Consider the following 71,364-nt stretch of genomic DNA (forward strand, 5'->3'; position numbering starts at 1 on the left):
TAGGTCCTATATATATATATATATATATATATATATATATATATATATATATATTTTTAATGTCAAAATCAAAAAAAGTAAAGAAACAAAGTAAAGTTTCTTATACTAACTCTTTTTAATTTAATCTACTAGCTACTCTAATACATATTTAGATTTATCAACATATAATATGTTTTAACTAATTTTTACATACTGTAAGCATTTATAGTATGATAATATTATATTCAAAGTATCCATATCTTATTCTAAATATAGTCTTCCATTCATGTCTTTTTTTAATACAAATTAGATTGTATACTCCTCATAGATCTATTTTTGTATAGATCTTAGCTTGATTTAATTGATCAAAAAGTCCAGATATCAAAGGAAGAGGATATTTATTCTTGATGGTAATCTTGTTGAGTCCTCAATAATCGATACACATTTGTAATGATCCATCTTTTTTCTTCACAAATAAGATAGAAGCTCCCACAAGAGATTTTGAATGGCGTATGAAATTCTTTGCGAAGTTCTCATCAATGTACTTTTTGAGTTTAGTCAACATATTTTATGATTAATTTTAGATTGAGCCAAATAGCAGCTGAGTTTTTTCTTTAAGATCAATTGAGAAATCAAATAGACGATGCTTCGAAAGAATATCTGCATTCTTTTTTTCAAAAACATCTTTAAAATCTTAATATTGAATTGGAATTTTACCTGAAATCTTTCTATTATTTAAAATGGGTGTGGCATAAATAACAAAGATGATCCTTCTTTTGCAGCATGCAGAAAAGCTTTTGTACCTACAAGTATAGGTTTGGCTGTACTAGAGTCATGGTTTTTTATTGGATTGGAAAAATTCTTAATAATATTCAAAGAAAAATCAAGTTTACGAGAAATCCAATCTATCACAGTATTATACTTTTTTAGCCATGATAAATCTAAAATGATAAGATTAGAATGAGATTTAATTATATCATAAATTATTCGACTATTATAACCATTTATTACTACATCTATAGGAAGTATTTTATGAGTTACATCTCTAGAAGATAATGGACAATCGTCTATGACTTCTACATGTACAAGTGTAGTTTTTTGTATTAATTATATATTATGACTTTTAACAAATTCTTGATCTAAAAAATAATTTAAAGGATCTTGAATCTATTAAAATAGAAGCTTTGTGGTTATTAGATTCTAAACACTCATCTATTGTAAAACAAGGAGAGGGTTCTAAGGAGAGAATAGGACCTTCATTAGAAATTGTACAAGATTACTACTACACAGTCTCTATTGTAGCAAGACAAATTTATTTTCTAATATGTTTTCATCTTTGACAGCAATACTCCTCATTTTTTAGTTGCATTATTTCTTTGGATAATATTGACCAATGTGCTTAGCTTCTCCACAATATAAATATAGTTCTTGTTGGCGACAATGAGTCTTTTCTTGTTTGATAAGAGATTTAAAATGTACTACATCAATTTGCATGTCTTCTACTTCCAAATGCATAGATTGAGAAGTCGTTGGTGTCTTTATTGAATTCTAGTAACGTTGAGGTTTTCTTGTGCGATTCTTACATCAAAACTTAAAAAGTCAATTATCACATTTCACAGCAAAGTCAATTGCTTGAGTCAATGTTTGAGAATCAGATAAATTGAGCATCAATTTCTTTACTTCAAATTTTAATCCATAGAAAAATTGACTAATGAGTGCTACATCATCCCACTTGATATATATCGTTAATTGTCAAAATTATGAAGAGTATAATATCACTAATCAATTGTCTTCTTGTTAGACACGAATCTTATTAGTTATAGCATGGATTACATTATGTTTTTCATACATAGATCAAAACTCTCCTAAGAATGCTTTCAAATTATCCAATATTAGATGACATTGTTTGATAAATGATAAAAACCATGATAAAGCAAAACCTGAAAGTATTATTTCAATAAACCTGACTTGTGATCCTTGAATTGGATAACTTTGAGGTTGTAGTTCAATTACCAATTGTACTTGATTGATGAATCCTCAAAACTTAGATCTTGTGCCATCAAACTTCTCAGATAATCTAATTTTTGATTTCTTAAAACTTAAACAATGTTCCATTGTATGAATAGTAGTATGACTTGGTGTAGATGTTGAAGCAATTTAATCAAGAAAAGACAAAGCTCTGATATTGTATGTACAATCTTGTCAATATGTGAAGGACACAAACTAAAAGAAGATACATAAAGTTGTGGAATCTATATCAAAAAGAAAGTTACAAAATAGAAGAAAGTATATATATTCAAGGAAGAACTACAATGGCTATTGACAAAGACTAGAAAATATAAGACTCTTGGAACTAGACTAAAAACTAAGAAAGGAGTTGACAAGGGTGAAGAAAGTCTCATTCTTGCCTCTTTATATACTACTTAATTAAGGAATATGTGGCGACATGCTATAGGACCTCTAATATGAGTCCAATTACACTTTATTCAACTTCAAATATGAGTTCTATTACACTCTATTCAACTTCAAATATGAGTCCTATTATACTCTATTCAACTTCAAATAAATATGAAATAATCCTTAATTTTTATTTAATTAAAATATAAAGAAATCATAAGAATTTTTTTAAAATATTTTTAAAAAATTAAAAAAAATCCTAAATAAATCATAATATAATTTATAAAAAATCCTAAAATCTAAAATTCATATTATTCATAAAAAATCATTATCAAATTCAAAGTAAATTCTATAATAAATTTCAAAGATCAATGTAAGCTCTCAATTATACTCTAAAATTTAAATTTTTGTTATTTTCCTATTTTATGATAATTAAATATGTTAGATTAGCATTTATAAAAGTAGAATTTAGTTTTATAGAATTTTTAGGATTACAACCCTTGATAGTACAAATCACAGCCTAATTCCTTAAATTAGGTTAATTAAGACTAAAGTGATAAGAGTTAAAAACTTAGAATAACAACTTAATTAGTTTAATAATTTAGAAGTTGTTAGTCATTACTATAAGGGTTCACTAAAAGCCTATGAATGCATCTATAATCATTGTAGAATAGATATTAATTTGTTTTTGAAAGATATTGATAAAATATATTAATAGTCCATATAATAGGAAATTCAAGAGGACGGATGAGTGATTTAGTTATTAAAAGCGGTTAATTACACAATTGTGGTTAGAATCTGGAGAATCAAGGGAAAGTATATAGGAGTTGTAGAAGTTAATTAAGGTGCGAGACTATGAGAATTGTAGGCCGAGAGCCAAACTTTGATAATCATGAGCCGAGGGCCATCCCTATGATAGTGTGAGCCGAGGTAAGCTTGGTACTACCTCTTTTTTTTTATTTGTTATTTTCTTTGAATAAGAAGATTGAGAGTTTCTGAATATTGTGAAGTGAATTATGGAATGGAAATGTGATTGGTATTATTTGAGAAGAAGAAAGATTGAATGCTGAAATCTGATTGTAGTTCAGCAGAGAGAATGAGTCTGTATTTGTGTGAAACACTGTAATATGAATGGTAGTTTTGTGTGAAGAATTCCAGTGATTGGAACGAGGATAATTGTGTGATGAAAGCTGTGAGGGCGCAACATTATAGTTGGAGATTATGAGGGTGAATATATTGGTGGAAATAGCAGTTATTGATATGACTGAATTGCTGTAAGGGAGAGACCAATAAGGTGAAGGAGGAGATTATAGTTTCCTTGTGTGTTTAGATATTGAAAATAGAGACGATGCATTCAGGAGGTAATTGATTGTATGACCCTAACGTGAACGCTTAAGCAACTAGTCATTTTCCGTGTTCGAATCCCCCTATACGGGTTTATGCTGGGAGGTTTCTTCCGAAATAAATAAAACGAGCAATCACATTTTGGCACCACTGTCGGGGAGTGATAATAGCTTTAAGTGTTAGGAATTAATTACCAAACGTGTGAAAAAAATTGGCAATGGAAGACGATTTCATTAGTATTTGAAGCAAGATTATGGTTAATAAGAATGAGAGCATTGCATCGAGGAAAATAAATCAGTTGAGAGAAAGACAGGAAAGAGCACTAGAAAGGAACTTGCTTAGAGAGGAGCAAGAATATAATCTTAAAAAGAAGCATCGACAGAATTGGATTAAACCATGGTTGCAAGCTTGTTGGCGCATCCGAACATATCAAGAACTAAACAGACTGTTAATTCTGCAATCGTATGTACCGTTAGAAAAACTGCCAAGAACACTCGCATGAAATTTTATTAACATTCCAGTGGAAATCTTGAGGCGGTTAACTGAAAGAAAAGGAGGCATAGAATAATTTGGTACTCCATTGGATATTTTTTCAGTAAAGGGTACCATTGAAACGAGCAATAGTGGCTCTTCAGATTGGCACAAATTGGTCGCCAATAAAGATATCTATATTGTATTTCAAAATCCGACGTTTTCACCTGCAATTCAACTAATAAAACTAATTGCAAAAAATAACAGTAAATCGAGGAGCACTGAGAGCTCGGAAATTAAAATAAGGAAAAGCAGAGATTATTTTAAAACAAAGTTTAGCGGAACAAGAAATTCAATGGTGTCAGGATGACAAGCCGTTCCAATTGCAGTACAAATGGGTGCAGTAGGCGATCATACGACTAGTGTCGTGCCATTATCTACTTTTTGGGATTTGCCAGGTGCGAATCCAGATCAACATTTGTCTCAATTCTTGACGGCATGTGTAGCCAATAATGGAAGAACAGAAGACATTTGGTTAAGATGGCTACCAGCGACATTGAAAGACACAATGTTTGAATGGTATAACCGCCAACTTGTGGGACAATTTATCAATTGGGAGGCATTGAAAAATATATTTTTAGCCCATTTTCAACCAATTGGTTTTGAAGAACGTCTTAGAGAAAAATTAATGACCAGCAAAATGGTACCAGGGGAAGCGGTACAGTCATATTATGGTCGTATAGCAGATATACTTTGAAAATGGCCAAATAACCAAATGCTAGAATCGTTTGTGTTGTCCATATTGATTAATAGACTACATCCACCAGAATTGAAGATGTTTGTAAAGAAAGCTCAATCAGTCACCATTGCATCATCTCTTAAGCAAGCGAAAGTATGGGAGGAATGTCACTATGACCAGAACTTAATAGTTGGAGCCACGATGATTCCATCTCAAGGAGGTTATCAAATGACAAATTTGAATGACGCATCGGAAAGTTATCTGGGAAGGAATGATTATGGTACAATTCCACAGGGAATAGTGGATTCCGCTCCATTGCAAGCTGTACCACCATCATCATCACACCCGTATGCACCTTATTTTGCGTATCAAAAATCAACACCTGCGAAGGAATTACCAAATGCATTGGTATCAAGGGATCCCAATGAGTCATTGTTGTTAACATTGACGAAAAAAATGGATGAATTGGCTGTGAATCTGACTAAAGATAAAGAAAAAAAGTATAAACCAACCAATATGCGTTCCAATGTTTGATGCAGCAATTGTAAGGGGCAAGGTCATTTAGTAACAGAATGTTCTTCACCACCTCCAAATGATTGTATAATATACCTTTTGTGGAGGCAAGCATATTACCACCAACTGTTAGAATTTACGGAAGCAACAATAATTCAATAACCAGATAATGACTCAATCAACTCAATGGGATGTCAATCAAGTGTAAATAAGAAATAGGTTTGGCTGGAATGGAAATCGAGCGAATAAACAAAACAGGAATTATTCTAATTTCCTAAACTCTGAATTTCACCAAAAAGATGTATTCAATACTCACGGATTGGCGATGAATCAACCAAGATACCATCAATATCCATCCATGACGAAGCCAATGTCAGAGTCTACAGTAACAATGGATCAACCATGATCCTTTACTCATCCGACATGGAACAGACCTAGCTGTTATATACCAGTAGAGACATCCAATATCCCTGAAGGAATTGGTAGGAGACCACTTCGTTGCTATCGTTGCAGACAAATCGTGCATTATGCGAGTGAATGTCCTAATCCAAGGGCCAATGATGACTATACTCTAATATGTAGAAATTCTAAGCAGTCTGGTTAGACTTATCAGTAGTGCAATGCGCCTTTTAATTATAATCACCGGGACCAGCAAATACAAACAAGCCAATCGACTGAGGACAAAGGCCTTGTTCAACGAGACTCACCAGTACATCGTGTCAAGGTAGTCAATGCAGTACTTACCAGAGGCCAATAAAAAGACAAGAATCCAATTCAAGACCTAGATGAACCAATCGCAAGAGAGCAAGTAGTGTCGTTCACAGGGCTAAACAAATCAATATCAGTATTGGGACGTATCCCAATATTGAGACCTCAACAAACTGAGGAACTCAATTCTGTTCTACGTGCCAATTTGCTGGGACCATCCAATCGAGGTCTTGTTACGGGCTCTATACCCAGTATGAGACGTGAATCAGTGGTAGAACCCAATGAGGTTCCAATTACGGAGGCTTCGATTCCGTTCCAAGCAATTTTGATTTCTATGCAATCTTGAGAAACGTCCTATCCGTTGAAAGATCCTCTCGGGGGTAGGAATTCCAAGGAAGCCCCAGCTACTGTTCCAATTCCGAGTCTAGGACAGAAGAATATCTTACCTCAAGGAGTTAAACTCAAACCAATGAAACGCAAAAAAGCATTGGAAATTACTCTCAATATAGAACCCTACGATATTCTCAAGGATTTGGATGTTATTCAACCTTCAATTACAATGAAACAACTTTTGGCTATAGCACCAGAATGTCGATCTACATTGAATTTAGCGCTAATACGACGAAGATCCCGCACTAAAGAAATTCATGAAGTTAGCTTAAACCCAGATCCGCGAGCACCAACAATCGATGTATCAATCGATGGCGTTTTAATTCCAGGGGTACAAGTCGATGGTAGCTCTAGTGTGAATTTAATGAACGCGGATATAATGGAGGACTTGGATCTAAAGTAATTGCTACCTACGACAATTGTCTTACAAATGGCAGATCATAGTCGGATAAAGTCAATGGAAATCTTACGCAATATTGCCACTTTAATCGTGGGATTGACATATAAAATTGATTATATTATATTTCGATTACAGAGTTCTACGTTATCATATCCAATTTTGTTGGGCAAACCTTGGTTTTATCAAACCAAAGCTAAGAACGATTGGGGTCGAGGCACACTAACAATTGGAAAAGGCCGTGACCAGATTGTTCTACAGATGTATCTGGTACAATATCACGGAGAATCTCAATTGTCAGAATCAGAATTTACATCGGACAACGAGAGTCAATCGATTGAGGCAGATGACGATGCTATAGATTCATCGTAATTTGGGGTAGGACAAAACACTTCAACAGCAAAGGCAAGAGTCTACCAAAGTAGAAGTCCCGGTGAATATTTATTGCATCAGGAGGATGGGACTAACTCTGATCATGCTATTGCCGAATGGATGGACAATTTCGCAGTCAATAGAGTCAGCACATTGGAACCAGATTTGGGTGGTTTCCATATGTCGGATAATACAAGATATTCAGATTAGGGGAAGACAATTAAATCAGAGGTTGTTGAAGACCCTATGTGTTAATCTATTAACCTAGGCACCAATGAAATGCCACAGCTAATTAAAATATATGCCGATATTATTGGTACAGAATTGTATGCTTAGAAACAATTTTTTGTCCATTACAAATCTACCTTTGTATGGTCGTATGCGGATTTGAAAAGGATTCCAGTTGACGTGTGTGAGCACCAGATTATTTTGGAGGAGGGTGTTATGCCAGTTTGTCAAAGACAACACTGGCTTAACCCAAAATATTCTCTTTTAGTGAAAGAGGAATTGGATAAACTTCTCAACGTGGATTTTATTTATCCTGTTCCACATAATACATGGATGTTGCCAATCGTGATGGTACCGAAGAAGAATGAGAAAATCACGATATGTCAAGATTTTTGAAAGTTAAATGCGGCCACCAAGAAAGATTACTTCTCATTACCTTTCACAGACAGTATGCGTAAGATCTTGTCATTATCACCAAGTAGTAAAAGAATAGGAATGGGATACCAGTTAAAGTCATTCTATGGTATTATTTTGGGTTGGCTTAAGTGCCATTTTCTTATATTTCTTGTGTTTTCGAGAGTAGTAGTTCCAGTTAAGACTTAACAGTGAAGAGCCGGTCACAAGTGTCGATTGAAGATATTCCAGAATAGATGAGTCAGTAGCAACAACAATTGGAACTTCGAGATGTCCAGATCTTGAAACTGGAAGCTCAAGTCCGTATATTGAATGAGTACAATGAAGACCTTTCAGCTCAGTTGAGGCAGGAGCCGATGGAAGGATTGGAGGAAGAAGAAGAAGATTTGCAGTTGGAACCAAAATCAGTGGAACCAATAACAGATACTGCGGCAATTACTTAATTTGATAGGCCAAAGGGATCGCAATTTTTGTAGAGATTTGTTAAGTAGTTTTTAGATAGGTATCAATTGAGTGCTTGCGAGGATGCTGCACAGATAGGGGTGGGGCTATGTAGAATAGATATTAATTCATTTTTGAAAGATATTGATAAAATATATTAATAGTCTATATAATAAGAAATTCAGAAGGACGGATGAGTGATTTAGTTATTAAAAGTGGTTAATTACATAATTATGGTTAGAATCTGGAGAATCAAGGGAAAGTATATAGAAGTTGTAGAAATTAATTAAGGTGCCAGATTGTGAGAGTCGTAAGCCGAGAGCCAGACTGTAATAGTCATGAACCGAGGGCCATCGCTGTAATAGTGTGAGTCAGGGTAAGCTTGGTGCTATCTCTTTTTTTTTGTTTGTTATTTTCTTTGAATAAGAAGATTGAGAGTTTCTGAATATTCTGAAGTGAATTATGGAATGGAAATGTGATTGGTATTATTTGAGAAGAAGAAAGATTGAATGCTGAAATCTGATTGTAGTTCAGCAAAGAGAATGAGTCTATGTTTGTGTGAAACACTGTAATGTGAATGGTAGTTTTGTGTGAAGAATTCCAGTGATTGGAACGAGGGTAATTGTGTGCTGAAAGCTGTGAGGGCATAGCATTATAGATAGAGATTATGAGGGTGAATATATTGGTGGAAATAGCAGTTATTGGTATGATTGAATTGCTGTAAGGAAGAGACCGATAAGGTGAAGGAAGAGATTATAGTTTCCTTATGTGTTAAGATATTGGAAATAGAGATGATACATTCAGGAGGTAATTGACTGTGTGACCTTAACGTGAACACTTAAGCAACTAGTCATTCCCCGTGTTCGAATCCCCCTATACGGGTTTATGCTGGGAGGTTTCTTTTGGAATAAGTAAAACGAGCAATCACAATCATTCACATGATTTAGGAGTTGGAATTATAATTCTCCAAAAGATTTAGGGAAGTTAGCAATGGTAATTTTGGATTTTCCTCCAAATTCAAAAAATTTAAGCGGCATGGTGGTTCTTCTACTTAATGGGAGTCTTTTTAATACAATGGTGGCACCAGATTTACCTCGTGGAGTGAAGAAAGCAATCTCTTCCTCAAAATACAAGAGAAGCAATGAAATTCTCATTTTGAAGAATTTCACAAAAATTACCAAGATCCTTGTGAGTAAAAACTTCCATGAAAATTATAATTGAGCATGGATTGAGGCATGTGAGTAGTCGATCTTAGCTTAAAAAGGTGTTTTGAACATAGTAGTGAAGTTAGATTTATAAAAAAATGTTTTCTTGACCACTTATAAGAGCCATCAGCCTTTGTAATGAGATTGGCTCTTGGATGAATGAAGGCCATAGATCTAGATTAGGGATCTTAAAAATCAAAGGTGGAGATGTAGCCACCCTTCTACGAGCCTCCAGTCAATTGTATAAGAGAGGCTTGGTTTTCCAAGCCCTTTGTCTCTCCTCTTTTGGGTGAAGAGCGAAGCCATGCCAAAATTTGGCCAAAATCCTAATCTTAATTTTATTTAGATTTTAATTCTCATTGTGAGCCTTATGATTGTGTATGTATGGATTCTTCATTGTGAAAGATGGTCATTAAGTTTTAAAATATGTTTCATTGAAGTAGATATCTCTTCGGCCTTCCAAATATCCCAAGGGTTTTCAAGGGCCTAGGATTTTCTTCAATAAATCATTCAATTTCTATTTTTTCAATATGAGATTTTTAATAGTTGTAGCTTCTGTTTTTAGCTTTCCAACAAGATAAGACTTGCTTGAATTGGAGTAAGAATAAATTTTTGGTGAATTTTTGAGTTTGAGGGAGTCGACTGCCTTTGCTGTTTGAATCAATCGAGTTTGGAAAGGTATTTCTCAGTGCCTGGTAATTGGATTTATTTCAAAATTTGGGAGCATCAAGATTTATAAGCTATGCTCTGAAAGGCACAAGTTTTGGTGAATTTGAAGAAAATCTGAATTTCTAGTGAATTTCTAAGTGAAGAGGGTGGGTCACCACTGCAGTTCAGATCACTCAACTTCAAAGGAGGAATTCTCAAGATTGGATCATTAGATTGCAACGAGGATTGTTGGATCAAAAGCGCCTTCAAGTCAGCCTTGCAACAAGCTAAGAATCATTCAAATTGAAGCCAATTAGAAATTTTGGCAAATTTCTGAATAGAAGGGGATCGAAGCCTTCAATCCTTAAGTGTTGTCAAGGTACCTTCGCATTCACCTTTCTCACTTTATTTTTACTATCATCTTCACAGTGAATTGAAAGCTCCACATTTCACTTTTTGGCTAATAAATTTTAACTTTAACTTTTAACTTTAACTTTAAATTTAACTTTTAACTTTTCACTTAACCTTTAATTTAAACTTTTAACTTACTTTTTTTACTTAACCTTTTAATTTTAAATTTTAACTTAACTTTTTAATCTTAATTTTTAACTATAAATTTTTTTAAACTTAACTTTTAATTTAGCTTTTAATTCAAACTTAAATTTTCATTCTTATGGTCAATTAATAGTAATAACTTAGTTAATTATTTCTATTGTATTTGCATGGTAAATTCCATTTAACATGTTAATTTAATGTTGCTAACCATTGCTTGGAAGGCCTAAAACTAATTGAATTTTTAATATAAAGATTTAAATTAATCTAACAATTACACAATTGAGAGCTCTCCAATTCCACCTTTTGGACTTGTTGTGTGGCATAGATTTCATCAAGTCGTGAAGTTTGGCCTCACAATCAACAAATATTAAATTTATCATCAATTTTTATTCAATTTAAAAAAAAAAATCAATTTAATTGTTGAAAATGAATACCAAGGTTTTAAAAAGAAATAAACTTATGAACTAAAAAAGATGCTCATAATTTACATTTGTATAGGATTATCATTCTTCTTTAACCTCAATGTAAATCTTCTAACATTAATATCTCTTTCTTAAATTATTAACTTATTTTTTTTAAATTATGAATATAAATACAAAGTCAACCATTATAGCACAAAAAAATATTTCTATCTAAATTAAAAATTACTTAAAATAATATAAATCCTTAATAACCATCAAAATTTAATTTTAAAAATTCTTTTTTATTAGTATTTCAATTATTTTCTATCCTAATGTTAAATTAAGCTTATTTTTACAACAAATATTTGATACAATTGTATTCACATGAAAACAAAACTTCATCAATAGATATGGAATATAATTTATATAATTTATTAAAATTTAATCTCTTTTTTATTTAACATAAAATAAAGTTATAAAAAATAATCTTGACTTTGCAAAGCTTTTTGTGAGCATAATTAAAAGCTCCAATGATTAGTTATACTTTTTTTGTAATTTTTATCATATTTTTATTAATTTTAATGCTAACATAACTAATCAATAGATCCAAATTAGTTTTTTAGTTAATTATGACTTTAATCATATCTTTAGATTTTTAATTACATGAATACTTCTAATTAGTAGATTGATTGACTATTCTAAAACTAAAAAGAAAAAAATAATAAATTTAAAAGGTCTATGATTTTCTTTTCTTGAATTACTTTAAATCCTTTTCTTAGTAATAAAACTACAATTTTAGTAGAATTTCTCTTCTAATTCTTAGGAATAATATCTTAAATTAATCCACAATCTTAATTTTCAATTTAAAAGCTAATTTCTAATTTTACTATGGTTAGAAAGTCCCTTAAATCCAATTGTTCAATCTTCTTAATTTATTTTGAAGATTTTTAAGCTTAAATTTTATTTTATAATTTAATTGGATTTAAAATATAAAGTCTAATTATTAAATTAATGATGATCTTGAAAAGATGGAGAAAAGCTAAATTTTTGGTGGAGTTTCCTCTCATAGTGATTTTAATCACAACATGAAGTTAAAAAAAAAAAATAAAAAAAAAAAAAAATGAAAAAAGTATTAGGGACATAGTCCTTAAAACCTTCTAAAGACAAGTTTCTAGAACCTTCTAGAAGCAAGTCTTTGGAACCTTCTAGAAGCTTCCTAATTGATAGAAGTTGCTTGAGAAGCTTCCTAAATATGAATATATATTGGAATCAAGGCTAAAGAGTTATTCAGTCTCAACAACACATCTCTTGGAGTTCTAGCTCACCTCTCTAGTGTTGTTCTTGTATTCATCTGATTAATCTAGTTCTTGCCAGTTCTTCTTGAACTTCTTGTTAGATCTCAAGTCTGTATTTCTATGTCCGTGATAGTTTGTCGAGACTTCACTCACCTCAGATATCAGAGTTAGTTTCTTCCTCGTTAGAGTGTGGATTACCCCTCTGCTTGGAAGTGTACTAGCATTTTAGAGGTTGTGGATTACCCTCCTCTAAATTGATACTTCTTTTGTTACAATATTGGAGTCTTATTCTTCTTGGAGAGAGTGGATTATCCCTTTTCTTGAAGCTCTTAAGGCATTTTAGAAGTTGCAGAGTACCCTCCTCTAAACCAATATTGTCTTCTTGTACAGTCATTTCTGTCCTTCTCTTAAAATGGCCAAAGGCCAAGACATTAGTATGACAAAAAGTTTGGAGTCCAAGTTGGATGCTATCATGAATGCCCTCGCTACGTTATCGCAAAGAATTACAGAGATTGAAGGAGTCGTGGCAAGGCTTCATTATGATGGAGCATCTATGGAGCATCAGAGATCTCGAAGCTATAGGAGGGGGTGATGTTAGGGACATAGTCTTTAGAACCTTCTAGAGACAAGTTTCTAGAATCTTCTAGAAGTAAGTCTTTGGAACCTTCTAGAGATAAGTTTCTAAAACCTTCTAGAAGTAAGTCTTTGGAATCATCTAGAAGCTTCTTAAATAGGAGTATATATGTCACGGCCATAATCATGTAAGCTAATAATTACATATAGAAATAGGTAAAAGTAAGTAAAAGTAGATAAAAGTAAGTTAATTCTATAATATTTAATATAGAAGCTTCCTAGAAACTTTCTAGACGCTGCTTTGACTTCATAGGTGTCTTTAATTGACTTTTTGGATTAGAAACGTGGTCAACAAGTTGGCCATGTGCCACACATGTTGTTAGCTTGAAGATCAAGCTAACTATGTGGCCCACACGTAGAAAAACTTGCCTTGTAAGTCAAGGCATTTGTCCTACAAAGTCAACACATATTGGAGGTCCTATAGAACGTCGCCACGTAGCCCCTAGTTAGATAGTATATATAGAGACAAGAGTGAAGGCTTCTTCACTCTTGTCAACTCCTTTCTTGCTTCTAGTCCAAGTTCAAGAGTCTTTAGTTTCTTGTCTTGTGGCAATAGCCATTCCAGTTTCCTTTTAATATACCTACTTGTTTATATTTTGACTTATTATATCGAGATAGCCTTTTTGGTGTATATTTTCCCTCATCGAGTCTTTGTCCTTGACAATATATTGGAATCAAGGCTGAAAAGTTATTCAGTCTCGACAACACATCTCTTGAAGCTCTAGCTCACCTCTCTCGTGTTGTTCTTGTATTCATCTGATTAATCTAGTTCTTGCCAGTTCTTCTTGAACTTCTTGTTAGATCTCGAGTCTGTATTTCTGTGTCCGTGACAAAAAGTCACAAATTCAAGGCCAATTTATAATTAGATTTTGGATTTACCAAGAGCTTGTGCTTAAGGGAGTTTAAATTGAAGAATGGTGATTATGAAGGCTTTGATGTTAAGAATCTTTGCTGATTTCCAAGTAGGCTAATTAGAATTAGAATTTTAGTTAAAATTTATAACTAAATTAGCAAATTAATTAATTCTTATGATTTAGAACTGAGATTTGGATTTTTGAATAGTTGATCTTAGAGTAAAAATATATTTTAGAGACATTGGTGGTATTAGTTTTACCAAAAAGGTGTTAGTTTTTGAATTCTAAGCATTTTCAGCCTTAAAATCGGATTTGGACTGAGAGTTATTGAAGACCTTTGATCTTGATTAGGGGTTTTCCGATTTTGATGGTGGAGATGTGTCTGCCACTTTTGAGCCTCCATCCATCCGGTTAAGAAGGCTTGGGTGACTAAGCTCCCTCTCTCTTTCTCTCTCTCCATCTTCTTGCGGCGAAGCCATGGCAAAATGTTCCCTCATCTTGTGAATACAAATCTTCGTCTTTAAACTTATATGGCCTCTTTTTTAACTCACTTAGTATATTTCTTTTTATTTTCTTTTTGTGAAACTTTGTAGGCAGAATTTAATCACCTTTAGCTTTGTAACGGCATAAGGGATATCTGATTTGAAATTGTGACGAATTTTTGGCGAGTTTTCAAGATGGCAGGGGTCTAATGCCTTGGCAGTCTAGGAGCATCGGCTTAAAATATCTATAACTCAGTGACCTCTAACTCAACTTTGATGTGGATTATTGAAATAAATGCACTTTAAAGCTTAGTTTACTAAAAAATTTAAATCATTAATATCTGTTCTATATCAAATTTTTAATAAATTTTTAAATGCAAAGGAATCTGTTGCCTTGGTAATGTTGAACAACTAGCTTTGAAAAATTGTATCTTAGTACTCACTTACATTTTCTCGCTGAAATTTGGTGGAAAAGGAACTCTACTAAGTGTGGTTTTAGGAAAATTTACTCTTAACAATTTTAAACCATTAACTGATTTTTAGTGAATTTTTAAGTAGAAGGGGGTCTGCTGCCTAGGCAGCTCAAGTCGCCTTGCTTTGAAAACACACATCTTGAATGTCGAACCTTGGATCACCATAAAATTTGGTCGATAGGACCAGCTCTACGTCAACCTCAACCACAAAAAATTTCAAGAATTGCAAGCAAATTTTTGAATGACAAGGGATCTGCTGCCTTCAACTTGACATACTCTAAGTAAGTTTTTTCTTCTCTAATCACCCTCTAATCACATTCCTTAGTATCTAAATTGCTATATTATCACTCATTCGTCTTATTACCATCAATTAATATTATTTAATGATTTCAAAGGACTTTAACTCATTTGAAAATTAATCTTAAATTCTTATCTTTCCATCTATTTTTACCCTTAAAGATAAAATAAATAAATAAATAAAAATTAATCTGGTCTTTTAGTTTTTTTCCTATTTCTTTTAACCTTAACCATTTAACTTTAACTTTTAACCTTTAACTTTAAACTTTTATTTTTAACCTTTAAATTTTATTTTTGTTACTTTTAAACTTTCACTTAAATTTTAATTATTAATTCTAACTTAAATTTTAATTTATTTATTTTATTTTATTTTATTTATTTTAATTTTTTAATCTTCCAACTTTCATCTTTTATCTTAAAAAAATCTTAACATCATGTTAGTGCTGAACTTAAATATTTAAGGCTGTTTATTACTGAATTTCTAATTCTAAATGAAGTTTTGTCATAAAAACTTCATCCGTAGATAACTTCATATATAGAACTCCGATTTACATGATTAATACTACCTTGGAAAGCCTTAAACTAGCACTCTAGCATGATATTCATTGTTTTTATTTTATTTTATTTTATTCTAATTCATAATTTTCAGAGTTTAAGTTTGGTAGAATAAGTCTTGGAAGGCACTTAACTAAATGAACTACAAATGCTAAAAATTTAATCATAAAAAAGTGTAACTAACTTGTTGTGTTGTTGGATTAATCTTGATTATTACCTCATTTTTGTTTTCCTATTTTATAGATGATTTGCTTCTCCACATTAATTAGTATTGGGTTCTGATGTAAGTTGTGATCTAATTTATTCAAATTTAAGTGAGGGGAGAAAAATCCACCCATACTTTCACACAATTATCATGTACTCAAACCCATCTAAAAAATGCATGTATAAACTTTATTAATTTTGATATCAAAATCTATTCTTTGATTAACAAAAAAATCCTACATTTGCTATAGGTGCAAAGTTTTACACTATAGAGTCTGATTTCATCTTAGTTCAAAACTAACCCTCTTTGAATATTAATGTAAGGTTTTTTTAGATATTATTTTGCTAAGTGCTACTACTTAATTTTTTTTTAGGATTCTTTTAATATTATTTTTGTCAACCTACTTTCTTTTGTCTTATTTATGATCTTACAAAATAAGCAAAAGTCATATTTATTACAAGGTAATACTAGTTTATTAATTTATTTTACTACCTTCTTAATTTCTTATCTATATTTCTAAAATAAATTTTTATTATATTTTTAAATAAGATTAACTATAGTATAATCCATATCTTTTTCTTTTAACTACTGGTTGTGTTTTAGTATGACAGTGCTTTCAATATAATAAAACATTGAAACTTATCATAAGATATTTTTAGTTGTATCAAATATAAAAAATAGTAAAATATATTTGTAAAATCATATGCTACTTATTCTAAAGCAAAGGCTTTATATCATTGAAAATATTTATTTCTTTGATTTCTACTTATTTTAAAGCAATCTAAGTCATTTTTTTCAATAGATTTTAGTACAAAACTTTTAATTCTAAATTTTTATAATTTAATCTTTATAATTGTGGATTTTTTTGTCAAAATTGAATATTTTATATCAATTTGAAAAAAACTATTAGTAAATAAACTACTATACTTTTTTTAAATAAAATTTATTATTATCATGGACTTTTAAATAAAATTATATTAAATTTATAAATTCTTATTTATATCAAGCTTTTAAATAATAATCTTCAACATATTATAGATTGATATCAAATTATCTTCAACTTTTCACTATCAAACTAATAGACAAACAAAATAAGTAAATCAAATATTGGATAAGTATTTGCAATGCACTATCAACTACTTCCAAGTCAATTACATAACTTTCGTACTATTAAAATTATAATTATTAAAATTTCATTTCATAATTTTAAGATTATAATTATTAAAATTTCATTTCAAGAATTGTTATTGATTTAATAAAATCTTAATATATATTATAATAAAATCTTAATAATTATAATCGAATTCTAAAGAAATAAAAAAAAATAAATCTTAAAAGAATAATAATGAAATTTAATGAATTTCTAAAGAATAAAAAGCAAACATTAAATATATTCCTAAAAAAGAATTGTAAAGAAATAATAATTTTAAAAAATATAATAATAAAACTATTTCTATATAAATTCTAAATAAATTCAAAAAAAAATCCTAAACTAATTCTTACAAAATCTAAATAAATCCTACAAATCCTAAAAAAACCTTAAGTAAGTGTAATAAAATCCTAACCAAATCCTATAGTAGATTCAAACCATCAAAAACTAATAATTTTACTCTTCATCTTGTCTCATTATTTTCATTCTTCTCCACATCTTAATTGACAATAAGCCTAAATTTTTTTGAAGTAGATGAAAATTACCAATTGAAAGAAAAATCTCAAAATTTACTTGATAGTTGATTTGCATCTTTTTCCAACCTTGATACCAATCTCTTAGCGCAAATATTTCTTTTATTTTTAATATCCAATGGCTTTAAAATATTTCATAATTATAAAAAATAAGATTAGATAAATGATTTTTTTGAAAATATATGCTTTAATTTCATAATTTCATAAAGGTGTTGAAAACTTCTTCTTGTTGATATGAAATATTCTAAATGTAATGAGTGTTAGAAAAAATAACGTAAATGATAGTTATGATCAATTAATTGAAGAAAAACATGGCACAAGGATAGAAAAAATTTACATGGATATTTTCATGAAGACTTGTGTGTTTATATACCACCATGAAGGCAATTCAACCAAATATATTTATGTGCTCAATTTTTTTGATATGGGTGCCAAAACTGCTATGGAAAATACAAAGAATAAAAAAAATGGAAAGATAATTTTTTAGCTTTGAAGAAACCTCATGAAAATTGGATGCATAGAACTATCAGCTTTTAAATTTTATTCTATGCATCTAGTTCTACCAAATGTTTAACCCCCAAACCCTAAAATCCCTTAGGAATGGATGAATGTAGTGTAGAAACCAAATAGTTCAAGGGTAACAGAGGTGAGCATTCATCCATGGACATGTCAGAATGAGGGGCAATAATAGAAGGCTTGCTGGCTTACAAATGATAGAATGTCACCAGGATCCAATGCAATTGTTGAAGAGTTCGTTTTTTTTTTTTTTTTTTTTTTTTTATCTTCTTCCACTTTTACTTTCACCGTTTCCTTTTTCTTTATCTAAATTTTTCATCTCTTTCTTGCAATTCGTCATTCACTATGTAACGAAAATTGAAGCTTTACATTTTAAAAAATTTTAACTGATTTTCTTTTGTGTATTACTTTGCAATATTATAAGGTCCACGTAATTTTAAAGAATATTATCCTAGTAAACTTTGTTCAAGGTGTCCCGTTAATTTTGGTCAATTGATTGTGTATATATATATATATATATTCAATGAATACAATGCAGAATAGTTTTAAGAGCCCCAATGCAAAGACTTGAAAAAAGTTAATATATTGACACTGAAAATCCTTAATAAAACATCCAAATTATACATATATTCAAAGAAACAACCAAGCATCACTATAATGTCCTTTAACACCATTGTTTAAAAAAATAAAAAAAAGAAAAAAAGAAAAGAAAAGAAGGGGGTATCATAGTAGAAAAAGCACGAATTAATAAAAGATATTATTCCTTAAAAGCTAAAAGTTTAAAGAACTCCCCCAATTTCGAATGAAAAGCGATTTAATTCGCCATCGCTGAAAAAGGAAAAGTTAAAACAAATGTCCTAGTCAGCAACAATGGCCGAGCAGAGTGAGCTCATGATCATCAATAATAGACCATGCCAAGGGTGTGGCCTCTGATATCATGCCACGTGTTAAACGGTTACCCGACAAAAAGTTACTCCAATATGAACACCTTGAAAAGGCAACCCGATTTGTACATTTCTTTAGTAGGATCAGTCCAGAATGTGGATTTCTATAAGATTACGTCATTAGTAGATCTGCTGCTCAGAGCCTGCAGAGAGCTCTGAGCAGAGGAACTGGGGAGCTTGTAGCTATGGAGTACGAGGACGGCCACCGTCCCTCGCAGATTGGAACTCGCATTCTGCAGCTGCGTGGTCTCGAAGCGGAGCGTGTGTCGAGGATACATCCCGTGCTGGCTTGTTGTTTCCAGTGTCGCTCGTGTGGTGTGTGTTTTTTTAGCTGGAGACAAGTGGAATTGGCTCTGTGGTTGCTGAGTTACACGTTGAGATTATACGCTTCGTTAGAGAGTTGTTGATTTAGTGCGGGAGTCCGCAGTTGAGGCACGATAGAGCGTGGGTACAATGTCGAGCTTGTTCTTGTTCTTGTTCGTATCCCCCTTTTATTTTGTTTTGTTTCGTTTCGTTGTTTATTTACTTTTTGTTTACTGGTGCATTGCTGCAGGTATTTCTCATGTCTTGGATCATTACGTCTTTTCATCAAAATGTGGATGTAGAAGACCTGGCGCGCGAAGGAGTCAATTGCGAAGGTGATTCGTGAGATTTCTGAGATGTTTATGGTGGAGGTTGTCATCGTTGGATCTGTTGCTGAACTTCGGGTGTGAGTTTTATGAGTTCAACTCGACGTAGTCGTCTTTCGTAGTGAGTGTATGTTGATGAGTCATCCTCTTCGCGGGATTGGGAACTCCTCTGCAGTATCATTGGTTTGTCCTTCACGGCCGTCGCGCTTGACTTGTGCATGGTTTTTGCGCTTGCGCGTGATCTCCTTGATTTCGAGATAGTTTGAAGGAGTGAAGTTATTTTGGCTGGCTGAGTCGCGGATGTGACTTATTCTTCAACGAAGCACGTCTGAGTAGGAAAGGAAAGTCTGAGCTTTGCAGCTGTGGTGGTCGTTCATGATTTGGGACAGTGCTGTTCAGGGTAGTATGGAGTGAAATTTTAATGAAGTGGAGAGAGCTTGGCGTGGCACGTTTGTTTGAGTTGGATTTTAGGGTTTAAGCAGTTGTAGAAGTCAATTAGGTACAGAAGTTTGGGTGCCTTGAGATTCACGGAGACATATTTTGGCAAAGAGAGGCTGGTTTTAGTGAGCGAGTCTTTGGTGCATAGTAAGAGGGGGTTTGTTTCTGGTGGTGAAGCTTTTCCTTCATTGGTGTGCATTGCGAGTCCTATCATAGAGGTTGCATTGAGCCAATTCCGTTTTTTCCTTTCTTTTCTTTTTGGGTCATTTATCTTTCAGGGGCGTAGGAAATTGCTGTGGCTGTGCTTAGTGATCGAGGGAGGTCCGCGAAGATGAATCAGCCAAATTCGAAGGGTCTTATGACTGGTAGTGCGGAAGAATCCACAGAGCCTATAGAGTGGGAGATGCGGCCTGGAGGCATGCTGGTGCAGAAGAGGGATCCTGATGCAGCAGTGGCAACCGGACCTCTAGTTAAAATCAAAGTGTCACATGGTCTTTTCGGCCACGACGTCAGTGTTCCTGCTCACTCCACATTTGGTGCGCCATACCCTAAAATTTTGCTTCAATGATAATCGTGACAATAATCTAGATAAATTAGCATTTTTAGTTATTATTCTGCGTATGCCCTCAGTTGATGTTTTGATCGTTACTGCCTTACTATTAAATTTTTGGCATTCACGACACTTCATGACATTACTCCCATGGAATGCATGGTTCACTATGTTAATATGCAGGAGCTGTTTTAGTGTCCAGGAGGTAATTCATTCATAACTTGAACGAATTTCCTGAGCAGAGTTTCTGTAGCGTCTAAGTTCTTTCACTTCTACGTTTCACTGTATCGTTCGAATCCTGTTAACAACCGATTGGGGTTTAGATTGTTGGACCTTGTCAAGAATAGTGCATGATATATTATTTTTGGTATCTTGGGGTTTTTCTTTTCTTTCCTTTTTTCCTTCTTTTGCTTGGATTGAAGTTGATTTCATTGATAATCAAATGAAGGTGATTTGAAGAGGTTACTGGTTGGAGACACGGGTTTGCAGCCCTCTGAAATGCGGCTCCTTTTTAGAGGCAAAGAGAAGGAGGATGGCGAGCCTCTTCACTTAGCGGGGGTTAAGGATAAGGCTAAGATCATTCTTGTGGAGGATCCAGCTGCTCGAGAAAAGAAAATTCAAGAGCAGCGCAGGTTGGAGCGCATTGCAAAGACTTGTCACGCTATCGGCAACATCCGAGCGGAGGTCGACAAGTATGCGTCACAAGTGTGTGCTTGAACTAATTTTTTGCATGACAACAATTTTGTTTGTATTTCAGTCCATTTTTTCAATACTTGTGTGCTCCAACCTACCCACATTGGTTTGATCTGTACGATCAGGTTGGTTATTACTGCTTAGGTTGGAATCATCTCAGTGGAAATCTTGCATTTCTGTTGTTTATTTTGGCAAATCCACTTTTGTTGTTAGATATCCTGGTGAAGGATTTTAGGTTTGCCAGACCTGAAGTTGGACTTTCCACATCTCTTGTATTTCTGAATATACCCTCTCAAGTTCTCTGTTTTATTTTTGTGGCTCTATTTATTCTACAAGATATTCTGAAAAACGACTGGTTGATCCATCTACCTGTGCCAGGTGTCAAGATTTCAGACAGCAATCAAGAGTGGAAAGAAACCAGCAGACCAAGAGATGCTTGCTGTCAGTGAAATGTTGATGAGGCAGTTACTAAAGCTGGATGGTATTGAGGCAGATGGTGATGCGAAAGCAATGAGGAGGACAGAGGTATTTCTTATCCTCATGATTTTCAGGGTTCTGATGTTTTCAATAAATTATGCTCAGCTTTTTCACGCATTTTTTCTATCTTTTTCCGTGCCCTTCTTTTCATTACTTCTTCCTATTGAGTACCGAATTTAATATGCCTTTCACACTTCACTTGATCACTTCAGTTTTCTTATTAATTCTGAGCTCCCTGCATGCGGAACTTGTCAAGTTTTTTCATCTTTCTAATGTGTGGGGTTTTGCTGTCACTTTTTGTTTGTGGAAGTGTGCTCAAATTGATGGACTTGGTTTGGTTTTGCAGGTTAAGCGAATTCAGAATTTGGTGGAAAAAATTGACAGCTTGAGGGGGCTGAGGATGGAGCCTGACCCTCCCGCCACTGATCCCACTGTGGTAGTGACAACCAATTGGGAAACATTTGACAACGGTTTGGGCAGTTTGAGTGCACCCCCACCAGCCTCTGACTCTCACCAAAATACTGACTGGGAGACTTTTGATTAGGTTTCGCTCTACTGACCTATTCTTTCGCTTTGTTTCTTTATATAGTTTTTTCGAATGAACGATTCACTTTTTTCTGCACTGTATAATGGTTTTCAAAGCCTTAGTTTTTCAAGGTAGGTGATTTGAAGAGTGATGAGAACCCTGGCATTTGTCCGTTTACTTATAATACAATGCACATGTAATCTATTGCATGCAATACAATCTGGTATATCCAGCTGCAATCTTGATCATTTTGATCAGGGCCACTCTTCCACTGTCTGGTTGAGCCTCATTGTCATGATTTGTGATGGGTCTGGAAAATTATGATCCGTTTCAGATTCAACATCTTCAAGTCTTCAAAATTATCTCCATCAGCCAACTACATCAGCAAAGCATTAAGTTATGACACTTGATGAAACACAAGTGTGTTAATGATCAATAATTATCCACAAGTAACGTCAGAGTTTAAATAAAATGCTGCTTTTTCGGCAAGGATAGCTCCAGAAAGGGGACCAGATAAGAGTCGTCTCTGTCTCGGTTCCAAGAGGGAATAACAAAGAATGTTTTGAACTGCACTCCGGGAACATTTAACCACGTCGGACAGGTCACCATTCTACAGCACTCGCAACCAACGTCGGGCTAACACGATGTCCTTGCATGCGCTCGGCAGTTAGATCCTGGTGGAGTGACAGTTTACAATGACTGGTTTAGAGGTGTGGACCCAGCACATTGATGGTTTCCAGGCCACCAACCTTCATATTTATAAAACCATCAAAGAAGCACATTATTTTAGGACTTGCGAATTTGAAGCTAGAGTGTCAAATTAGTACATCTGATACTGTGGAAGCTGAAAAGCCTCTGGATTCATTCATCCAATCAAAGCTTATCCGGGAAAACCGGTGGGGTCGTTGTGAAATATCCTAAACTCTGAAGGAAGATATCCGAGTCATTTATGGCACTAGGCAGGGTATCGAATTGATGCGGACATGTTCTCAACTATCGAACTCCTTGTCGAATAACTCCTTTTCGGATTTCCTCCAGATCGGGGAGGCGGAGAGGTTTGACGGAAAGCGCAGGCAATCCAGGTATCCGATGCATCTTTTACACTGCTGCAAGTATCTGTTAGATTGTTTGACCTAGGTTTTTCTCTTGCGTAGCTCATGATCTTGTGCCTCATGTCTGTGATGGAGGTGGCAAAGTGTCCAATGCCACACTAGTACCATGAGAGTCTATCGAAGGGTTTTGTTGCATAGTACCGCATTCGCTTCTCCTTGTACACATGAGCCCTAGTTTTGTTTGTCGAATGGCGTTGTTGTTTCTTCTGGTGATCGTGGATTGTTAGTTTCTCTGTTTGACTGGGTTGGAACCTCCTAGGAAGTGTATCTCGTTCCTGTTAGTGGGGATAGTTGTGTGTGATGGAGGCGCTTATACGCTATTTCGTTCTTATCATCAAACTATTTCGTTGGGGGAACTTTGCAGTGTCTGACTGAGGTGAGAATGTAACTGTCCGGCTGAATCTGCATCAATCGGCTGATACGTATGGTAGGGACATTCCACGTGAGTTTTGCAGCTGAACTAGATTTCCACATTTTGGAACTGAAGAGGTCAAGACAGTTTGTGTTAAGTATATTATACAGTGGGCAGTGATTAATCAGACACGTATGCACAAGTTGGAATTTCGTGGTTCGCTGAGTATCTTAACGATGCAACAGTTCAAGTAGCATGACCTGAATGTGATTTCTTCGTGGCGAGCTCTGGTTGTCACTATTCTCTTGTATACACATGTCCGCTCTTTCTTTGAAATAAAGTAAAACAACTATGATTTTTGTTATGTATGCTGATAAGTAATGGGACACTGTCAGGCATTGCAACAAATGAAAAAGACAACATATAAACGTATATTATTGACGTACCTCCTTAAAGCGAATACTCGTGTTGAATGCAGGTTTAAGAAAACAGAGTCATGAGCAGCACTCAGCCAAACACCACCGTCTCTACCTCCGGCCAGGAGGACTGGGAATGGAAAGCCGTTACTCAGAGATGGGTAGAAAGCTCTGGAAAACCTCCCTTTAGGGTTGTTCCTGATGACTCCAAGCCTGCTCTTCGCGACCCTGTATCCATTACCACCAAATCCGTCCTCTTAGCAGTACGTATGACATTGTTCAGTACGAACTTTTTTCTTGTTTCCTGTTCTTTGACAACCACTGTAACATGGAGTCTCTTCTGGAAAACTCTCGCAAGTGCCAAGTCTAACCAACAGATCAACTTTCCGAGCAAATACGTCCTGGTGATTTTGCGGTATCGACAGGCTCAGTGCTTACAGGCAGTAGCAAACAGACAAGTGGAACCGCTCGAGCTCAAATTCTAATGCATGACTGAGACTGTAGGATTGCATTCATTTACAGTTTCGATTCCTTGACCTTAACAATCTCAGCTTTCAACTTCAGACCCCACCGAAACAGAGCACTTCATTCTCCGACCACCCCCCCTCAACAAATGAGGGCCGTGATCACTGGGTCGGGGACGACGCCATTGTTAGGATACATCCGTTCAAAATTCTGGAGATTTACCGTTTTAGTGTCGAAGGGAGTGTGCCACGGAAAGCACATTACAAACCGATAATCACTTATGGATTAGTGATTATTGCCTTGAACAGTGCTGTTTGGCCGTTCATGAGATATGTCAAGGAATTAATTCTGATAATTTTGATAATCGTTCCGTTTGGGTGCAACGGTGTGATATTTTTTTGAGGTCATGGATTAAGCAAATGGTCTACTTTGAGCTTTCCGAGCGAATAGTGTGATCCTTAAACCACAGAACAATGCGGGGAGTCGTGCTGTGACTTTCCATTTTCGTTTGCAAATAACTGCAGGGCAGGTGGATAATTGCACTGCGCACTGTTTCTGAGTGGTGTTGGAAATGAATTCAAGGTAAGGTTTCCTTCAACACGAAGATATGAACTCACAGTTTGTGTTCTATGATTAACCACTACAGGTAAAATGTTCCTTTATTGAATGCGCTGATTTCATCAGAGTGTCGATTCTGCAGAGCTTTCCTTGGCAAAACTTGCTCATTTCAAGCAGAATAGCGGCGCCAGGACTCTCTTTGGATTGCTCTAATCACAGTACGAATTTTAGCGTCTTGCAGACCATCATTTCACACGCTCATGCTCACTGTGTACTAGTTCTTTGGCAGGATCGCTCACTGTATAAATCTGGCCACCAGTACATTGCAGTGACATCATGACCTGCCCCATGTTGACTTGCGTTACTGAAATCAGGAGACTACAGGAATCAGTTCGTTTCCCTTACATATAAATTCTGTAATTGTCACTCAGCAGTGAATCGCTGTGATTTGGATCAATCAATGCTTCTTGCAGTCACCCCAGGTGTCCTTCCAGCGAGCACTTGCACTTGTGTATTTCTTGAGATATCTGTAGCTACACTTTCGAAAGGTTTAACAGCATCTCCTGGCCAATTCCCGATACAATGCTATTTTATGCTCAAAGAGGGTTATGGATAAGGTTCACCTCAAGCACAAAATCTGTGAATCTCTCTTAGCATATGTTCCGAGATTTATTCTGGTCCCAGTTGCTATACCCAACAGTGGGTGTGGATGCCTCTACCTTTTGCAAACTGCGAATTGTTTATTTAAATTCGTCCTCCTCATAAACTCTGTCTATCTGTCGCTTGGCACCTGAACTAAGCCTGCGTGGATTGTGTGAACACCTTTGAGTCGAAACCCTCTATCAAAAGTAATAGTGCTCAGAAACACCATCACAAATCTCGGCTCGTAGGCTGATAGGTTGCGAAGATACCGTAAACTAGTGTGTGCAAAAAGCAGGATAGGCTTAGGTGGCATCCACGCCCACTATGGCAAGGTCTGGTCGGGAGCTCACTTTCAGCGTGTGGCTCCCCTTCCTCCAGGTAACCAGAACTGCGGCATTGCGTTCACTGTTCAATTTGTTCTCATTAACTGAATGCTCCTCGATGCACCACCATGGATCCGTTTACTGATACACTTTTCAAGAGGTATTGAATTCTGTTTCTACTTTCCCTCCCTTTACTCTTAATTGAATCACAAGTTCAGAAAAAATTGATGGAGGAGGTTACAACGCAGAGAATTCTATGGGAAAACCATCATTCTAAGACAATGCAGAGTGACAGTTTTTATGGTGTGTTCGACAACGCCAATTAGGTCCGATACATGACAGGTCACAAGAACCCATATCATTCCATCCTGTCAAAGTTGGCGAACTGTCTTTTTAAGAGTGGTGATGATAGTATAAAAAATGCAGTTAAATCAATTAAAATCTATGAATCTGAATGCATCCAGCTGGCTCGCAGCGACGTCAACTTTATAAACTTCTCCAATCTTTATGCACGACAATACCAGATGTCACCTGCGTATTGTCAATGAATTTATGGGTCTCACTGGAAAGGAAAAGAAGGATGAGAAGTGTAAGACAAGGCTGCTCGTTCCGCCAGGCAGGCCAAAAGTCATGGGTTTGAGAATTGTACTCCGTGCATTTTGAGGCTCACGGTGCACTTCATCTGCTTTTTATAGACTTCCTGCTTGTCGCCACTGACATGTTGGGTATGCGTTCAAGACTGGATGAAATCCTGTAAAATTTGAAGGTTTTACAAGGATCCCTAGAGTCACCTTACTTGACATGGAATGCTTCATGTTGACTAGATAATTTCCGATACTTGTTAATCTTCGATGTTGCCATGCTTCATACCGCATTGGCATATTCTTATATTGAGAGAATGAAAAAATGAATTAACAAACAAATCAAATCTAATCTTTACCATGTTAAGTGGAATCAAAGCATGGAAAATGATCCAACGTTAAACATTTCGGAATCATGCGGTTTCCATATGGCTCCTGTACAACAGGAATCGTTGAGGCAACTATGATTCTTTCAGGACCTTGATACTGTTGATTCCTCTTCCTTCTTACACCTCTGTTATCCAACAAATTATCAAAACTCTCATGCACATGTCCATCGACATGCCTTTCTTCTTGCTGTCTATACTTTATTTTGAAGTATTTTTTTTTGTCCATTCCCGAATAATAGTCATTCTATCACAAAATCACCGCCTCTTTTTTCTCCCGCCCGTTTCCCTGATGATTGGCACAAGTTTCACAATCGCACCGAACTCCTCAATCGACCCAGAACAATCCACAGTTTACCGAATGAGGCATCTCGAAGCAACATGCTAAAATAAACCCATTCCACAAACCCCCACAATTCCCCTCCTGGTGCGGTGGGCTTAATGCTCCGTCCACTGGGCTTGTGTTCCTTCATCGACTGCTTTAGTTTGTGTCCACACCCATGCTCCGTCCACCATCCTCTCTCCGTTCTGTCGCAACAGAATTTGAACTTTCCTCGTCCTACTCTCGCTGTCTCTTTCTTCCCACGTACCCAATTGGGTCCCAACGATTTCCTTTTCCGCGATCCGACTGGGCGTTCATTTCAATTTCCTGCTTGACTTGGTGACAAGCATCCCCTTCTTCGTTGCGCCATTTTATCCAGTCACTGTTGATGGCGTTGGTACCTGACATTAGGAGAGTCTTCTGTTTATGATACGGAGGTCATTTCAGTCGCGGGGGTTGAAGTGGGTAGGTGGCATGACCATGTGATCGGAGTGTTTGAGTTTTTGAATGGTTGCGAAGGCGTCGTCGTAGCCTGCCGAAGAGGGGCGTAGGGCGGGAGGTGACGAGGTGTGGGAGGTTGGGTGTTCGTTGATGGACTCTGAGGGGAGGGGCTTTGTGCGCTGTTATTACGTGGTCGAGGAACGAAAGCAGGATATGCAATTTTGTCGCAGATGTGGTGTGATTGGCAGCTTGGGAGTTGTTAGCTCTTCGGGCTCTTAGGCTTGGTTGTGTAGCGTTTCTAGGAGCTTGGACTGACAGGGAAGTAGCGATAGTGACAATGAGCGCGCGTTCTTTGCGTTATATGTGGAAGCCTTTGGGCAGATATTGAGGTGGAAAGCTCCTGTGGGTGGAGTGAGATTTCTCTTTCGAATTTTGTTGAGATTGGGAATGCCTTAGGTCATTGCGGATGTGACCTAGCTCAGTTGGACATGCACAGGCTTCGTCTCTTAATTCTGTGGGGTCCAGCAGTTGAATCGTCTAAACAATTTGACATCTTGCATCCGCTTCCCGGCATCTTGGATTTTTTTTAGAACTGTCGGTTTCTATTATAATTGCGGGATCACGCAGTTATATTGAGGATCAGGATTCTTTTATTGGGTACTCGCACGAAGGGGATTGGTGGGTGGATAAATGGGGGATGCCAAAGGAGTACGCAATTCGTGGGGCGGGGGGCTACCTTCATACAGGCAGTTTGATGCAGATGATGAACCGAGGGTGCGCGAGGCGCCTGTGTATGTTCCTCAGTCTCCTTCCTTGACGGGAAGAGTGCCGCAGTCTCCTTCACTGGCAGGAAGGGTACCACAGTCCCCCTCTTTAGCAGGGAGACGACATTCTATTTCTGCCGTGCAGTTCCCTGACACTCCCAAACAGAAAAGTTTGCAGTCTCCCACATTTGTCAGCAAGGTTCTTAAAGTTAAGGACCGTCTCTCTGTGAGTTTCGGAACGCGCCTTCCATTTGTTTGTTTGTTTATTTTTTTTTGTTTTGTTTTTGTTTTGTTTTGTTTTGTTTTTTTTTTTTTCTTTTGAATACGTAAGCTGTACACACCGACATGCATGTGGACCGGAGCAATGCACGGGCGCGTATCGCACGCCGTTCTTGTTCTCCGCCTTTCTCGCATGCTGCCTGTGTGCTTCTTCGCTCTCGCAGCTACGTGTGATAGTTGCAGTGTACAATTGGTTTGTTTCTCGCCCACCTCTGCGGACTTGGTTGTTGGGAGGTGTGGAGGCAGACCACGAAGTTGTGCTGAAATAGGACAACAACGGTTACACCCCCAAGTGTTCTTTGAAAATAAGCCATTCAGTTTTGCACGATCCCTTAATCCTCTTCGAATTGTAGTATGAGATGCTATTTAAACTGGATCGCGAGACTGCTCATTCACTGGGATTATTTGTTCTAGACAGTCATGAAGCTGAGAGTTGCATACATTCAGTAGTCAGAGAAGTGTAGGTCTGTGTACAGAAGTGGGTCTGCGAGGTGACATTCATGATCTTTTAGATAATATTTCGAATGCAAAAGCGGAAATTGACTACGAGCTGAAATTACGTACTCTGGCATACCAAATTGGTGAATTAAATTGTTTTATCGGTGCATTGTGCGGTCAGATTGATTCTGCCACTTAAGGTCGCATGTGAGTTACACGAAAGGAATTGTAATGCGGAGGAAATTATGTGGAGGAATAAATCGATGGAATTTTCGTCTGGGAAAAGAGACAGATACTTTAGATGTATGGTCTACGCGTGCCTTAAAATAATCCTGGGGTTATATAACCAACTCGCATTAGCGTCTTGGCTTTCAGACCGCTAGAGAAACCTTTCTACAAGTCTCCCAGTAGACGAATGTGCTTTATCTAGCTGTGATGCTGATATTATACTTCCGCAGAGTGCACGAGAGGAATGCATAGAGCTCCGACAAGAGGCTAGTGACTTACAAGAATATTCAAATGCCAAAATTGAACGGGTGACCAGATACTTGGGAGTTCTTGCTGAGAAGGCTCGCCGATTAGGTGATTACTCTCTGACTTCGGTATCCTTCTTTGTTTGATGGGCCTCTGGAGAGTCAGGCACGAACAGGGGGACTTGCTTATATGCGTTACTCCTGCAATGCATTCCTGCAGTCACCAGTGTATTGAAAGAATATCATATCATACACGTGCACGGATCGTGTCCAGGAAATCTGATGGGAGTTATCAAGTAGACAAGCTTTGTAAAATATTACGGTGGTACAGCACAAATGGAAGCTTCCTAGAACTGAAGTATAGAATCTTATGGTGTATTCCATCATTTATTACAGTGGTGGAACATGTCGTGTTGTCATTCCTCCTGACCCATGAATCTCACTTCCTTCACAGACGAGGTAGCTCTGGATTCAGAGTCTCGAGTGACTCCATTGAAGAAAGAAAAGAAGAAGCTTTTTAACGAGTTAGTCTCTGCAAAAGGTGATTTTGCTGGTTGCTCCTGTGTCGGTTGCTTTGGCGGCTGTCTCAATTAATGTCAGATTATTAGTTGGCCATTTTCTGGAGTACCGAATTATGTCATAAAATTGTAAATGTGTTGAACTGTTTGATTTATCATCACGCTTTTAATTTGCTGGAAGCTCAAACAACTTTCTGGGTACAGGAAACGTCAGAGTTTATTGCAGAGCTAGACCACAATTTGAGGATGAAGGCCCCTCTTCTACGACTTATCCTGATGACTTCACGCTTCGTCTCAACTCTAACGTTACAGCTGCTCCTAACAAGGATTTCGAGTTGGACCGCATTTATGGTCCACACATCTCTCAAGGTTCTCCTTCTCCTCTGCCATAGACAGGGATAATAGCTAATTAAGGGGTCGGTCTTTGGGAGAGAGGAAAATCGGGGATCAAGACGTGCATTAATGCCATTGCCTAAAGATAGGGGTTTACATCTAATCCTATGATTACAATTTTCGCCTTCTAATGTTACTTCCTTCTCAAAGGATGTTGGGTTGTTCTGAAATTAACGGTTATCTTATCATTGCAGCCGACATCTTTCAAGACCTCCAGCCTCTTGTACAGTCTGCACTGGATGGCTTTAACGTGTCTATATTTGCTTATGGTCAAACCGGAGCAGGAAAAACTTTTACTATGGTACGTATTCATCTCTTGATTTAATCATGGTTCACAGGATCCTGCTTGGGCAAATAGATGTGATTTCTGTGTTAACCTAAAGGTTTGCATTATCTTTGCAATTATGTTCGGAATTGTTAACGTTATCAGGGCCGAGTTACATTACCAACAGAATCCTTTACAGTAGAATTTGTTTTATCATCTCATATCAGCTGTCGTGATGGTTTACATGAGTCGGGGTTCTGTAACAGGAAGGACCAAGTCATGACCGAGGGTTATACTACCGAGTCTTGGAAGAGCTCTTTGATCTGGTTAACTCAGAAGCCACTCCAACTTCAAGCACGTCATTCTTTGTCACAATGTTCGAGCTTTACAATGAACAGGTAGGTTCAGTGCTCACAATGATGTGTCTTTAGAATTATAAGGTTTTATCGATTTTCTTTTATGTTTGCGAATGAAAGCTTTGCTGAACTCTACAAGTTCGGAGTATTTATTTGAACGTCGTCTGTAAAAGACCCATATCTTGAATGCTATGATCATTGCAGGTCCGGGACCTCCTGAAAGCTCCAGACAACAGGGGTGCCTCCACAGTCCTGTTTGGGGAACCGGGGCGTGGTGTTGAGTTGGTGGATGAGCGTTTAGACAGTCCATCTGGATTTGCCCGAATATTCAAGTTTGGAAAGCAAATGCGAGCAAATGTGGATGGAGTGAAGTTTGATCGCAGCAGCCGCTCGCACTTGTAATTTCCTTGGCATATATTATGTTGCCTTTGTTGGATTGTATGCAGTCAGCCCGTGTGCGAATTGAATCCTGTTCTGTGTATTGCCTGCTAAGTCAGTCAGGTACAAGAACAGCATGCCACATATATGTTTGAATTAGATCTAATTGGTGCTCTACGCTTCTTCCGAACCCCAAGTACCCTGGTTTACATAGTTCTGTTCTGGCCATTTAACTCTTCAGACAAGCACTGAACAACACCGTGGACTTCTTAAATTATGCTGTACTGATATCTGAAGTGGGGTGATCAGAGTGGTGACGATTCACATTCACAGTTCAGATTCTTTAACTGGAGAGGAGCATTACAGCAAGCTATCAATGGTGGATTTGGCTGGTAGTGAGCGTCTCAACAAGGCCGAAGCTAACGGAGACCGTTTGACAGAGTCATTGCACATTAACAAATCTCTATCCGCGTAAGTTCAATTGTCAGATCCGCAGAAATGTACATTCATGACTTGATGGTTTCTTTAAATGGATGTGTGGACCTACGGTCACATTAGCAGAACTTTTACATCTCTCTATCCTGAATATGGAAAAGGGAAATTCTTTATCTAGCTCCTAATATGAGTTTCTCTGCAGTCTGGGTGATGTCTTGTCTGCACTGACCACGAAGAAAGATTATATTCCTTACGACCATTCGAAGCTGACTGAACTTCTTTACGATTCTCTTGGTACGTAACTCTTGAACAACAACAGTTGCAAACCGTAACTTTGTTTTAGTGGTATGTATGCATGCTCATTTACACCTCATTCAGCATGTCAGACTACTATCAGCAGTTCTATTTGAGACTCTTGAGTTTGAATTTAATTTATAGTTCACATCGAACCTGATCGAAATTACAGGATGTCAAGTCAACGATGAACTAGATCTCGGAATTCACTCAATCAATGTCTTTTTTTTTTTTTTTTTTTTTTTGTTTCTTTTTGTAGGAGGAGACTCAAAGGCAGTTCTAATTGCGAATGTTAATCCCAGTAATGCGGAAGTACAAGAAACCATCGCAACTTTGAATTTTGCATCTCGTGCTCGTAGTGCCGAGATCAGTTTGGGTAATCGAGATACAATTAAGAAGTGGAGAGACATGGTAATCCTAGGCTTGACTAATCTCTTGATTTTGTTTTTTGGTTGCCCCGTTCACATGAAGTTGATCCTAACTTCACATCTGTTCGTTCTCGTAGGGTCAGTTGCAGTCTTTGAGCTTATGTTTCACTTAGTCTCTGTTTTCCAAAATTGGTTGTTTAGAAGATACTGTTATGATCCTTGTAGTTTCCGCTGGATGTGGTCGCTCCTTACTAGAATATATGTGTGGTGATCAGGCAAGTGAAGCTCGCAAAGAATTATATGAGAAGGAGAAAGAGGCAACAGAGGCCCTTGGTGAAGTGATGCAGTTAAAGCGCGCTTTGAAGGAATCAGATGACCAGTGCTTACTATTATTTGGTGAGGTTCAGAAGGCATGGAAGTTGGCTAGCTCCCTACAAGCTGATCTCACCAGTCATGAATCATATATTAACAAGCTTCAGGTACAAACCTTGGCCGTCATTATACTTCTTTTAAAGTATATGAATTTTCAGAGGTTTGTTAGAAATTTGCGTGTTGCAACTTATCAAGGACTCTGATGCACTTTTTGATTTTTGTACCGGCCATGGAGTTCTTTTCTTGCATTTATGTGTGTAGAGGATGCCAGCATTACAAAATGGGTCGCACCTTAATTTTTATTGAAGTGGATGTGAAATACTCTTGGTTAACAACATTTTTCGAATGACGAAATTTTGCGGAGGGTGTAAGGTGCTATTATCGTGCTTCTTGCATTTACGCTTCTTCACTTGTTCTTTTGCAAATCCTTTACCGACAGTTGGAAAACGATAGACTGAGCGAGCAGAGCATCAGAGATAAAGAGCAGTATACGAATGTGTTGACACAGTTAACGACATTCACAACGCGAGAAGAGCAATATCAGTCGCAGATTAAGGAGCGCAGTGCAAGGAATGAGGCACTTGAAGTGAGTTGTCCTGCATAACCATGAATCTCGACTGATCCAAGCAGTATTTAATATGCTTAAATAATTTCTGGGACAAGAGGGCTGCAATTCAGGAAGTAATTATAATTTGATGAGCTTTACTTTGCGCAGCTTTTTTTCATTGGCTGACTGACCATGGAGACACTCAATTCATATCGTAGGTCACTTCATTGTTAGTTTTCCTATTTTTTAAGCTGCTGAAGAGAGTGTTCCGGAATAAGTCGTATCAAGTGCAATGATTGGCAGGTAAGGGTGCAGGTGCTGGAACAGCAACTAAACGAAGCTAGAGTTGCTGCGGCCAGAACTTTGCCTGCTAGGCCAGATAACTCCGCAGAGTTGCAACGGCTGCGTGAAGAAACCGAAAATGCTTTGGACATGAATCAGAAACTCGAAGAGGAGCTCTCCAAGCGAGACGAGCTTATCGAGGTCTATATTTAAACTCCTCCGCGTTCTATCACATGTCAGATAAATTCGATCACGGTGTATATGGTCAGGCTTTACGTTAGTCCTTGATGTCTTCATCTCAAATGTTTTATATGCACTTCAATGCCCTCTTTTAGAATTACCTGCTTGTTTTTGCCATCACAGAGACTACATCAAGAGAATGAGAAGCTTTTCGAGCGACTGACGGATAGGAGTATGACTACAATTAGCTCACCAAGGGTTTCATCCACTCCGAAGGTACTAAATCGTTTCACTTTATTCGTTTCGCCACTTTCCTATAGTTAAATTCCCAGAGCTCAGACTCTCATGTAACCCTCGAAACATAGTTTCTAAAATACTAAAGTGTTTCGTTTTCGGCCCGCATCATTATAATCACTTCATTTCGAGCTTCACAAACTTCTCAGTAGCATTTTTTAATTTGTCTAAGGCTTCCTGGTTCACTACATTATTTGGGTTGTCTAATACTTGCACTGACCAACATTGTGTTTCTGATTAAGATTCCACGTGCGGAGTCAAGGGGCATGGATGATTTCAACTTGGACGGTGGATTCGTAAGGTATTTGAATTCTGGATATCAGTCTTAAGTTTAGCATAGCTTTCAGGATGCTCGAAGTGTTTGAGGCCAAGATCTAGTTGATTCCTGATAAATATTTTCATTTTTCTTGTTTGTCTTGACTGACTTTAGGAAGAATTTGGGGTTGTTTCGTTTAGTGCTACTGCAGTGCCAGGTTCTCCAGACATGCGATCATCCAGTAGTATGAGGGAATCAGCTGGCCCACCATCCTCTCCGGGAGGTAGTGGTGCATTGCTTAAGTATGGCTCGGGAGAGTCAGTAAAATCAACACCAGCAGGAGAATATTTGACAGCTGCTTTGATGGATTTCAATCCAGCCCAGTACGAAAGTGATGCAGCAATTGCTGATGGTGCCAACAAACTTCTGATGCTGGTAATGCTTACTGCGCATGCAGCTGGGAGTCGAACTATACATAAGCTCGAACGACTTAGACGTCTTTGGCCAACTTTGTGTAGCTCTATTAGCTGTTGCATGTTCTTGAATTCATTCTCTGACTTGATCATAGGAGGGATTGTTGTGAGAATTTTGCTGAAAACGAGATTGCGATCGCCTCGTTGTCGATTGGCAGGTTTTGGCAGCTGTAATTAAGGCAGGGGCATCTCGTGAGCATGAGATGCTTGCAGAAATTCAAGGAGCTGTGTTCGGATTCTTGCATAAAATGGAAAATTTATTGGTTATGGACACCATGCTTGTTTCCCGTGTGCGGATTCTGTACATTCGCTCACTTCTGTCCAGGGCACCGGAGCTACAATCCCTCAAGGTACGAGATGTTAATCTGTTGTGAACTAACGGGTTCACGTGGTAAACTATTATATCATTTACGGATACCCTATACCATTGAGTTCCTGAACTTGTTATTTGTGGATCAAATCTTGGCGTGGAGAATAATAAAATGGATCTTGTAGTGCTTTTTGTACTCTACCTTGAACTTTTTTAGTAGTATCCTAAGAATGTGTTTTATCTACAGTGCAAGAGTAACCAAATGTCTAGAGTAGAGTTACTGCTCTTGCGACATTGTATTCATGACTTTTATGGTCCTGATATGATTAAATTAATATGACTCAAGTCGGACATTTATATTGAATGCTGCTGCTTCGGATGTGATTCAGCTTTGTTTCTTAGTACTATATTTTGGTAGAGGTGTTGTATTAATTTGCAATAATGTCCTTAAAATCGAAACACGCTCATTAACATCTACTGTGGTTTCGGTAGGTTCCGCCTGTTGAAAGGTTTTTGGAAAAAGCAGGGTCAGGATCAGCAACTGGATCTGGTAGTGGACGTAGCAGTCGTAATTCAAGTCTCGGAAGTAGTCCCCAGAGATCGCCTGCTCATCGGAACAAAGGCGCGGACGACTATGGGCCTGGATTTAAAGTTAGTCTTAGACAAGAGAAACGTTCAAAGTTTTCTTCTCTAGTCTCAAAGTTAATGGGAAACGGGGATCAGGTTTGGATCTGATGTAACTGTTACATCAATACCTTGTATGAATATAGCCTTGAGGATTAGAAGTGTCTCAAATCTTTGTTTATTTATTTCTTTTCTGTTTGTCTTTAACACGATTGAGTCGCTAAGTCCATAAAATATGCAATCGTGAAGGTGAAAACTGCATCGACTTGGGGTGATGTACTTGATTTACAGTCATTTTGCTAGAATCTCTCTGATTACTCCTTAAACTTACCGTTCAGGAGATTTTTATGTTTCCCATTTGATGAATTGTAGCAATTCTGATCAATTTGTTTGCTCGTACAGGATAATGGGCGACCACATGTAACGGAAGGGAAGTTAAAAGAGACAACAGAAGAAGCACGCGCTTTTGCAATTGGCAATAAGGGACTTGCTTCACTCTTCGTGCACACCCCGGCTGGTATGATAATCTTTTTTCTTTTTCTTTTTCTTTTTCCTTTTCTATGAAAATAGAGTAATTGCCTTGAGTTGGTGTAACTCTAATTCGATCTATACATCTCAACCATCTTTTTGTGAAGCGTGTGTATTTCTACTGTGTGTAATTATCTCTTGGGGCCTGGGACGTCTTCTCAAAATCGTCATTCCAAGCGTTTTAGTACTTCATTGATGTTCTTCAAAGAATGGTGAAACCCTTTATTTCTAACTAGACACTAAGAGGTTGTGCATTCTTATTTCTGTTGATTCAGGTGAGCTGCAGCGTCAGATTCGAGGGTGGCTTGCTGAGAATTTTGATTTCTTGTCGCTGACTGGTGAAGAATCGATAGGAGGGGTAACCAGTCATTTGGAGCTCCTTTCAACAGCTATTCTAGATGGCTGGATGTCCGGTCTTGGAGTTCCAGCCCAACCCAGTACTGATGCTTTGGGTCAACTTTTGTCTGACTACACTAGCATGGTCTACACTCGCCAGCTTCAGCACCTAACGGTGATTTCAACTCAATTCAGCAATGCTAACCGTAGATATCTTTTAAGCTGATGATGCCTGCGCCAAATCTTCTACCTGTAATGACATACCCAAAATGCACCAATTTGTTGCTGATTGGGGCTTGAAATGCGCTGGATGTCTCAGGATGTGGCAGCTACATTGGCAACTGAGGAAGCAGAGGACGCGGCTCAGGTTACTAAGTTGCGGTCAGCTTTAGAATCTGTAGAGCACAAGCGCCGCAAGGTCATCTTCTTACCGCATTTAGTTGCTTTGTTTGACTGACTTGGCGAGAATTTTTTTTCGGGTTGTAGAGTGTTGAGCCTCGCTTCCCCTACGCTGATTTAGTCTTCGTATTCCAATCAATATCTGTTGCTTGAGATCCTTGGCAAGAAGTACCTGTTTTGATACTGCCAGTTTTGATACTGGTGTTACACTCTTGGATGATCGAACTCTATCGTATACATTTCAGGACTACTGGAATCTATGCAGGGGTTGGGTAGTTGCTGGTGACTTAACCAGACTGCGTTTATTTGACAGGTCTTGATGCAGATGCGCACTAACGTAGCACTTCTATCGAAAGATGATGCTACCTCACCAACTCGTAGTTCATCAATGGATACAGAGAATGTTCGAATTGCATCACTCATGTCCCTTGACGATTTTTTCAAGCAGGCTGAGGTAAATTAAGTTCTACCACCGTGCCGTGAAGGTTTTCGTCTCAGGGTCGCAGAAGGGTGGTAGGTTTGTGGAGAAACTTATAAACGGTTACTGCTTTTCTTGTCCTTTGATATATTCGCGTATGTTTTATTTGCTACAGGAAATTTACAGGGATGCTCCTCATGGTACAACTACTGTGAACAAGAAGATGACTTATTTGAGGCGACTTGATGCTCTTGAGGAGCGCATGAGCACACTCCTCTCCATCGACCAACCATGTGCTAACAAATGTATTATGGACGCAAGGAAATTCGTCGAAGTAAGTTACCTTTATGTCTCAATTTGAAAATTATTTATCTCGTTTTGGCGAGATTTCCTGTTTGAAAAGAGTTGATATTTTATGCTCCTAAACGGACGAGTACTGGAGTAGGTAGTAGCCCTTCATGAGCATCAGTAGCCGCAGACGTTAGGATATGGCACAAGGGAGCGGCACGGTAGAATAGAGCAGAATTTTTATCTCCTTGTCTCGCTACTTCTCACGAGCAACACGCTCGACTTGTTTCTCTTTTGGTGTGTAGTCACTGGAAGAGCAGCAAGTGGTCTCTGGTGGTCGGCATTCGAGATCTCGCACGATGGATGAGCTTGATGCTTCCGGTAATATTGGTCAGTGGGACGAGGCAATGAACAACGGAGTTGAGAGCGAAGTTGTTCAATGGAGTGTTTTGCAATTCAATAATGGATCTGCAACCCCATTCGTGATCAAGTGTGGCGCAACATCAAACCTAGAACTTGTCGTCAAAGCGCAGGCGAAAATGCAAGAAAAGAATGGGAAGGAAATCGTCGCTGTTGTTCCGGTGCCCTCCGTTCTGGATGGGTTGTCAGTAGAGACCATACGGCAAACTATATCGCACCTCCCGGAGTCATTTCTTCAGTTGGCTATGGCCAGGACTGCAGATGGCACCAGAGCACGATATACCAGGTTATACAAGACACTAGCAATCAGAGTCCCAGGATTAAAACATGTCGTGGAGGAGCTTGAGGAAACATCAATGTCGAAATAAACTTTCATTGCAATGGCCGTAGTGTGCAAGTCTCATCGATCTTGGCATGAAGTCATTGACCGGATTCTTAGAGTCGTACTGACAGGATCTAGCATGTGATATCCGTCCTGCAACGTGCTTTTGTCATCCGAAGGAGACCTTGTGTCAACGTCGATTCATCATCGTTTGGATTACAGGTTTAGGGAATTGCTTGAGATTGAGCATTGTTTTAGCGAGATTGGTTGGGTGCAGTCAGCTCCCTGTACTCTGTTCATAATTTTAGTAGCAAGGGATGAAGATGTGGATTGCTCTTGTGTGAACTGGGTTGTGTCCTTTTAGTGTAGTGAATTGTCTATATACAGAGCAGGTATTTGTGTACTACTCAGGCTTATCTCGTGTGATAATTATCACATGTAAGGCAGTTGCTTCACAACTTTTTTTGTAACATATAGGTGAAGGGGAACTTCATACGTGAGGTGCAGATTGACCATCATCATCTAGCTCTTCAAATGTGGGCTGCAGAAGTGTTAGTAATCAGCTGGTTTATTTCCGATGCTCAGGGGAGGCCGTCTGTTTGGTTGGTGATTAAAATTCTAAACATGTCTGCCGAATATCGCAGTGCACGTGAAGTTATTGCTGATATTATCACCTGGTTGATTTATTTTGGAAAATCAGTCCGCCTTAAACCACTCTTTGTACTGGGTCAGCTATGAAACATCTAAGCATCTGAACCGAAGCTGTTCACCCTGTGATTAACACTCTCGCTATCCAGTTATAGGATAATTGCGAACCTGAAGACTGAATCGCCGCTGTTTTGTACACTGAGTATGCTTCACCTGCGCATATTGTTCGGCAATCTTTACGAGCAGTAACTAGGATGACCTAAGCACCATAGGCGTAACAGTATACAACATGTTTTTGGAGGGCGAATATAAGATTCAACTTGCTTAATAGGTACAATTAGAACGATTTACGTTCTAGTCTACCACAGAATTAAAACAGCAATCTGTAAATACGCTAGCAACTAAATGTCAAGCATGCTAGCAATGCGTTCTTGAGTGTGCTTGCAGCTGGATGATGACTCCAATTCATATCGTCTGTAAACCTTGTGGTTTTTGAGGTAATGACGTCTGGGTGTCAACTTCTTTCTGGACGAATCCACAGTCGTTGTCCCAGATCAGAACGCCGTCTTCGAGGTCGGAAGCACAAGCGGTAAGCCATGCGAGGAAGCTTGGAGATCGGAGGGGACGGCCAGAGTCGTCATGCCACATCTCTATGATCTGGCCGACCGTCCCTCCCTCTGCAGGATCCATGTCGATGCAATCGTGGTCCCCTGCGCCATCGTATGTGATCGGAATCCATCGCAGGTTCCACCAGACTGCTTTGACGCCGGGATCGGGGTCGGAGTGTACATCATCAAAGGTGTCATCATCAAGCAACTCCTTCCAGATCGTCCACTGACTTACGATGTCTTCTGTGGACAGCAGCGGACCCATCCCTATTAAGGTATGATTGTTCGCCTGTCCGTTATGTCGTTTCAGCGATGCTCGGAAATCCTCCGGGAATCGGAACCCTAGGGCCGTTTCTGCAACCAATATTTCATCTTCAGTTGCTCCGGGGTTGAGAAACGGTGGGGACGGCCGTGGGAGAGCGTCATCTTGTTCCGTGTTGAAAGACGATTGCGACGGCGTTATATTAGAGAAATGCTCATCCATGTGAGCCTCAATCCTCTCCCACTGAAACACAACAGCCTCCATCACTAGCTCCTTGGATCACTTGTAGATACAAACTTGATGGATCGAAACCCTGGCGCTGCGGAAACGGGACGAGCACTAGTATATATGAATCGCCATAATACGCTCTGAGCGTCCGAGTGCACAAGTGGCGCGCATGTAAACAGTTATATCTATATTTCGTTTCGATTATTTTCAGTAGAAGTTTACTGCAGAAGCTTGAAGTGCAAGCTTCAACATATGCATCCAACTAAACCATGGAGGAGTTGATACCTCAGAATGTTCCTGTGTCTTTCTGAAGATACCATTGTCAACATTTTTCCTCATCGTCAAACGTGTTGGAAGACGAAAATGGAGTTTTTTTTGTTTAGCATTCTGGTGATCAGGCAGACAACCTGCATTTCAACAGTTACAACTTCATATCAACCAGCATTTCAACAGTTACACAAAACTGGCCAGAAGACCTTATCATGCTATTTATTCTACAATTAAGAGAATTGAATGAGGCTTTGAAAGATGCGTAGCGTTTGTTGTTTGAGAACATCAGTATACATAAAATACTCGATAAAAATAACTGTTGAGTTTGAGGATTCTTGAAGCATACGACATTGTTGGACACTAAAACTAAAATCGCTTCGGAGAAACAAGACCTAGACTTAGCTTTGGGATTCCTGCAATGCATGAACTCCAAACACTGGCTTGCCAAAGTTGCTCCCTATCAAGCCACCCCCATCCGGCTACCCCTTCCTATCAAGCTGCCTCTCATTAGGCTACAAATCCCAAGATTTGGTTTGGTTGATATAAAGTTATAAAAACCCAAGCTCGGTGTTCTATTTTTGGCTGTGATATTCAAGTTTACTAAGACACCCCTCTCTACTCTGCTCCATCCTATTTTTTTTCTACCATATAATGTTGTTAGGTTTAACGTATGTCTCTGTGAGATTCCCTATTGGTGGGTGTGTTGCCTCACATTTATCGCTTCCTTGTTGCTGGTGCTCTTGATCTCCCACTTCTGCATATGCATTGTTGGTGTCTTGTATCGCACACCTTGTTCGCACATTTGCTTCTTCCAACGATTTTACTTCCGTTGATCCGTGATTTCAAGAATCACTTTGAATATTAATCGCGCAACAAACGTTGGATTTTTATTTACTTTATTAATTTATTATTATTATTATTATTCTAGATACAGGATTTGATGGTGGCAAGACTTTGTTGTAACATGACTTTTGTTTCCTTTGGCCAGTTTTATGTATTTGTCCTACAATCCAAAATTTTGTTTCCCTCTTAAGAGTTGTGGCCCACATAGTTACAATTGGAAGCTCAATGTGAGACTACAACACCAGTCCTCAAGCTGCAATTGCAGGATCCTGGATAAGAGGAACAGACTACAATACACAAGCTCATTATTCACCTAAACTACTCAATTCCATGAGACAATGGCTTGTTGTTGATTGATAGTGATTGCATTTGCTTAGGACACCAACCTTGCACAACTTCCTTCAATCACAAGTTCAATTAATGTTTTTCATAGCTTACCTGAAAATAAATAAATAAATAATACTCAATAATTTCATGCTTGATTGCATATTTCGAACTCCCATTAAATAAATTTGGATGTAGATTATTTTGATAAAAAAATCTAAAAAATCTAAAAAATCAATATTCAAATTGTTGTACTAAAATCACCATTGAATATAAATTGAAATTTCAGTAGAAATTAAAATTTTAATTGCTATTATTTTGGAGGTTTAATTAAAATTTTATATATTGTTATTAAATTCAATAGAAGGGCTTTATAAACATCTAAATCACGTATTTGGATTACTTTAATATAGAACAAAAAAAATCAATGATTGAAAAGATGCTCTTTAAGTTGATCTTGATGACATGTAAAATGTCAGCTTGAAATATGGTTATTTTTTGCTATATGCAAGATGTTTTGCAGTATGGTGTTATGATTTCAGAAATCTTTAAAATTTGATATGTGTGACGTGTACAGAATTCTTGATTCGTGACTTTTACAACTACAATTTAAAAATAAGTAGTCTAATAATATTTTTTTGTAATAGTATTTTTGTGTAAGTAGTTAAATTTTAATTTGAAGATCAAAATAATTAAATTAAAAATATATAATACATAATGACATGACACATGGAAACTATAAACAATGAAACAATGAGTTGTTTTTGGCAATAGATGTAGGATTTTTTATGAACAATATACTTTACTATGCTGGATGGGCACTACAATGCGTGCATGGCACATCAAATGTTAAACAAAACATTATTTGTAATCGGAATAATAAAAAAAAATAAAAAATATGATCTACAGTACGTGTGCATATATGTATATTCATTGCATGCTAATAAATTTAATTTACTTTTACAAAACCACAATACCATTGGTTTGTAAAACAAAAGCATAATGTAAGAATCTCTCTACATTTATTATTGAACTCAAACATAACAAAAAAAACAATCCACTTAATTCACTAGTCACTTATTTTAAAAATACATACATCATATACATCATAAGAACACAACACAATCAATTTTTAGATCAAGTATACTGTTTATTAACCGATAGTCGGCTCTTAATATATATATATATATATATATATACATATATATTTCACTAAATTTATTGTTTAACTTTTATTTTATTTTCTGATTTGAGGCTTATTGTGATTTAAAAAAAAAACACAAAACAAAACAAAACAAAACAAAACACATTGACCATACATCCAACAATCTCCACACCAATAATCTGCTCCATCATGAGCTGAATTACTTCATAAGTTGCAGCTTTCAGAATCTACACATCTATATATATATTTATATATATATGTATATTCTATATGTGTAAAATTGAGTAATGTCTTATGCTGCAACTAATCAAGAATTATAATTTGATACATAAACAAATTTGAAAGAACAATACATTGATTACAAATAGAATTAAAACATATTCAAATCTATAACAATTGTATATTTGAATATTTATAAAAATATTCATATAAACTTTTATAAAAAATGGTATTAAAATAATTTCATTAATACATAATATAATATAATAATGTAATATGAAATATATCTAAAATCAGTTTTATATATCTAATTTAAATTTTATGATATATTTATCAATAAAATATGTATCCTGCTGCCACAACCCTGCCTAATTGCCAACAAACTAGCAACTTCAGCTTTTGGGCAAGGCATGAAGATCATTTGGCAAAAGCCCAGTCAAGATTTTGTTTCTTTCTGGCCTAATATACCACTCTTCACATTTTGAAACAAACTAGTTATGAGTGTCAATTAGATCATACTCATGTGAAATAGACAAAGGAGTATCTTTTGACACGGGCCGTTCTTTTGACCAAAGCTCAAGTGTCACAGATCCAGGGCCCCAATTGACGTGACACCTTTCCACTTCATTGACATCAAATCTGTTGACCACTCCCAGGCCAGTTTCAAAATCAAGAAGAGTCCATTTCCCTGCAAAAGTTCAATACAAATTCCATGAATAACACATAGTAAAATTTGTATCAATCTAGAGTTGAGGGAAACAATTTAATCTACTGCATAATTAAAAAATTATAAGAAAGACACTCCTTTACACTATTAAACAGATTAGCAAAAGGTTGTGATTTGATATCACTTTACCATTAGGCCTGTTGGAACCTTTGATTGAGAACTCCCCAAAAGCCATGCTTGGTTTTAATTCATGTTCTTTTCCATCAATAGCAATAAATATAATGAAAGAATTCATTGGATGTACAATCTTGAACGTTGGATGTATTCGCAAACACACAAGTCTCGAAAAACCACCAGAACCAGCACCCACTGAGCGTGCCACTATACTGGAACTAATTTTGATAGTCTTTAAAGAATTATGAGGCAAGAGAACTTCTCGGGCAAGTACTAATCCTCCGCCAACATCCCCTTCCAATCCCACCACCTCGTGCCCTTCCATTTGAGCAAGGTGCCGCCTAAACAAAAACAAGTTATTTGCAAAATGAATTGCTCATCAGCATTTCACATCAAACCAACATTCTCCTATGTTGCACGTTTAGTATTTCTAAGCATATTAAAAGTAAGATATCAAAGAATTATGATGTTGGAAATTATATGCAGTATAATAAAGAATTGTGACAAGCTCATAATAAAACTTACTTTACAACTTTGTATTCTTCATTCCAGCCAGAAGACTTCAATTCAGTGCCACTAAACTCCTGATAACCACCATACTCAAGTCTGCCTTCCATCCATTCATACCCTGATGGTTTGTGGACCATTGACATGATACGACCCCCAATCCAAGGCACCACCTTTACAAACACAGCTCCTTTCTCAAGGTCTTCAGGCATGAGAACAGCTCCCATTCCCTTAATAGTGGGATGCTCATTAAAAACCTTGTCCAACAAACTTTGCTTCTTCTCTGGGGTGTAAGATTCAAACACAAATTTAGTAGTCATACAAACCACATGCTAAAGATCATCTCAATTAACAATGCATGTTACGAGAGAAAATAATCAAATGACTGGGAAGTGAAAAACCAACCTAGATTGGAGCCTAAATTGCCCCGATTCAACATAATTAATTTGCTAAGATCCTCTGTTGTCGGCAATTGAATTCTAAGCTCGCCTCCGTCAATGCACTCGCCCTCCACCTACAAGATTGTTTACCAAATGTTACCATAACACAAATATTCAATCCCACAACGGAAGCACAAAATCGCAATTTCAATTACTGTCATTTTTTTCAAACTAAAAGTAACCTCTCTAATACCTGAACATTTTCACCAACCAAAACACGCACTTTAAGAGTGCGTTTTGGCCTTTCACGATAACCTTCCGTAGAAGCAACACGGATCAAAACTTCTCCATTATTGGCATTTGTATTTGACACTTTCTCAGCTTCATAATGAGTGATAAGGTAATCGCCATTTTGGTAAGCGAAACCATCACCATCATCTTCATACAATTCCCCTGAGGCTTTACCTAAAGGGAGAAGAAACAAAGCATGTAAAAGAATACCAAAAGCAATAGAATTCATAAGCCATTCAAAGGCATGCATGCATGCAAAATATTGCTATCAAATGCTAAAAAGATATGGTACTTTACCTTTGTCATCAAGGGCAATTAAAAGTGTGACTGTGTCTGTGGGTTTGGTCTCTCCAACATGTTGGACAACGGGTCCAGTTGGGACGATAGAACCACCCCTCAAAAAGAGCACTGGCAATTCCTGAGAAGTTAAGAAAACGCACGATTGGCCGTCAGTGCTAACTATGCCCACAACCCATTCATAAACAGAGTTCCAAAGTCCAAGTAAGAGCAAAAAGATTCATGTTCTTATGCGGAACAAAGGAATGTACCGGATGATCATCATCAAAATGGAAGAGCTGCCATACTCCCTTTGATAGAGGCTCCGCGGCATTAGAATCTCGTTTCTTTGGAGAAGACCTACAAGGAACCATGTATAACCTCAAGACAGTGTCCAAACATTCACATACTTACAACACTTTTTGTCATGCTCAAAACATGTAAATAAACAAGTTGAAAGAACATAGGTCGTGGAAAATAAAATTAACATGCAGAATGTCTTTCCCTTACCAAGTTTTGACAAGAATCGATCCCAACAAAAAACTGTCATCTATTTCTCGAAGTTCAGCATTTGTAGGATCTATTCAACAAAAAATATAAATTAGATTATGCAAAACCAGCCCAGTTATGCACAATGCTTAACAAACTTTGAAACTAAAGCATCTGGAAAACTACAGGCATTAATTCATGGACCACACTAAAGTACCACTTATGTCACAAAAAGCCAAAACCAAAAATAACCACACAATAGCAAAAAAAATGAGTACCTCATTGACATACCAGAAAAGAATACGGGTGTCATTACAGGCACACCCGTGGTATGCGCCTTGTAAAAGAGAGTGTATAAATGTGGCAACAACCGGTATCGCCTGTTCAAAGCTAACCTGGAAAGCTCTTCCACCTACAAAGTAACAAATACCACCGGATACGTTCAACAATAATCGCATTATAAGTTCTTAATTGAATCCCAAAGACATGAAAAAAAAAAAAAAAAAAAAAAAAAAATGTATCATGATAGCAACAAATTTTATTATTTCATTGCTTGGATGAATGTTTGTAACCAAACCAATTCCAAATAAAATATACCTCAGGACCAAAGGACCAAGGTTCATGGTCAATGGTTCCTTGTTCAGAATGACCCCTCGCAAATGGAAACATAGCACCAAGTCCAATCCACCGAGAGAACAACTTAGGTGTAGAATCTCCACCAAATCCACCAATATCCGGACCACAGAAAGATTGGCCACTCAAACCCTGCACAAAATTGTAAGAATCAGTAATCATGTGTAAGCAAGAAAAAATCATTAACATACGCCACACCAACCAAAAATTCAATATCTCTAGTAGTTAAAAAATATCCACCTGGTGAAGCACTTAGCATAATAGCACTATCCACCAAATGCTTGCATAACTAAGGAGGTATTTGAAGCATACCAAATTAATTGCCATTGGGATACTCATGCTAAGATGCTCCCAGTTTGAAAGGTTATCACCAGTCCAAGTTGCTGCATATCTATGAGCACCGATGAAAGCTGCCCTAGTCAATACAAATGGCCGCTTGTTTTTACATGCAAGTAGCATACCCTCATATGTTGACCTTGCTTGAAACATACCATAGACCTGCATCAGAAAATACTTAGATGACTAGTACATGATTAAGCAACTTCTTTCGTCACCTCAACAGTAATCAAAGTAAAAAGATTCAAATATTTATTAATAAAATAGCATCAACAAAATTTAGTAACATCCCTAAGAAGTTTAAATTGGAGAATCCCTCTCGATATATCCAAAAGGATGAGATGATTACATTATGATAATGCGCATGACTTTGAGTGCCCCCAATTTCCTCATCGCCTCTGTGAATGTTTGTCTCGGGCATAGTTTTAGTCACAGTCTGCACATGAAAAGATCCTTACTAAATTGCTGGTTCAGCTGTGCATTAAAAATGTTCATACTAAAAAAGATTTTCACAATGCAATCTTAGCTCGCCCAAAAGAAGTTAATTTGATATTCATATCACAACCATAAAAAAAAAAAAAAAAAAAAAAAAAAAAAAAAAAAAAAAATTAACACCTACTAGACACAATTAGAACAAGCATAAAATGGCTAAATTATAAGTCATAAGTGTTCCAATTTATTCTTGAAAATCTGAAAGCATTCAAGCCAAAAGTAGATTCCAACCTTAAAAACGGCTGGTTCATTCATATCATTCCAAATACCATCCACACCTACGTCTGCAAAATCCTTCACAAGATTTGCCCACCATTTGCGTGTCTTCTTGTTGAGGAAATCAGGAAATACAACTGATCCGGGCCAGCATTCACCTAAAAATGAGGCAAAGGTCAAAGCATGGAACATGAATGAGAAAAAAAACATAGTACAACACTTACATTGGCTAGCATGAACAAGTAAGACAAAGTTAAAAGGATACACTAAAAAAATTAAAAACAAATAAGGTTGATCCTTGTTATAGAAGGCATACTTTATCCTGAATCATTAAAAAGCGCCACAAGTAAATAGGTGTAATCAAACCAAAATTGACGAAAATGCTTACCAACATAAGGTTTTCCATTAGCACTAAGCACCCACACATCTTCCTCACAACCGGAATCATAGGCGCCGTAACCCTCTTCAGCCTTGATCCCGGGATCAAGCATCCAAATGCCCTTGAATCCCTTTCCATTCAATTCATCTAACATTCCCTTGGGATCTGGGAAAGCTTCCTGTAAGTCGAGCAAAATCTCAAAATACTATGAGACTCAAACAATTTCCTTTTAACATCTTTAGACTAGTATACACCCTGCTGTTCAAGTCTTCCCTTGAAGTTTAATGAATGCAATGACATACCTTTTTAAAGGTAAAGCACTTGAAGTCTTCCATGTAGTCAATATCCATCCAGACCACATCGCATGGAATCTTTTTTTCTCGGAATGTTGTAGCAACCTGATCAAAATATATTAGACTAAGTCAACATAGAAAGAAGAAGAAGAAGAAGAAGAAGAAGAAGAAGAAGAACTCTTGATTGACAAATAATAAATGAGTTCATCCAAAAATGTTAATAAATTGGTGCCTCATTTGAGTGTCTCAACATCAAATCAGAAATTTAGAAAAAGACTTAACATCAAAGCCTTACAATACATTATATGTTGTCCACTTTGCAAGACAATGATGAGTTTTATTTAATTTCCGTGATTGTTTTAAAGATCAAATCCCGGTAAAAATTAATTTCCGCCTTCTCCATTTAAGTTCTCATTTCTTGAACATATTACTCTCAAAGCAAAGCAAGGGGCATCAATGATATATATATATATATATACGAGTAATCTGGGAAAAATACCTCCAAAACCCTATCAGCAGTTTCATAACTCCATCTACATTGTTGGTAACCAAGTGCCCACTTTGGAGGCATTTGCATTGTACCTGCCATACAAATAATCAGAATACATAACACCATCAGGACCTTAATAGACGACTCTAAACTGATAATCCATTCTGGAACTTCAGATGATGATAAAGCAGCATACCAATGGCACGAGAAAGTGATGTCATGAGCGCATCTGGCGTGGGAAATGGTCCAAATGTGATGACTGGGTATGGAGCTGCAGCTATAATTCTGATGTATGCCTCTTTCCTCAGATCAATCTGCAAGAATAAAGTTCAAGTACATTACCACGACTGCAAATGACTAGTAAATGACCAGAGCTTGAACGGTGTATCAGTAGGTCTAGTTACTCGCTTAGCTGGAAAGTAAAATATGAACGAGCGCCCCCAACGAGGAGAATCTCAAAAACTCACTTCACAACGCCTCGTGGTGTCAGTCAGCACTCCAACGGCCTGACCACTTGGAAGCACTGCGAAAAGCCATGGATGAGACTGGTATAAGGAGGTAGTATTCTGATTGTATCCCCACGCATCTGTATTCCAAGTGTAGATCTGTACAGAATAACCAGCAGATATATGTTAACCTGATACACAAAAAGGTACAACTTGAGATCCTTGACACGACCAATAGAGATGCAAAAGAAATAAATACTTAAAATATCTAATTAAAATTCATATTGCAAAACACAAATACCTCACCCTCTTTCCGGTACGCTCAACAGATCCACCAACTTCACCAGTGCCATAAAAGGATGTACCTTCTGGAAGCTGCAGGAAAGTATCAGACATATGACATTGACATCTGAACATCTGACATATTGAACGATTCTTGATTAACAGCAAGTATTACCAAATACGTGAAACAAATCCAGCAGCATGTGAATAAATTTATTCTTCGAAGTAGAATATCAGAAAGTGCAATGTTTCGGACGATGCAATATCCGATAATGAAAATCCTTTGAAATTACGAACATTAGAAAACCAGCAAGTACAACCCGAGGTAGTCATGTCGTACTCAGTGAAGTACTCACCTTAAGCGTCACAATTTGTTGTGCGCCGTCGAATTTAAATTCAGGGATGAAATCGGGTTTGTTACTCTCAGGGAATTTTATCTCAATCTCCTCCTCTCGCAACCTGGGGTTCGCAAAAGAAACGGTCGGTGCAGCTTCCTTTCTAGCACTTTCTGACTCGTCGAAGCGAAAGACTGACTTCTCAACTATTGGCATCCAAACCGGCGTCATTGAGGTAGGATCCATTGTTCCAGCGGCGTGAGCTGAACAGCCTTCACCTGGATTACTCTTTCACGACTTGATTCGTGAAGGTCCCTCCCGAGCCACGAACCTGTTTAATAAGACTGAGGTGTAAGATGGTGATTCATCGTTGATACGGGTGAGAATGTACAGCCATGTTTATTCGCTGTGCCAAAGAAAGAATATAATTTAGGAATATAATTAAGGAAGAATATACTATAATGAGCTCAAAAGCCAATCCAGAAATGGACTCCATGAAAATTGAAAATAATTAAAATCCTAGGTTATGCTTTTTGGTGTTGTGCTCAATTCGCTTACTTCACCCTACAAAAAGGAACCGTGATCAACACCATAGTCGCTACTTGTATGAAAAAGAATGCAGCCTCCTATGACCTCAAAGAAGTTTGGACTGTTTAAAATGCTATCAGAATGGAGTTGGTTAACTACCTCGCAAATCCTACCTCTATATTTTGATCTTTACAATATGTTCTACGTATGCCGAATGCTGTCATCCCACACATTCATAGAAGCTTTTGCAGGCCAATTATAAAAAGAACCTTCCCTGGAAGAATTGAATATTAAATAAACAGACGGAAATTGCAGCCACGTAAACCAAAGCAAGCAGTACTAGTTAAACGAGACTCCGTAGAAGAAAGAGGTCTATCGCGAAACCTTTCCTAACACATTCCAGGCGAGGTAGACAAGGCAATCAGCCCGCGGGAATCACGAAATAGTTCCCAAGCAATCGAACGCGATAAGCCTGAACGTCAAGTACATGATACTCGCGATGTCAACCAGAAACTCCAACGACGTAATTGTTATTCACAAGATCATACGCTGACAGTCGAAATTCACGTCACTTCTCGAGCTAGCGAAATCGCCCTTCCGCATCCACAACTCACGATGCAGTCCTCGATCAAACACAACAACAACGTACTGTTCTAATTATATTCCTCTCAGTAAGCATGTGACCACAACACGCGAGTCTAGTCGAAAGTCCACTGCATTTGATCTCAAGATCGCAACCGCTAATCTGCTTTGCCTCTTTCAAGGACGATACTGCCAAATCCTATTCCTATTGGACCGCAGACCATCAGCCGCACCAGGCTGTTCAGACCTTCCCAAACCGAACGCGCCACAGAAGCGGCGACAATCGAAAAGCTACGAAGTCGGCCTCAAGCGCAGCAATAGCGGCGTGACCGCTGAGGAAGAGCACTCGACACATGCAGCACACAACAGGGGAATCAGACAGGTGGAATACAGCGAGAAAAAAGCTTGAAAAAGCTGACCAAGACTCTGTTCTCCGGACGACGCAAAATCGTGGTTGCCGCTGTCGAAATCGATTCTCCATCTATGCTTTGGCACTAGTGGTCGGTCCCAGGGTTAAACTTCTTAAGCCGGGCGGGGTGGGGGCGGGGGGTGAGGGGGAGGTTGCTTTCAAAGATGATTCATCCCCGCCTGAGTCCTGAGGATGCGTCCCAATTGGCGTCTGAGTCGGTTATGATAGTAACCGGCATTTCTAACCACGTGACGAAACGGCGTTAATTTTACCTCATTGAATGGAAACTATTTACCCTGGTTGAGTCTGTACAGCATGATATTTTTTTTCTTTTGCAAAACTTTTGCATGATATTCTTGATTCAGCATATTCTTCTGTATGCTTCTTGTAGCTGCACTGACTCTGCATGCTCCACCCATTTCAGCTACAGCAGAAGAGGTATATGCTATGTATGAGTTGTGTTGCATAGCTTGGTTGCCCAGTTCTGAGCCAACCAAGTTCAAATATTCCTTTTTACGTCTCAGTCAATTATTAAACAAGCCAATGCAGCATGCAAATGCCCCCACCTTCAACCAACATTATCAACAATGATCACCCATCCATTATCTAATTATATACACATCTGTGAGAATTGTGGTTGTGGGCTTGGATATTTTCCCACACATATATATAATTAACCTAAAGCTTTTAGTTGCAATGATTTTTGAATATTAAATGATGGGTAATGCTTCAGTTTAACTTATTTCAAGAATGAATTACAATCTGCTGAATTTCCTCACTCATTGAGCAGAGGCAGAGCCCATGTAGTGAACAGGATGAGACATATTGAGCCCATGTTCTGTGGTATCTCTTGGGGCTTTTCTAGGATCACAATGAGAAACAGGGAGTGGCAGTGGGTGTGAGGTGATGGTGGAGGCTTGGCTTTTTGGGAAATGGAGACAAAAAATCTCCTCCATCAATTCCCTCTGCAAGTGTTGGAAGAGAGGATTCCACAACAGACCTCACACACTTACTATCCTTGTCCTCTTTGTCCTCATGCTGAGAGAACCTGAGATTTTGAGCTGCAAGCACATGGCAGTGTTTAGTTTTCATTTAGTTTTTATTTTTTTAAAACAAACAGGGGATACCCCATTGCCTTAGAAATGATAAAAATACACCCAGCTTAGCTGCAAGCAGCCTGAGTGGAAACTGGACTGACTTTCTACAACATCATTAGGACTAACAAAACAAGATTACTACTGCTAGAGCTATAACTGAGCCTTACCCAAAATCATAAGAGAGGAAGCATTCAGCAACAAGTGAGACAGTAAGGTGGATCATAGACAAATCCTACACTAGGTCTCATAAGAACCTTGTCCATTGCTTCTTGTATAGAGAGAAAGCGACATGTTCTTTGTGTATTGAATGCAATGGAGGCTAGTCTTGTGGAGGTGGGAGGTCTGGAGCTTCAAAAACCCAACTCCTATTGTAGAAAACAATGAGGACCACCAAAAATATTTGGACACCACTTCTTCTGCCACCCTTGATTGTACTAGTTAAAGATTTTTCACCAGGTCGCACCACATAGAGCCCCCATGGGGCCAGACTTAGCTTGGCAGTGTGATAAGATGGAAGTTGCTAAGCCTACATCACACCATTATGTGAAGATTTGACATTCTTGATTCATATGCTTTCACGATCCATTTAACAATAAAAGAGACCAAAGTATTAATTGGATTAATCATATCTATGCCTCCATGCTCATTAAACTGACAGCATTAGAGCCATGATATCTTTAATCTTGCCTGGTGAATAATAACCAATCACATATAGTTTTGAACTTATAAACATGTTTTAGCTATTCCTACTTTGGTACTACTTCAAATAGCTATAAAGAAGAAAATGGAAGTAAGAAGGATCTTGTTGATAATAATTATCTATCTAGTAAAGTTTACTTTGATTGTATTCCAATGCTTCAGCTTCTTTTCAATTCTAGACTTGAAAAATTCATCCATAGCAAAAGATGACATGTTGAGTTTAAAGGGAGTGCTTAAGAGCTTACTCACTCTTTCATCATTAACCTAAGATATTCCTAAGAGCTTACTTATTCTATCATTGTCAACCTAGGATACTCCTAAGAACTTATTCACTGTATCATCATCAACCTAGGATAATCCTAGGAAGTTTGTCCAATATGACTTAGACTCCACATCATATCAATAACCACAAGACTTGTGCCAATTGAATACTAAGTCATAACTCATGCAAAAAGAGTTTAGTATTTTAAAAAATTATTTTTAGGGTTTGGTTTAGTATTTTGGATTTAGGATTTGTCTAGGGTTTGGTTTTCTCCTTTCAAGATAAAAGATATATCATTAAAAAAATTAGACTATAACTTATTGTATTTCTTCAATTAGAAGAATCATCTCTCTTATCCTTCCAAAGTCAATGCCTTCTTTCATCATATAATTTAGAACTTCTACTACAATGAAGAAAAGGTATAGAATTAGAGGACATCCTTGTTTCACCCCTCTTTCAATATTAAAAGAAAAAGATTGTAATCCATTAACTTTAACTCTTGTAGAGACATTTGTAAAAAATAATTTTGTCATAGATACAAATTCACTTAATAGGCCAGATTTCAGCATTGCTTATAAAAGAAAGCTCCAATTCACAATGTCATACACTTTAGAAAAATCCAATTTGAAAAAAAAAGATTACTTTGAGTAATCAGCACATTCCATTATTTCATCTATGACAAGAATGTTGTATAAGATATATGTGATAGATAGAAAGGATGATTGGTCAAAAGAAATTATCTCTATCAAGATTAATTGAAGGTGCATTTGAAAAATCTTTATAAATAGCTTATAAGCTATATTTAGTAAAATAATAGATCTCTAATTAGGTAACTTTGACCTTGTGTTATTCTTAGATAATAGATATATAAAGCCAAAAGTCACACTAAGAGGAATTTGTTGTTATTAAATGGCCTCAATAATCATGCTGAAATAATATTCTTTGATGGTATCTTAAAAAGTCTAATAGTACTATATTACTACACCATTTGAACTTAAGTTTTTTTCAAGCGCATGTCATGCAAGACACAATCAATCTCCTTCATTTAAATTAAAATTTTAAGAATAATTTTTATAGTTTCCAATACACAGCCAAAAACATAATTTATAATGATAACAGGGAGAATTGCAATTGACCTCCCTACGAAAGCCTCAGTATACATCCCAACGTAGAATTTAATATAAATGGCTTCTAAAATTGCTTGATTTAAGTAAATTAATCTCACTTCATTTACTAGCAAAGTAATTATAGAGGCCCTTGATCATTTCTTTGGAGGTCTAAAGAATTCTTTTGTGCTAGCATCTCTCAATTATTTACACTTTATTCTATTGTTGAATCTTTGTACCTCTGCTTTGTTGTATTTGAGACCTTAGAAGCAATCTGATGCAATCCTTAGCCTTGCTTAAAAAAATCGAATTTAATAGTATCAAATAAATGTTGATTAAGATGTGAATTAAATAAGAATGCCAAGAAATTTTCTTGTGGCAAAAATTTTGTGCTTTTTAGATGTAGTAACTGTAATAGTACTTTATGGTTTTTTGAAGCTTACAAAAAAATTCTAGTCTATGATTTGAATTCCAAATTATATTGACTTTATTTATTATCTATTAGAAATACTTTATTATCTACTTTATTATCTATTAGAAATAATACATTCATCTTAAATGAGGAGCTACGTTTTTATTAAGTAAGCAACTACAACAACCAGCTCATCGGGAGGTGATCTGCTTAATTAGAGTCCCCTTGTATGATATATTCTTTCACCAGATTTTTTTCACATCCTATTAGCTTGAAAACATAGATTTTGTTCAATCAAGTAAGAGCATAGATGGCATCTTAGCAGTGATTATTCCATAAGTACTTATTTTGATTGGATAGAAGAAATCTATCTCTAATTTATAAGGCCTTAATAAACTCAGCAAAGATAAGTTTTTTTCTTTTTGATATCAACTACGTATACAAGGAAGATTTGTTGCACCTTTGTAGTACAAAGTTTACAATTTCTACTATAAAGTTATAATTTCTATTCATAATCCACTAATAATTTCAAAAAAAGATAGAAATAAATTCCTCCCTCATCACAATACATTCTAAGGAGAAGAAAGAGGCCTATAAATTGAGTATTGTGATGTTCCTACTTGACATATTGCTTAGTCAAATCCAAATAACTTGGCCACATTTGGAGTAGCTCAAGTCAACCAATAGATGTTGAATTTAGAAGACTATCTAAGTATAAAATCTTCCTTTATTAGCTCTTACCTTGTTGCTACTATGTATATATCTAGTTGAGACTTTCTTATCAGAAAATGAAGCTCTAAGCCAAATGGCCTCTTTCAAAGTAAGCAACTTGTGAGCCCAAATTAATGCACCAAAATTTTATTTACTTAATTTTTGGTGTTTCAATATGATATAGTATTATTTATTTGTTAGTTGTGAGAAATTAGAGGTTATTAGGAAAAATGAAGTTAGTTGTAGTCGAGGTATGGTAGAAAATGATAGAAAGTTATTCCACTCTTGAAGCCACAAGTGATGGTGAAGGAAGAAGATGAAGAATTACTCTACTCTTGAAGCACAAGTAGTAGTGAGGGAAGAAGATAGAGAATTACTTTGCTATTGAAGCCACAAGTGATGGTGAGGAAAGAAGATGGAGAACTATTCTACTCTTTAATCATTACTCCCACGACAACAAATCAAATTGTTTTCTAAAAAATCTCTTTCAAAGATTAATATGTCTAAGTTAGTAAATTATTTTGCAGATGTTTTGATTAATTAAGTTATTAGGGATTAAAAACCTATGCATTGATTGAAATTTATGGTGATTTTTCATCACCTTGTGGCAAATGAATGCCAACTATTGGTCCTTTCTATAAAAGACATTGGTTGGAGATCATAGGAGATGTAGGTTGACTTCTTAATAACAAGTTATACTACTTGCATGGATTAGCTAGTAGGAAGGTTCTTAAATTAGTTTTTACTTATAAATTATAGGTAATAGTAATTGCTGATAAATGACTTGAGGGCTTGTGTATATAAGGCCCTCTCAAAGCCTTATTCTCTCACTCTCACCTTTGATTTGAGCCCTTGGTAAGGGTGGCCCATTGAGGCACCAAAGAATTATAGTATTTTTATTTGTTATAAACTTATGTTATAAGTTGTTTGTTCTATATCCTTGCTAGTCCTCTTAGAGCTCATTATTAGTGGGATTATTTTCTTATTTAGACATATCCATTGTGTAGGAAAGAGAGAATTAGTAAGGTTAGGTGAAAGAATCATCAGATTTGGAATTGAAATGAAAAAGTTATGAGGGTTTGAAGTTGGGAGGTTTTTTTTTGTTGCTGCTGTTACTTTACCCTAGTAGTGGCTGCTGCTGCTCTATCCTTGCACTGCTTTCATCCAATTGTGTCTATTTTCATCCAACCATGCAGTTTTCATCTAACAGCATTATTTTCATTTGATTGTGCTGTTTTCATCCAAAAACATTTTTTCCATTTAGCTCTGCTTGTTTTCATACAACAACACTATTTCCGTCTAACAATGCTGTCGTGACGTAATACAATTATATAGTGAAATTGTAATCAAAGTTGAATTTCTAATTAATATCTAATTATCTTAGTTCAATTATAATTTGAGATATCTAAACATGGCTTTTATAAAAGCCTCTTAGGTTATTTTCTTATCTTAATAGTTAGTAGGTTGAAGGTTAGTTAGTAATTTTACCTTCTAGGTTGTAGAGACTCTTCTACTATCTTAGAAAGACCATAAATTAATAAAATCAAGTTAAAAGAGGTAAATAATTAGTATAGTTGGTAGTAGGGTTAAGTTGAGAGTAGGGTTGGGCTAAAAACACCTTAGGATAGGTTAGATTGATATCCAGGGGTCGACCATTTGTGAGACAAGGTTGAACAAGGGCCTAGGGCAAAATAGGGAGGCATTTGAAGATCGGAGGTTAAGATTTGAGAGCTAGCTTAAATTTCTTTTTAAAGACATAAGAATTATTGGAAGAGGGTTTTTGAGGACTTAGAAATTATTTTTCAAAGTCAAGATTTGTATTAGTAATTTAGATTTTATATAATATAATTAGGGCTAGCAATTTTGGCTAGTTTGTGCAATTGGTGTGACATCTATAGTTGAAAATTTGAAACTATTTGGATTATTAGGTGTGCTAAGTATATACAAAATTTTGTGGTCATCTAATGGTGTGGTTTAGAGATATCTAGTTTTTAGCATAAGAAGGTTTCGGAAGGTGGCAGTTTGAGGTTGGATAGGGTTTCTATGATATTTGAAGATCTATCAGTTGGATTAAAGTAAAAATTGGCATGGTGTTGAAGGACTTGAAGATCAAGCTATAAATGAATTTTGAGACAAAGTTAACGGTTGAAAAGGGAGAAATCATTGCTAGGATTTTTGCTTCACTTTTCAAGTTGGCAGCTAAGTGACATCAGTGCAATTTTTGGAGGTTTTCTCACATACTGTTAGTTGGATTGGGCTGAAAATTCTTAAGCATATATAAGACTTATATTGACAATTGCATGCAAAATTTCAGATCAAGTGGACGATCGGATTGGATGTTATAGCTTGTTAAAGCTCATCAATTAGGATTGGGCTTATAAGAAAAATCTAAATTGCTTAAATATGAAAGTAATAAGGTAATTGGAAATTATGTATGGTTAAGACTACTATGAAGAGTATTTTAAGAATTTTTGAATTGGAATTCAGATTATATTCTTCCGTATGGACAAAACCTATTAGGATTTCTTGACTACATGTGAAACACAATCTCACCTTCCACAGCTAGGTACCCGATGCATTCCTGAGCAAAACAACATGTAATACAACAACGCCTATTTTCATCCAACTGCTTGTTCTATCCATTTTTTTTTCATCCAACTACTTCTATTTGCTAGTACTTTCTAATTCTTCTTTTTTTCTTATTTTATTTTATATCACTTGTTCTAAATGAAATAATAACCATTGCTTAGACCATATTATCTAGATAATTATAAATTGATTGATTAACTAACCAATTATTAAAGTAATTTCATAATTAATCTCTATTACATTCTAAATTTGTTGTGAAGTTATTTTTCCTCTTAAAGTAAAGTAGGGAGGATTTATAGCTTATACAACCAATTTCTTTTAAACCTATGCTCTTAAAAGCACAAAAAATCTACGTTCTAGATCATCAATTGATAATAATTTCTAACTAATTTGATCTTCTTGTGATGTTTTAGACTCTGAAGATTGTAGGTGATATTTGTAACAATCATTCTTCTATTAAAAAAAGAAATAATTAGATAATTTACAAGGTCACAATAGAATTTTCTCTTGGAATTTTATAGTCTTGTAGTATCACATCTTGTTGACACATAGATAGTGCAGTAATCTCTTGCTATTGAAGCAATTGATGATTTGTAAACAACAAAATTATAGAGTAAGAAATCTTCTATTAGTCTTGAGTATATTCATACTGTTAAGCTAGTAGAAAAATTAGAAATATATTTTTTTAAAAATACCATCTTTTTCTTTATCTAATATCTTTAGGATAGAAGCTCCAAATCACAAGATAATTTGTCTACTTATATTAATATAAAAGGTTTGAAAAGAATAAGATAGACATATCTCCAATATTAGATGTGTACTAGAACAATGATAAAATAGTCAAGCCATTTAAATCAAATAAAGTTCACTGGAATGAATCGAAGGCCAAATTAATTGAATTTAGTTGCATTGGGCATTGAAGAGTGGATAAAGGCATTAAATTGGCTGCTTTTGTCTTAGGAGTGTCTTAGCTATTAGAAAGGTAGGCTGCTAAAGGCCCTTCTCTCTTTATAATATACAATTGATCAAAACTTGGAATTAATAGTTGTTCTTCTTGTAAATTATGAAATGGAACTAATTGTGTGTTAATATGGTGATTGTCTATAAAAATATAAGCAAGAAGAGTGTGCTCCTTTTCTAGGTCAATCTATTCTAAAGATTGAGCTTTTACTATAGATACAATGGTCAAAAAAGCTATTAGATGCTTTGTGAAATCTTCTTGAGCAACTTAGAGTCCTATCAATGAAGAGCAATCCATTGTTGTATTACATGAAGTCTTTTTTAAGAATGCACCAAACATCTAGTTAAAGAAGGTAGAACAAAAATTGCTACAACAAAATCCTAACTCTAATAGAATATTAAATAAAATTTAATTAAACCTTAACAATGCTAAATAAGCTTTAATCAAATTTAAAAGAAATCTTAAAAAAAATATAAGAAAAAAAATAAGAAATCTTAAAGGAATTGAAAGAAAATCCACAATAAACCTTAAAAGAATCCTTAAGAAATCCTAAAAAATATTAAAATAATCATAAATATATCTTAAATAAATTTCAAGAAATTTCTAATTTATCCTTGTTGAAATCTTAATAGACTTCAATCAAATCTTAGACACATTCTAAATCCTAGATCAAATCCTAAATAATTTTTAAATCCTAAATCAAATCCTAGACAAATCCTAAATCCTAGATCAAAACCTAGACAAATCCTAGACCAAATCTTAGACAAATCTTAAATCCTAAATCAAATCCTAGGCAAATCCTAAACCTTAAACCAAATCTTAGACAAATCCTAAACTCTAAATTAAATTCTAAACAAATTCTAAATCTTAAATCAAATCCTAGAAAAATCTTATATCCTAAAAAAAATCCTAGATAAATCCTAAATCTTAAATAAAATCCTAAATCCTAAATCATAAATCAAACGTTAGACAAATCTTAAATCTTAAATCAAATTCTAGATAAATTCTAAACTCTAAACCAAACCCTAGAGAAATCCTAAATCTTAGACCAAATCTTAGATATACTCTAAATCATTAACCAAATTCTAGAAAAATCCTAAATCCTAAATCAAATCCTAAATCCTAAATCAAACCTTAAAATTTTAACCAAATTTTAAACAAATCTTATACCTTAAATCAAACCATAGACAAATCCTAAATCCTAAACCAAATCTTAGACAAATCCTAAATCTTAAATCAAACCCTAGACAAATCCTTGATCCTAAACAAAATCCTAAAAAAATCCTTAATCCTAAATCAAATCCTAAATCCTAAATAAAATCCTAGACAAACTCTAAATCTTAAATCAAATCCTATACAAATTCTAAATCCTAAACCAAATCCTAGGCAAATCCTAAATCCTAAATCAAACCCTAAATCCTAAACCAAACCTTAGATAAATCTTAAATCCTAAATCAAACCATAGACAAATCCTAAATCTTAAATCAAACCTTAGACAAATCTTAAATCTTAGACCAAATCCTAGACAAACCTTAAATCCTAAATCAAATCCTAAATCCTAAACCAAATCCTAATTCTAAACCAAATCGTAACCAAATCTTAACCAACTCAATCTAATTCTAGTACTATTTAGAACCTCAATATCTATCAATCGAACCATTGATCTTACTTAAAAATTGACATACTTTTCAACAATCAAGTTAGCAACAAGTATATAAAATTTGAAGATAATTTCACTTATCAAATAGAAGAAAAATCCTAACATCTACTCGGTTGTTGGCTAGCCTTCTATTTCAATCTAAATGTTGAACTTCTAATACCAATATCTCCTTTTTAAATTATTCAATTATTCTAAAATTTTACATATGTATAGCAAATTAAGTCTATTACTTTTCTATATAAATATTATCTCAATCCAATTAGTAGATTGCTAAAGATCTTAGAAATCCTAACTGTCTCTCAAAATCCAATTTTTGACACCTCAACCTACTTAAAATTCAATAACCTTCAATTCAACCATTTGATCAAGCTCAAACTTATAGCATATATTTTGAAAAACTATTTACATAAGTTCACAAGATTTGAACCATACAACTACTACTAATTTTACAAAATTCTCCAAAATATAATATCCTTTTTATTTCATAAATTCCAGAATCACCAAAAATAACTAAGACTTTGTAAAACTCTTGCATAGTCATTATATACTCAAAGCAGTCAAAATTAATGCTTAAAAAATCCTTCTAAGTTTTCTTCTTAATCTCTTTTTTTGATCTACAAAAGAATTCCTGAGTTGCCATAGATGCCTAGTTTTATGCCTCAAGGTCTGATTTTTAATAACCAGTCCTCTTTGGATATCAAATTTTACTCTTTAGAGTTAATTTTTGCTAAAATCAATTCCTAACTTCTTTCTATATATGTTCATATCCTTTATTTTTCTAATCTATCTTATTTTTTTTATTTTTGGCTTTACAAAGTAAATAGAAGCTTACTTTACAAAAAGGTAGTATTTACACCTTTAGTTTTATTTTCTTTTGGATTATTATTTATTTTCTAAGATAATTTGCTATAATATTTGAAGTAAGATCTTTTATTATATAATAATTTCTTTACCCTTTTTACCTATTAGTTGTGTTACATCACAGTACTATATCATTATACAAAAGACTAATAATTTTTTTCTAAGTGGAATCTATAGGTTCTGCCTCTAAACTTCTATTTTGCATATATGTTTTATATTTTTTATGTGGTGTAGGAAACCACACCATACTACTTCCATCTTCATTATTTATAAGAAAAAGGGACACAAGCCACATTTCTCTAATATTTAGGAGGTCTCTATCTAATTCATGTTTATTGTTGTTTTTGACTCTTCTATTAGTTGACTTGTAGCTTGTCTTGCTAAAGAAGGAGGGTTGTGGTTAGCATGTATCCTAGTCTATTGCTATTGCCTCCTATAGCTAGGTTGTATCATTAGTTGGTGATCCATAGCTTTTGATTCTTATTCTTGGTTTATAAAAGGCCTTCTTTATGTAACTTATTTTTGCCAATAAACTTTGTTTTAATCATTATATTTATACTCAAGTATGAGACATGAATTGCTATAAGAGTGATGGTTTCTAGATTTATTATTACCATGGCTAAAGAGATTAGAGTTGCTTTTGAGATAGTTTGACAATAATTCCAATGAATTGACTATGATAATTGAGTTGTATCCATCTAATGATAGAAGAGAGGAGGGAGAAGGTTAACATGTGGAGTATATAGTAAAGGTGATGTGGGTGCAAGAGCCATTATCATGTGGTAACACAATTATATAGTAAAAAATAAAAATATGGATATTATTATAGAAGAACTTAGCAAAAAGATGTAGGAAAAAAATAAAGATAAAAGTTAGAAAGGTAATAAAAGATTTAATCTAAATACTACTTTTAAATAGAAAGAACTTCTATTTATTTTTTAAAAGCATAAGTGAGCCAAATCAAAATAAATGAAGTAAGAAATTAATATAGACATGTTTAAAAGAGAGTTGAAAATAGGATAAAATAAAACTTATTTCAAATTACCAAAAATTAATATCCAAAGAGGACCAATTGTCAACTTGGATCAAAATCAGACCATGAGGCATAGAACTACGTCCACATGGTGATTTCGGAATTTATTGGTAGATCAAAGAATGAAATATAAAAATAGACTTAAAGAAATTTTTTTGGACTTTGGATTTATGTCGATTGAATTAATATTGAATTTTTGAGGGATTTCTAAAATTAATAATGTTCTCATTTCATTTAGATTTTGAGATATAAAAATATGTTTACAAATTTGAGGGTTTCTTGAGTTTTGTAGTATTAGTATGAATGAATTTAGGCAGTGTATTGGTATGCTAGTTATAAATGTGTGCACAAATTTTGAGATCAATCAAACAATTAGATCAAAGTATATGAAGGTTTTTATAGGTTAAAGTCTCAAAAATTGGAGTTTGAAGGTTAGTGAGTATTTCTAAGATCTTCAATAATTTGTCAATTGAATTGAAGTGAGATTTTTTTATATAGATACTAGACTTGATTTTTAATGTTTAAATGAAATTTGAGAGAAATTCAATAGTTTAAGAAGGAAATATTGGCACTAGAAGTTCAGCATTCAAGTTAGATTAGGAGGCTATTCAACACCAAATTGGATTATCTTGCATTTCTCTCAATTGGTAAATGCAATTGAGTTTATCTTTCTTATACTTGTTCCTAATTAAGATATTAAGAAGTATGAAAATTTTGAATTGATATCAATTTTTTGATCATCAATTGTTGAGGTTCTAATTTGCTATAGGATTTGGTATAGAGTTTGTTTATGGTTTGGTTAGGATTTAGGATTTGGTCTAGGATTTGATTTGAAGTAGCATTTCCTTGGAATTTGGTTTAGAACTTGACAAGGGATTGATTAAGGTTTTATTAGGATTTGACATAGGATTTGATTAAGATTCAATTAAGATTTTAATTAGGAGTATATTAAATTTTTTATTTTTAGTTATAATTTTTGACTAATCCAAAATAAATTTAAAAGAAGTTATAAAAGAAACACAAAGAAGTTCTAAATTAATTCCAAAGAAAAATAACAAGAAATCTTTAAAAAAATATAAAAATAAATCTTTAAAGTAATAATAAAGAATCTTAAAGAAATACTATTAAATAATGAATAGATTATAATAGTCTACTAAAATTTACAATTCATTTTCTATAAAGTTTTTTGTAACAAAAAAAGTCGTCCTTTATCCCATGCCTACTTCCATTGCAATACAAAATCTTTAATGTGAAGTAGTAGTATTATGGCTATGACTTCTTAGAAGGATCTTTAGCCTTTCCATTAGTCTAGGTGGCTATATTCATAAATTCTTTGGAGATATTTCTTAGTATGATCCATATTAAAAGTGAAAGGCCTCAAGTTGCTAGAATAGTAGAGTAAAATTGTGCATGCTTGCCTATACTTGTAATAGCCGTAACTAATTTGGATTCCACTATCTCTATATTATGGTAGTTTTTAGAAAAGTAATGTATAACTTCAAATTAAGTGGATCCCATCAAAATATGTGACAGTTTTTTTTTGATGGAGTCTGTAAAAAAAATTATTCTAGCCATTATAAGAAGAAGTAAAATAATCTAAATAATTTAATTTTAATGCTAAAAGTATAATTTTTTATTCTAAAAAATTATTCTATTCTACCTTCGTCTAGAAATATTACAAGTAAAAAGATTGTTATAGAGAATGCACCAAAAATACCATCACCAAAGATAATTGGATCTAGAACTTATTTAGTTGCAATGGATCAAAGATCCGCTTTAGAATTTTCAATCCATATGAACTAATGCCTCTGCAGCTTCATTGTAAACCACTACCATACATGGCAATATTAAGGATTACTTCTAATCTCCATACAAGAAAAATATGCTTTTGCCTTGCTCCAAATCTCTTTGAATTAAAAAGAAGAAAAAATAAGAATCAAATAATTCTTTTAAGTTCTTTACATCAAAAGAAGAAGATTTTTTATTGCACATAATTGATTTAAGTAATCAAATGACAACCATCCAAAGCTTATAAGTGACACTATGTTTTTTCAACATGTAATAGTTGTTGTTTTGTATGCGGACAAATCTACCATGTGTAATGTGTGGTTTGCAATGAAGTTGTAGAGGCATCAGCTTATATAGATTGAAAATTTTGTGGCTTTATAATAAAAATAATAGATTCTTTTAATATATAAATGTTACAATAGATTTAGAAAAATAACTATTAAATATTATTATCTTTAATATTTGATTTTAAAATTTTCTTATTATCAACTAAATAAAATTAAAATCTATACAAAATAAATATATTTAAAGCTTAAAATCTAATATCTACTAAAAAAAGATTCATAGAAGATTATATTTTGAATTAAATATGGATAATTATCAAAGATAAGAACTCAATGAAAGAAAATAAAGAAGTGATATTTTTTCAAAGAAGTATGACAAAATAGAAATAAAGAAGTATGTATATTAAAAAGAAACCAGAATGCCTATTGTCAAAAGAAAAAAAAACTATAGACTCTTGAAACTAAACTATAAGCAAGAAAAGAATTGACAAGAATGAAAAAGGCTTCACTCTTGCCTCTATGTATACAATCTATCTAGGAGCAATGTAGCAACGTTCTATAGGACCTTTAAGACGTGTTGACTTTGCACAAAACATATCTTATCTTATAAAGAAAGTTTTCTATATAGACACTATGTAGTTAGATTATTTTACAAAATATCAATATGTATTGCATGTAGTTAATTTATTGACAAAGTTACTAACCTGTCAATCAATTACAAATACATTTTAAGTCAAAGTAGTATGTATAAAGCTTCTAGGAAGCTGTTTTAGAAGATATTATGAAATTAATCTATTCTTATTTACTTCTATCCATTCATATTATCTAGATAATAATTATAATAAATAAATGTCCATGATGTCAATACAATTAATAGCTCTAATGGTTAGTTATAATCACTTTTGTGGTTTTTAACATATTTTTATTAATTTTAATGCTAATATGATTAATTTATGGATTCAAATTAGTTTTTTTTAGTTAATTATGATTTAATTTATAGTTTTAGGTTGTTAATTAGGGAGATACTTCTAACCATTAGATTGAGTGATTTTTAAAATTTTTAAAATAGTAAGTTTAAAAGGTCCATGATTTCTTTTTCTTTATTTGGTTTAAATCCTCTTTTAATAATAAAATTAGAATTTTAGTAGAATTTATTTTTTAATTTTTAGGAATTATATCTTAAATTAATCCAAAATCTTAATTTTCAATCTAAAAGCTAATTTCTAATTTGACTATGGTTAGAAAGTCCCTTAAACCTAATTGCTCTATCTTCTTAATTAATTTCAAGATTTTTAAGCTTAAATTTTATTTTGCAATTTAATTGGATTAAAAACATAAAGTCCAATTATTAAATTAATGATGAACTTAAAAGGATGGAGAAAAGCTAATTTTTTTGGTGGAGTTTCCTCTCACAGTGATTTTAATCACTACTTGAAGTTGAAAAAAAAAAAAAAATGAAAAAAAATCACAAGCTTATTAATTTAAGGCCAATTTGTAATTAAATTTTGGATTTGCCAAGAATTCATGCTTAAGAGAGTTTAATTTGAAGAATTTTAATCATGAAGGCTTTGATGGCAAGAATCCTTGCTGATCTCTTAATTGAGATAACTAGAATTAGAATTCTAATTGAAATTTATAACTAAATTAGGAAATTAATTAATTTTAATGATTTAAAATTTAGATTTGGGCTTGTGAATAGTCGATACTAGGGTAAAAATACATTTTAGATATATTGGTGGTATTATTTTTGCCAAAATAATATTAATTTTTGAGATATAGGCATTTCCAGACTTGAAATTGGGTTTAGGCTTAGGATCACTCTGGACCCTTGATCTTGGTTAGGGATTTTTGATCTAGATGGTGGAGATGTGTCCGCCACTTTTGGGCCTCCTTACACTTGGTTAAGAAGGCTTGGGTGGACGAGCTCACTCTTTCTTTTTCCATTTTTTTTCTTGTGGCGAAGCCATGGCAAAATATTTCCTCATTTTGTGAATGCAAATCTTATCCTTTAATCTTGTATTGCCTCAGTTTTTTTTACTCAATCTATCTATTTTCGTTTTCTTCTCATAAAATTTTGTAGACAGATTCTACTCACTTTTAGCTTTGTAATGGCATAAGGCACACTTTATTTGGAGCTGGGACGAATTTTCGGCAAATTTTTAAAAAGATAGGGGTCTACTGTCCTTGGTAGCATAAAAGCATCAAGTTCAAAAACCCATAACTCAGTGATCCCTACTTTAACTTTGATTTAAATCACTGGAATGAGTGTACTTTAAAGTCTAGTTCACTACAAAGTTTGAATCACTAACTTTAGAGCTATAAAAAATTCGTAATAAACTATTAAGTGAGAAGGATTATGCTGCCTTCGTAGTTAGAACAATTGTCTTTAAAAAATCATATCTCAATCTTTTCTTACGTCTATCAGAAAAAAAATGCTACAAAGTATAGTTCTAGGAAAAAATAGAGTTTTAAACTTTGAATCATTAACCAATTTCTAGTAAATTTTTAAGTAGAAGGAGGTCTGCTGCTTATGTAGCTCAAGTCCTATTATTTTGAAAATTCATATCTCAACCATCAAGCATTGGATTATCACAGAATTTAGAATATAGAAACAATACTAAGTCGAATTTAACCACAAAATGTTTCAAGTGCATAAGAATTGTAGAAGAAACTTGGCAAATTTTTGAACAACAAGGAATCTGCTGCCTCAGCTTGACATACTCTAAGTAAGTTTTCCTTCCCTAATCACCCCCTAATCACATTATTTAGCACCTAAATTTCTATATTATCACTCATTCATCTTATTATCATTAATTAATATTATTTATTAATTTTAAAGGACTTTTTATCTCACTCTGGAAATTAATCTTAAATTCATATCTTTCCATCCATTTTTATACTTTAAGGATAAAATTAAAATATATATATATATATATATATATATATATATGTAAATAAGTTAATCTGATCTTTTAATTTTTTCTTGTTCTTTTTAACCTTAACCTTTAAACTTTTACTTTTAATCTTCAACTTTTACTTCCATTACTTTTGAATTTTTCACTTGACTTTTAATTATTAATTCTAACTTTAATTTTAATTCTATTTTTTTATTTTTTACTTTTTATTTTTAATTTTGTAATCTTCCAACTTTCATCTTTTATCCTAAAAATCTTAACTTCATGTCAATACTAAACTTAAATATTTAAGGCTATTTACTACAAAAATTTTAATTCTAGATGAAGTTTGGTCATCAAAACTTCATCCGTAGATAACTTCCTATATATATCTCTATTTCACATGGTTTAATATCCTTATGAAAAGTCCTAGATTAGTATTTAGCATGGTGCTAATTGTTTTGTTTGTTTGTTTGTTTGTTTGTTTTTTTTTTTTTTTCCTCTCTCTCTTTTTTTTATACTAATTTGTGATTTTTAGAATTTAAGTTTGATAGGATAAGTTTTGGAAGGTACTTAACTAAATGAACTACAAACACTAAAAATTAAATCATAAAAATGTATAATTAACCTGTTTGTGTTATTGGATTAATTTTGATTATTATATCATTTTATTTTTTTCTATCTTATATATGATTTGTATCTCCACATCAATTATTATTGGGCTCTAATCTAAGTTATAATCTAATTAAATCAAATTTAAGTGAAGGGAGAAAAAACCACTCACACATGCTATTATTCTCTTTTTAAAGGATGAGTTCTACAACAAGCAATCATCACATGTTTAAGAAGTCTGAGATGCAGCAAATTATATTTATTACATATTTTGATCTTTGTTCCTTTTGAAAGTAGCTGATAGGTCTTCTCATCCATTGATAGTATCCTATTTTAAGAGAAAAGACCACCTTATTATTTGATCATTATTGAAACCTTTATAACTTTGTTCAAACAAAATATTTGTAATATTATAAGGAATTGCTCTTACCTCTAATAAAATTACCAAACATTAAGATTTCTTTCCTAGGTTGTGATATCAAACACATTATATCTTACCATTTATTCAAAGAAGAACTTGTTATTCTTAAAGGTCTTCATTCCTATTATGTCATCATGAAGGTTGTAATAATTCCAATGTTTCATCCAACAGGTTAGCAAATAATGGTTCTTAAGTTGAATGTGCTGATTATTGATTCTCCTTCTCTTTAACACCACAATTATACAAAAACTATAAACAATGATAGAAGATAGAATGTAATTTCTCATAAATTTTGTTTCTTTTATAGCAAAGATTTGCTATCCTTTATCTTAGTTTTGATAGATGTTGTTGATGAAAAACTTTAACCTTCTCTATTACATTTGTAAGATTTTTTGAAGACTTCCATATACATTTGTTAATATTATATTTACACTAATGAATAAGATATTTCAACCAAAATTAGAATTGTCTTGAATCTAAGGCTTCTTCTACCTTAAATTTTTGATTATTATCAACTTTTATAGAAAGAAATGTTGAAGTAGAGAGAATTTGCATTAAAAAAGTATTAGACTTTTGGCTATCACTAATTGCTCAATTAAGTCTTAAGATTAAAAAAATATCAATTTTATATATAAAATTATCCTTATAGGAGAAATTACATAAATTCATGAGCCATAAGTATCAAAGATCACCTAAATTGTGATTGAGAAAGAGTAGCAGAGACCAAGTTCTTATCTTTATGGCAAAGATCATGATCACCTGCTATATATGTTGTTGAATTCCAAAACCTTGCTTACGATGTGGATTGGAATGACAAAGTTCTTATCAATCAATTTAGATATGGATTGAAGGATAGTGTCAAAGACTTATTACTAACAATAACAAAGTTATAATCTTTGAAATAATTTATTAATTAAGCTATTACATATGACAATCAATTATTTGAAGGATGCCAAGAAGAAAGATTTGATTAGAGAGGAACAAATCAAATAATGGCAGCAACTCCTAAGTTTTTAGAAACTTATTCATCAAGACCATAATCAATGCAAATTAATAGGATTTATTTTAAATCCCTTACAAAGCGAGAAATGAGTTGATGATGTCAAGAAGGTTTATGCTTACATTATAGAAAAGCTAAATATACTACTCAATATTTTCCAAAAAAACAATACAATCACAAAATGAGAAGCATGGATGCCAAAGAAGATGAGATATTGAAAAACAAGTTTTTTCAACTACAATAGAAACCATGTGGTTGATGAATCAACATTAGACTATCTCAAAAATCCATAATCTTTTTAATCCATAGTAAAATAAAGCTTTATTATAAAATAGGACAAAAAAAATAAAAAAAAAATAAAATGGAACTAAACAGAATAGGACATGAAAGAAAAAATTGAGCAAACAAAAATAAAACAAAAAGATGCAGAAGCAAACTTTATTAAGAGAAAGTATTCAAAACCATATCTAATCAAATGCTCTAAAAGACCCTAGTTAGTCCTATTTATACCTTGTCCTACCACCTTGGACTTTCTAGAATGTTCTTAGATGGTCGATCCTATCTAAATAATCACCTTAAATTCTTTTTTTAGAAGATTTTATGGTGGGCTCTATCTAAATAACCAACCTAAATTCTTTCTAGAATGTTCTACAATGGTTCTTATTTGGTCCATTAATCTAATCCCAATTCTAGAAACTTCCATAGCTCTAACTATCTATATAATTATCTTATATATATATATCCTATTACAGCTGGAGTCTTATATAATTTCTAGTAAAGGTCCTATTCTTTCTTCAAATCCCTTACCTTATTTTACAATAGAAATTTATTTAGAACCATGAAACTACAAAGACTTAGCTTTGTTAGATTCAAAAGTCTCAATCTATTTTATAGACAAAGATTTTGTCAAAAAATAAAAATATTGTTAGTCAAAGAAACTAAACCTGTACATGTAGAAATCATAGATGGTCGTTTTCTATCTTTTGGAGACGTTACGCTGTCGTATTACGTGCTTTCCTGCTTGAGAACGCGCCGGGCGTCTAGCTGTAGAAGGTAGTATGGAGATTCGCCGATAGTCAAGCAGTCTATCAGTTTTTGACTGCTGGAATATAAACGACTGTAACAATGTACCGTAAATCTAT

At 35.0% G+C, this 71,364-nt stretch overlaps 5 protein-coding genes across 22 annotated transcripts; 3 read left to right on the plus strand and 2 right to left on the minus strand.

Moving 5' to 3' along the window:
* The first annotated feature begins 19,366 nt into the window (after nt 1–19,366).
* LOC112281472 (BAG family molecular chaperone regulator 4) lies at nt 19,367–22,700 on the plus strand. Of its 3 annotated transcripts, none has more exons than XM_073533530.2 (6): nt 19,367–19,587; nt 19,693–19,777; nt 20,485–20,742; nt 21,205–21,461; nt 21,828–21,974; nt 22,273–22,700. In XM_073533530.2, exons 3-6 carry the CDS (start codon nt 20,538–20,540, stop codon nt 22,468–22,470), a joined length of 807 nt encoding a protein of 268 aa, XP_073389631.1. In that variant the 5' UTR covers nt 19,367–19,587; nt 19,693–19,777; nt 20,485–20,537; the 3' UTR covers nt 22,471–22,700. The 3 variants fall into 3 exon arrangements, with proteins under 3 accessions (XP_073389631.1, XP_024373801.1, XP_024373802.1); XM_024518033.3 differs by having other exon boundaries at nt 19,367–19,454; nt 19,693–19,813; XM_024518034.3 differs by having other exon boundaries at nt 19,367–19,454.
* A 785-nt stretch (nt 22,701–23,485) lies between these two features.
* Nucleotides 23,486–25,180, plus strand: LOC149989425 (uncharacterized). 10 transcript variants are annotated; one of them, XM_090249987.1, is made up of 4 exons: nt 23,486–23,534; nt 23,929–24,006; nt 24,395–24,562; nt 24,884–25,180. In XM_090249987.1, the coding sequence occupies exons 3-4, from the start codon at nt 24,413–24,415 to the stop codon at nt 24,947–24,949; spliced, it is 216 nt and encodes a 71-aa protein (XP_090106113.1). In that variant the 5' UTR covers nt 23,486–23,534; nt 23,929–24,006; nt 24,395–24,412; the 3' UTR covers nt 24,950–25,180. The 10 variants fall into 10 exon arrangements, with proteins under 10 accessions (XP_090106113.1, XP_090106114.1, XP_090106116.1 ...); XM_090249988.1 differs by having other exon boundaries at nt 23,929–23,991; XM_090249990.1 differs by having other exon boundaries at nt 23,486–23,940.
* Nucleotides 25,181–27,713: 2,533 nt separating this feature from the next.
* LOC112281002 (kinesin-like protein KIN-14B) lies at nt 27,714–39,578 on the plus strand. Of its 2 annotated transcripts, XM_024517037.3 has the most exons (24): nt 27,714–29,040; nt 29,990–30,113; nt 30,459–30,545; nt 30,727–30,891; nt 31,110–31,216; nt 31,447–31,578; nt 31,741–31,934; nt 32,224–32,385; nt 32,552–32,643; nt 32,903–33,054; nt 33,287–33,490; nt 33,823–33,969; nt 34,234–34,413; nt 34,576–34,668; nt 34,929–34,987; nt 35,143–35,377; nt 35,574–35,765; nt 36,218–36,448; nt 36,752–36,866; nt 37,153–37,388; nt 37,533–37,631; nt 37,926–38,066; nt 38,206–38,364; nt 38,624–39,578. In XM_024517037.3, exons 1-24 carry the CDS (start codon nt 28,741–28,743, stop codon nt 39,104–39,106), a joined length of 4,089 nt encoding a protein of 1,362 aa, XP_024372805.1. In that variant the 5' UTR covers nt 27,714–28,740; the 3' UTR covers nt 39,107–39,578. The 2 variants fall into 2 exon arrangements, with proteins under 2 accessions (XP_024372805.1, XP_090106106.1); XM_090249980.1 differs by lacking the exon at nt 29,990–30,113 and having other exon boundaries at nt 28,007–29,040.
* Nucleotides 39,579–40,000: 422 nt separating this feature from the next.
* LOC141045324 (cell wall assembly regulator SMI1-like) lies at nt 40,001–41,599 on the minus strand. Its single transcript, XM_073533531.2, has 3 exons — nt 41,469–41,599; nt 41,092–41,213; nt 40,001–40,897 (listed from the first exon to the last, which is right to left on the minus strand). Exon 3 carries the CDS (start codon nt 40,840–40,842, stop codon nt 40,174–40,176), a length of 669 nt encoding a protein of 222 aa, XP_073389632.1. The 5' UTR covers nt 40,843–40,897; nt 41,092–41,213; nt 41,469–41,599; the 3' UTR covers nt 40,001–40,173.
* A 2,195-nt stretch (nt 41,600–43,794) lies between these two features.
* LOC112280973 (uncharacterized) lies at nt 43,795–51,945 on the minus strand. Of its 6 annotated transcripts, none has more exons than XM_024516981.3 (21): nt 51,843–51,945; nt 50,335–50,644; nt 50,003–50,071; nt 49,718–49,855; nt 49,447–49,564; nt 49,260–49,342; nt 48,770–48,865; nt 48,477–48,645; nt 48,104–48,246; nt 47,730–47,816; nt 47,357–47,542; nt 47,009–47,176; nt 46,703–46,823; nt 46,433–46,502; nt 46,195–46,282; nt 45,944–46,064; nt 45,609–45,820; nt 45,381–45,489; nt 44,994–45,258; nt 44,484–44,809; nt 43,795–44,315 (listed from the first exon to the last, which is right to left on the minus strand). In XM_024516981.3, the coding sequence occupies exons 2-21, from the start codon at nt 50,557–50,559 to the stop codon at nt 44,119–44,121; spliced, it is 2,991 nt and encodes a 996-aa protein (XP_024372749.1). In that variant the 5' UTR covers nt 50,560–50,644; nt 51,843–51,945; the 3' UTR covers nt 43,795–44,118. The 6 variants fall into 6 exon arrangements, with proteins under 6 accessions (XP_024372749.1, XP_024372750.1, XP_024372748.1 ...); XM_024516982.3 differs by lacking the exon at nt 51,843–51,945 and adding an exon at nt 51,671–51,786; XM_024516980.3 differs by lacking the exon at nt 51,843–51,945 and adding an exon at nt 51,390–51,525.
* Nucleotides 51,946–71,364: the final 19,419 nt, after the last annotated feature.

The sequence above is a fragment of the Physcomitrium patens genome, chromosome 4 (assembly GCF_059467195.1).
Source record: "Physcomitrium patens ecotype Gransden chromosome 4, ASM5946719v1, whole genome shotgun sequence".
NCBI classification, from domain to species: Eukaryota; Viridiplantae; Streptophyta; class Bryopsida; order Funariales; family Funariaceae; genus Physcomitrium; species Physcomitrium patens.

Coding starts and splice junctions, on each gene's coding strand:
- LOC149989425 (XM_090249981.1), top strand. CDS start 24,413: ATGAGCAGCACTCAGCCAAACACCACCGTCTCTACCTCCGGCCAGGAG.
- LOC112281472 (XM_073533530.2), top strand. CDS start 20,538: ATGAATCAGCCAAATTCGAAGGGTCTTATGACTGGTAGTGCGGAAGAA. Junction 21,462..21,827: donor TCGACAAGTATGCGTCACAA/GTGTGTGCTTGA, acceptor TACCTGTGCCAG/GTGTCAAGATTTCAGACAGC. Junction 21,975..22,272: donor AAGCAATGAGGAGGACAGAG/GTATTTCTTATC, acceptor TTGGTTTTGCAG/GTTAAGCGAATTCAGAATTT.
- LOC112280973 (XM_024516981.3), bottom strand. CDS start 50,559: ATGGATCCTACCTCAATGACGCCGGTTTGGATGCCAATAGTTGAGAAG. Junction 48,646..48,769: donor AGTGCTTTACCTTTAAAAAG/GTATGTCATTGC, acceptor CTCGACTTACAG/GAAGCTTTCCCAGATCCCAA. Junction 47,817..48,103: donor ATGAACCAGCCGTTTTTAAG/GTTGGAATCTAC, acceptor TTTCATGTGCAG/ACTGTGACTAAAACTATGCC.
- LOC112281002 (XM_024517037.3), top strand. CDS start 28,741: ATGGGGGATGCCAAAGGAGTACGCAATTCGTGGGGCGGGGGGCTACCT. Junction 31,935..32,223: donor CGCAGCAGCCGCTCGCACTT/GTAATTTCCTTG, acceptor TGGGGTGATCAG/AGTGGTGACGATTCACATTC. Junction 35,378..35,573: donor CCAACAAACTTCTGATGCTG/GTAATGCTTACT, acceptor GTCGATTGGCAG/GTTTTGGCAGCTGTAATTAA.
- LOC141045324 (XM_073533531.2), bottom strand. CDS start 40,842: ATGGAGGCTGTTGTGTTTCAGTGGGAGAGGATTGAGGCTCACATGGAT.